The sequence below is a fragment of the Choloepus didactylus genome, chromosome 27 (genome assembly GCF_015220235.1).
Source record: "Choloepus didactylus isolate mChoDid1 chromosome 27, mChoDid1.pri, whole genome shotgun sequence".
In the NCBI taxonomy this organism is placed as follows: Eukaryota; Metazoa; Chordata; class Mammalia; order Pilosa; family Megalonychidae; genus Choloepus; species Choloepus didactylus.
In genome coordinates, this window is record NC_051333.1 from 1,883,054 (window position 1) to 1,950,049 (window position 66,996).

At 41.8% G+C, this 66,996-nt stretch overlaps 1 protein-coding gene across 8 annotated transcripts; it reads right to left on the reverse strand.

The window, feature by feature from the left end:
* Positions 1-17,920: 17,920 nt before the first annotated feature.
* LOC119520942 (zinc finger protein 470) lies at positions 17,921-58,394 on the reverse strand. 8 transcript variants are annotated; one of them, XM_037818820.1, is made up of 8 exons: positions 58,125-58,394; positions 57,599-57,690; positions 51,538-51,664; positions 51,196-51,291; positions 44,479-44,639; positions 43,737-43,851; positions 43,321-43,410; positions 38,214-40,020 (listed from the first exon to the last, which is right to left on the reverse strand). In XM_037818820.1, exons 1-8 carry the CDS (start codon positions 58,330-58,332, stop codon positions 38,312-38,314), a joined length of 2,598 nt encoding a protein of 865 aa, XP_037674748.1. In that variant the 5' UTR covers positions 58,333-58,394; the 3' UTR covers positions 38,214-38,311. The 8 variants fall into 8 exon arrangements, 7 of the variants coding, with proteins under 7 accessions (XP_037674750.1, XP_037674748.1, XP_037674749.1 ...); XM_037818825.1 differs by lacking the exon at positions 38,214-40,020 and adding an exon at positions 42,037-43,096; XM_037818821.1 differs by lacking the exon at positions 43,321-43,410.
* Positions 58,395-66,996: the final 8,602 nt, after the last annotated feature.

Here is a 66,996-nt window from a genome sequence, read left to right on the forward strand (position 1 = left end):
AAGGCTGTATCACATCTCCTGCAAACTTCATCAATGGACTGCACTGAGGAAATGGTCCTGGGCAACTTTCTTGAACCTGTTGTCATGCTTACTTGTAGAAAATTTGGAAAACCTACGGAGGTGCAAATGACCATAAAAACAAAACATAGTACCCTTATCGTGAGTTTCCTATGTAGCAGCCCCTGTTCTTGGTGTTTAGTGATTTGCGAGCTCACTTAGTGCTCACAACCAGGTGCCAGTGAGTGCAAAACGGGAGAGAGCTGTGGGCACACAAGGGCCAAGTGGTGGAGCCACGGACGGAAACTGGCAGCCTGGCCCGGGTCCTTAACACTGGTTGATGAGCTTTTGGATGACTGTGAGTGGCCACAAAATACAAACAGCAGTTAGCTGCAGGTGGTGAGATGATTGACTTTTTTTTTTTTTTTTAAATTCAGTTTTATTGAGATATATTCACATATCATACAATCATCCATGGTGTACAATCAATTGTTCACAGTACCATCATATAGTTGTGCATTCATCACCCCAATCTATTTTTTTTCTTTCTTTTTCTTTTTTTTATGTAATTTTATTGAAATACATTCACACACCATACAGTCATCCAAAGTGTACAGCTGTTCACAGTTTCATCATATAGTTGAGCATTCAACACCACAGAGATGACTGACTTTTAAAATTACATATTTTTAATTTTGAGGTAAATGTGGATTCATATGCAGTTGCAAGAAATAATCCAGAGAGGTCTGTGTGCTCTTTATGCGGTTTCTCCCAGTGGTAACCTCTTACAGGACTGGAGTACAGAATCACAAGGAGGGTATTGACATTGATACAGTCAAGATACGGGATGTTCCCATTTGAAGTTTCTGAAAGTGAAAAATTATGATGAACAAAATTGAAAAGGCTTTAACAGGTTGTGGAAAACTCACAAATCCAAAAGGCCGCGTGTTTTAGTTTCCTAGCTGCTAAAACAGATGCCATACAATGGGTTGGCCTAAGGAACGGGAATTGACTGGCTCATGGTTTTGAGGTGAGAAGTCCGACACCGAGGCATCAGCAAGGCGATGCTTTCTCTCTGGAGATGGTGGCGTTCCGAGGCTGGCTGCAGATCCTTGGTCCTGGCTTTTCTGTCACATGGTGGTGTCTTCTCTTTTCTCTTCTGGGTTCCACTGACTTCCAGTTTGTTGCTTTTTTTGCCCTTCCCGTGACTTCTTCTCTCTGTGTCCAATGTCCTTTGCTTTTAAGGACTCCAGTCATGTTGGACTAAGGCCCAGCCTCCTTCAGTTTGGCACCTTAACTAATAACATCTTCAGAGATCCTACTTACAAATGGGTTCACGCCCCCAGGACCAGGGGTTGGGACCTGAACATGCCTTTTGTGGGGGACATGATTTTATCCCCCAAAAGAAGATAATGTTTTTACTTAATAAAAACTGGAGAAACTCATTAGAACAAGAAAATGTGTTAAGAAACTTGATTTATAAGTAGATAGATAAGAAGGGTTCTAGGGTTCTAGGTTAATAATAACCAAATGTAAGTAAAGGAAACGTGGCATGCAATTTTTTTTTGAACTATCAAATTAGCAAAGACTGATGAAGCCAACATTATCAAGCATTGTTGAGGACATGAAATTTGTGCAGCTCTTTGGAAAATGTGTAGCATAGGTTTGGTGGGACTTCAGAGCCTCTTTGTCTCCCCCAGTTAAGCACTGGATTTAATAGTGGCATTAAGGTGTGTTCAACTGCAAGTAAAACCTGACTTGGAGTGGCTTAACCAAGAAGGGGTGTTTTTCCCACATACCAAGATGGTTGGAGAGAGGTGGCTGCTGGCTTTGATTCAAGGCATCATCAGTGACAAATGTCAGTGTGATTGTGACTCCTGCTTCTTGCCTCATGGCCACAAGATAGCTGCTGCAGCTCCAGGCATAATAACAGTGAGCCTTTGACCTTCCAAACTTTATGTGGAGAAAATGGGTTGGGAACCATCATTGAGTTCACCCCTGTACAACGTTTTCCACAAGCCCTTTAGGAAAGATAAAAGTTGATTTTGCTGGGAGTTGGAGAAATAAAATCCTCTCCCCATTTAAAAATTGGGAGTTTCGGCAGTCTCATGTTCATTTATTTATTTGGCAGATATCCACTGAGCCTCTACTATGTTCTAGGACCTGTTCTAGGCACAGGGGGATATAGCAGAAATGAGACAGATGAGAAACCCCATCAGGTAGGTCATAGCCTAGCTGAGGAGACAGATAATGAAAAACAAAAAACCCAACCTATAAACAAAGAAATGCATAATTTCACGTAGTGGTAAGGGCCAGGTCAGGGAGGGCCAACGTTAGACAGGATGGTCAGGAAAGGCCCCCGGGGCCCCCGTAATGAGGAGTCCACATGTGGCCCTTTGCAGAATATTCTAAGTAAAGGAGGTGGAAAGGCGCAGAGGCAAGAAAGAGGCTAGCATGTTCATGGAATCCTAGTGGCCAGTAAGGTTGGGATATAGTGAGCAAGAGGAAGAGAGGCTGGAGAGGTCAGCAGATGCAACATGGCCAAACAGGTCCCACAAGGAGACTGAATTATGTAAAGAGTGTGATCAGGAGTCTGGCGGGCCAGCGCTGGGGAAGATTCCACGGAGCAGTGAAAATGTCCTAGATCATGGCCATTCTGTCATTTATTCACTCAAATCCATGTTTCAGTTACCATTGTTTTATTTGAATCAAGCATATGGAGCTTACTGAATTTCAGGAGCAGACAGTCACTGGGTAATTCCATCCTGTGTCTTAGTGGGGACATGTAGGGTTATCAGGAGCCGAGTACGTGGGGAGTCAGGAGGAATCCATGGCCTGGCTGAGACCTGAAGGATGAGGGGTCAGCACTTAGATGAGGGTGTGTGTGTCGGGGCAGGAATGGGCTGAACCAAGCAGCAGGAATCCAGAGAGAAGGGAGACTTCAAGGGTCTGAAGGAACCTCGGCATGGCGGGAGTTCCGAGAGCAGTGTGGCAGCGTAGAAGGGGACGGAGACCAGATCAGTCAGTTTCATAAGCCTCTTCAAGGTGGGTGTTGATTTTAGTCTGAAAACGGTGAAGAGCTGGTAAAGGTCTGGGATGTGTTTTAGAACTTAAAATAAATTGCTGCTTTTCTTACAACTTAAGTAATGCATGATATGTCATGAAATATGATTGCAAAAGGCCAAGAAGAATATGAAAGTGTACTCCCTATCAAAACTGGGAAGGGTCTGAGATTTTATCCTACTTGCAAGCTATCAAGGTAGCCTGCGCAGTCCTGTGGGTGCTGGCAGAAACACAAGTCCTCTGGGTCAGAGACAACGGACTTCATTACTCACGGCACAGCAAGCGGCACGAGTTTTATGTTTGTGTTGGTTGCCTTCCTGCCCCCTCCAGGTTCCACAGGGGAGACAGAGAGACCCAGATGGACGCTGTTCACTCAGTGGATCTGTGCAAGAGCTGAGGAACTCTGACCTTAGGGAACCTGAATTGAATATACAACAGTTGAACTTGCCTGAGCTTTGCTCTGTAGGAAAATACTCTTTTTGCCTTCAAAGGCTGCATGCTATACAAACATACTTGAAAAGATAGAACAAAAGGGCAAGATGTGCTGAAACGCAAGAGACCCATGGAAAACTGCCTCCCAACACCTTTATCTTGTTATCAGTGAAATAGAAATTAATACCGCATGGGATACCTCGAAACCCATCATCCAGAATGGCTGAAGTGAAGAAGACAGACAACACAAAGTGTTGGTAAGGATATGGCGCAATCAGAACTCTGATTCACTTTCCCAGCCACCCCAGTCCTTGCTTAATGAGCCCAGGTTCAAACTGGCCATAGTGGCAAGATGGAGGCTATAAAGAGGCTGAACAACGTGGACTTCACAAAGGTGTGTGTGCTGGTTTGAATGTATTGTGTCCCCCAAATGCCATTATCTTTGTGGTCTTGTGTGGGGCAGACCCTTGGGTGCTGGTTGGATTTGCTTGGAGTGTGCCCCACCCAGCTGTCGGTGATAATTTTGATGAGATGTTCCCATGGAGGCTTGGACCCACCCATTCGGGGTGGGCCTTGATCAGTGGAGCTATATAAATGAGCTGACTCAAAGAGGAAAGAGAGTGCAGCTGTGAGTAATGTTTTGAAGAGGAGCAAGCTTGCTAGAGAGGAATGTCCTGGGAGAAAGCCGTTTTGAGGCCGGAGCTTTGGAGCAGACGCCAGCTGCCTTCCTAGCTAACAGAGGTTTTCCGGACACCACTGGCCGTCCTCCGGTGAAGGTACCTGATTGCTGAGGTGTTACCTTGGATGCTTTGTGGCCTTAAGACTGTAACTGTGTAGTGAAATAAACCCCCGTTTTATAAAAGCCTGTCCATCTCTGGTGTTTTGCATTCTGCAGCATTAGCAAACTAGGACAGTGCGTATAGCAAGCAACCTGCCAATGGCAGAGGCTCATGCTTACCCCCAGTGCAGCACCATACCCCAGAGAGAACAGCCAGTGGCAGGTCAGTCACACTGGGTCCCTTTCAGAAGGCAGCAGTGTGTCCTGTCTGTAAGAGTGACATTTTTGGATATGGATTCATCTTCAAACTTACATGTAATGCTTCTGCTAAAGCCACCATCTGTGGGCTTCTGGAATGTATTATCTCCCACTATTGTATTCTACACAACATTGCTTCTGATCCGTGAATTCATGTCACATCAAAATTGGGATAATGGATTCACAGCCATCAAATTCATGGGCTTTTTCAAAGACCCGATCACCCAGAAGCAGCATTAGAATAGTGGAATGGCTTTCTGATCACCTGATCACTCAGCTAAGTAAGACAACAGTTAAGAAATAATATTCTGAAAAGTCTGGGGTTCAGTTTTATAGGATGCTATAGAAGATTTAAATCAGTAACCAAAATATCCTGGTAATTCTCCCAGATCCAGAATATAAGAGGTATGAGTGGAAATTACTCTGTTCACCATTATGCTTAAAAACCCGCTCAGAGAATGTTTGCTTCCACCAGGAGAAACACTGAATTGGAAGGCAGGACAGCCACCTGCCCATCTAGATGTCCTCATGAGACTGAAACATGAGGTAGGGAAGGCTGGAGAGAGACTGGTCTCTGTGACCAAGCAGGAATTGAGATAGTGCTACATGATGGAGGTGGGGGTGGGGGGTGGGTACTCTATATGGAACCCTCATGTTTCTCCAGGGGACTTATTCCAGTACTTCCAAGTCAAAATATAAATGCTAATAGAAAACTTCAGCAACCTATTAGAGTGCATGACTGAAGACGTAACCCTTTAGAAATGCAGGTTTGAGTCATGCCACCTGGTGAAAATCCCACTCTAGCTGAGGTGCTGAGGAAAGACAAAGGGAACGTGGAATAACCAGTGAAAGAAAGAAGTTAAAATTACTTTGGTCTCAACGAGTCAGAAATGAGAAGTATGCCATTGTCCACATTTTCTTTCTTGATTCTTTATAGATATATTTGAATATACCATCTAATTTTTCCCTCCCATCTCCTTTCCTCTTATTATTTTATATAGAATTTCTGTTGCTATGAAATATACAAATTAGTCTTTAGAGTACAGCTATTCAGGTGAGATTGTAACTGAAAGAGAAAAGCAATTATGATTGCAAGTAAAAATGCAACTAATGTTGCATGTTATATTCTACCCTCTCTCTTCTCCTGTCCCTCATCAGCCCACCAGATGCAGAGAATCCAGTGGAAGCTTCTGCGGCCCTAAAGGAAGGCAGAGCCATGGACAGGGCCTCAGCCCCTGCATGACTGACCAGAGCAGAACCAAACACATCTGTCAGCCCACGGTAAGCCACTGGGATTTGGGGGTTGATTGTGATAGGAGTTAGGTTCCCCTAATACACTCACTCTCTGTGGGCTTCCGTATCTTCATCAGGGTAGAAAGGTGACTAGAAAATCATGAAAGTACACCTGTGTGTCTGAAGTTCTGGGCACAGGTACCGTCCTGACCCCATCTTCAGACTTTCTGTGGGGCTTTCACTCTCTGCTCCTCCTCTGTTTTCCCTCCTGAAAGACGCATGATAAAAACGCCCTGGGCCCTGGGCCGCAGGCTGAGTGTCTGTCTCCCACAGGTCCCTGGCTCAGCGTTCAGTACTGAAGCGGGAGGTGCTGGAATCGATGGTGGTGCAGGAGGGTCTGCGGGACCTGGGACTGACAAACATTCCCAATTCCCACAAGCAGGGGATGAGAATTCCAGTTACCTCACATCCTCACCAACACTTGGTAAGATCAGTCTTGTACATTTTAGCCATTCCAACAGGTTTGCAGTATCTCGTGATTTCAGTTTCCATTGACTAATAGTTTAATATCTTTTCATATGCTTATTTTCCATTTGTACATCTTCTTCAGTGAAGTGTCGGCTCAAATATTTTGCCTAGTTTTAAATTGGGTTGTTTGTTTCCTCATTGTTGAGTCTGAGCATTCTTTACACATTCTGGAAGAAGTCCTTTATCAGATATATGCTTTGCAAATATTTTCTCCCTGTCTGTGGTTTGTGTATTCATTCTCTTAAGAATCATTTGAAAAACAGGTTTTTAATTTCACTGAAGTCCAATTTATTAATTTGGTCTTTTATGGATTATGCTTTTGTTCTTAGTTTCAGTTTGCTAAAATTGCCAAAATGCAAGGTACCAGAAGTGGACTGGGTTTTAACAATGGGGATTCATTAGCTTACAATTTTACAGTTCTAAGGCTGTGAAAATGTCCAAATTAAGGCATCAAGAGGCAGATACCATCGCTGAAGAAAGGCTGCCGGCATCCGGGCTTCCTCTGTCAGATAGCAAGGCACATCTGCTGTCTGCTGCCCTTCTCTCCCGGGTCTCACTGCTTTCAGCTCCTGGTGACAGTGGCCTCCTCTCTGAGCTTCTGTGGATATTCTCTTAGCATCTCCAGAGCTTTTCTCTCTCTAAGCTCTCTCAGCTTTTTCTGTCCTTTATCCTCTCATAAAGGACTCCAGTAAAGGAATAAGACCCACCTTAAATTGGGTGGGTCACATTTCAACTGAAACAACCTAATCAAAGGTCCCACCCACAGTAGGTCTGCACCCACAGGGATGGACTGAAAGAACATGGCCTTTGCTGGAGTACATAGCAGCTTCCAACCAGCACAGTGCTATACCTATAGAAATATCTGACTAACTCAAGGGCACACAGATTTCCCCATATATATATATATATATATATATATACAAATTTTATAGTTTTACATTTAGGTCTGTGTTCCATTTTGAGTTCATTTTTTATGGGGCTATGGATCCAAGTTCAGTTTTTTGTTTTTTGTTTTGTATTTGAATAGTCAATTATACTAATACCATTTATTGACAAGATTATCCTTTCTCTACTTCAGTATCTTTGCATTGTTGTAAAAAAATCAGTTTATGGGACTTGCCCTTATGAAGCTCATGACCACAAAGGAGAGTCTAAAGTTGTATGTAATGGTGCCTAAGAGTCTCCCCGAGTACCTCTTTGTTGCTCAGATGTGGCCCTCTCTCTCTCTAACTGAGCCATCTCGACAGGTGAACTTGCTGCCCTCCCCCCTACGTGGGACCCGACTCCCAGGGGTGTAAATCTCCCTGGCAATGCAGAGTATGACTCCTGGGGATGAATGTGGACCCGGCATCGTGGGACTGAGAGTATCTTCTTGACCAAAAGGGGGATGCAAAATGAGACGAAATAGTTTCAGTGGCTGAGAGATTCCAAATGGAGTCGAGAGGTCACTCTGGTGGACATTCTTATGCACTATATAGATAACACCTCTTAGGCTTTGATGTATTGGAATAGCTAGAAGTAAATACCTGAAACTACCAAACTCCAACCCAGCAGTCTGGACTCCTGAAGACAATTATATAATAATGTAGATTACAAGGGGTGACAGTGTGATTGTGAAGACCTTGTGGATCACACCCCCTTTATCTAGTGTATGGATGAGTGGAGGAATGGGGATAAAAACTAAAGGACAAATGGGGTGGGATGGGGGGATGATTTGGGTGTTCTTTTTTCACTTTTATTCTTGTTCTGGTTCTTTCTGATGTAAGGCAAATGTTCAGAGATAGATTGTGGTGATGAACGCATAACTATGTTATCATACTGTGGACAGTGGATTGTATATCATGGATGATTGTATGGTGTGTGAATGTATTTCAATAAAACTGAATTTAATAAAAAAAAATCAGTTTATGTGGGTTTACTTATGGACTCTATTCTTTTACATTGATCTATTTGTCTGCCGTTATTATACCAGGCTGATGGATTACTGTACCTTTTTAATGATTCTTGAAATCAGGTAGTGACAGTTCTCCAACTTTGTTCTTGTTATTCAAAGTTGTTCTATTTTTGCTCTTGAGCATTTCCATATGAATTTTAGAATCATCTTTTCAATTTATACCAAAAAAAGAAAGAAGCCTGCTGGAATTTTTATTGCCATTGCATTGAATCTTGTAGTACTCTTCTATTGCTGCTTTAAAATTACCACACACTTAGCAGCTTAAAACAACACAAGTGTACTGTCTTACAGTTCCCACGGGTAGAGTAGGGGTTAACTCAGGGCCCTCTGCTCAGGGTCTCCCCATGATGAAATCAGAGCCATCTGCAGTCACGATCTCATCGGAGGCTTGGGTCTTCTTTGAAGCCTGCTGGGTTTTGGCAGAATTCAGTTCCTTGTAGTTGTAGGACTAGTGTCCCTACTTTCTTGGTGGCTGTCACCTGGGGGATGTTCTCAGCCCGTTGAGGCCCCTGCTGTTTCCTGCCACGTGCCCCTCTTTACAAAATGGCAGTTTGCTCCTTCAAGGCCAAAAGGAGAGCACCCCTCTGACACTCTGAATCTCTTTCTTTAAAAAGGGTCCTGTACCTTTTAAGGGTTCACCTGATTAGTTCAGGCACACACTTGATAATCTCCCTTTTGACTAACACAAAGTCAACTGATTAGGGACTGTGCTGGTTTGCAACTGTTATGTACTCCAGAAAATGCCACATTCTTTTAATCCATTCTTGTGGGTGCAGACCTATTATGGGTGGGACCTTTTGATGAGGTTGTTTCCATGGAGATGTGACCCACCCAGTTCAAGGTGGGTCTTTATCTGAAGGAAAGGGAGGAGAAGGGAAAGGAAGGAAAGGGAAGGAAGGAAAGGGGAGGGAAAGAGAGGGGGGGCAGAGGGTGTGTGTGTATTTAGACAGAAAACACCCTAGGAGAAGCAAGAAGGACCCACAGAAACTGAGAGAGCCATTTTGAAACCAGGACCCAGGAGAGAAGGACCAGCAGATGTCACCATGTGCCTTTCCCATGTGACAGAGGAACCCCAGATACAGAGCCTTTCAGCACAGGTGTCTTCCTCTTGATGCCTTCATTTGGACATTTTCATGGCCTTAGAACTGTAAATTTTAACTAATAAATCCCCTTTGAAAAAGCCAACCCATTTCTCGTATATTGCATTCTGGCAGCTTTAGCAAACCAAAACAGGGAACTGAATTACATATGCAAAATTCCTTCTGCCATAAAATTTAGCATAGTCACAAGAGTGATATCATAGTTACCATCCCATTCACAATCAAGAAGAGGGGATTACAGGGAGTGTACAACAGGGAGCGGAATATTGGGGCCATCTTAGGATTCTGACAACCACAAATCTATAGATCACTGTAGGGAGAATTGATGTTGTTAATAGTGTTGTCTTCCAGCCTGTAAACTAGGTGTATCTCTCCATTTATTTAGGTCTTCTTTAACTTTCCTCAGCAATATTTTGTAGCTTTCAAGGTACTAGAAACAACCCAACTGTCCATAAATTAGCAAATGGATAAAAAAAAATTGTGCTATGTCTGTACAATAGACTAGAATTCAGCAATTAAAAGGAATGAACTATTGATACTTGCAACAATATGGATGAATCTAAAAATAATTATGCTAAGTGGAAGCCCCCTGCTTCCATGTATTGAAGCATACATACTGTATGCTTCCATTTATATAAAACTCTAGCAAATGTAAACTAATATATTGGGACAGAAAGCAGATCAGTGGTTGCTGGGGAGGTGGAAAATGAAGAAAGGTATGAGAGGGGGACTGTAAAGGGGCAGATGGTTATGTTCATTATCTTGATTGTGATGATTTTACAGGTATATAAATGTCAAAAGTTACTGAATTGTACATTTAAATATATGCAGTTTATTATATGTAAATTATATCTCAATAAAGTTGTTAAAGATACACAAAGTTCTGCCCACTGGAAGGCTTCAATATAACTCTTGAAGGCCCTCCTGAATGCAACTCTAAAGTCTCGTTAACCCACTTCCAGGTGGTGTCAGTATATCAAGCAAGTACACTCTAAATCAAGATGGAGTGTATTTTCTATCTTTAGGTCAACTGATCATAGGATATTCCCCATGAAACTAAAGGTGTGAATTGAGGTTGCGCTATGGCATGAATTTAAAAAATGGGTATGTTAGCAACCTGTTTGTGAAAATTACTTGTAAGCTGGTTCCCTCCTTACCACTTGTGCCCACTGAAGGTGTGCCTGTCTCGACTGCAGGCTCACATGCCGCCCCATGGTCGGGCATTCAGTCTCCAGCACGGTCTACTATCACACTACCATCAATGTGACTGCCCTAGCAGGCCTGTGGCTCCAAAAAACCTTCCAGTAAATTATGAACAACTCAATTAAATCTTCAAGACATAAGGACCAACTGGCAAAGTTGCTTGTTTTACATTTTGAAACAGCTTGAGAGCTTCCCTTGACCTGGACTACACTCAAATTGGAAGCTTTTCAGATTATGTAATCAAAATTCATTTCCACAAAATGTCCCTAGGTATTTCTTCCTCTAAACTAATAAACTAACTCCTGCAATTTCTCCTAAAATATAGTTATTCTCTGCCCTATTTTGATTTTGCATTTCATTTTCTAGACATTGTTGAAGTTAGTCTGTGAACAGAAAATCACGTGAGCAGCAATGGAGTAGGGTGTAAAATAAACTGTTAGCTTTCTCTTTAGGGGAGGCATGTGTACTTAAGGCAACAGATGTAATGGGTGGTATTTCACAGAGATTTGGAGGTTCAGGCTATTCTAGCCCTTCGAATCCTCTGAAATATCCCCCTTCCAATAGTTAGAACCCCGTTTTTTTTTTCTTATTCAATTTTGTTACATAACACATATCCCATTTTGCCCGACAATCCCTGAATGCCTGTTGCCCAGAGGTTCTGTTAAGTTAGGTACCCCTTTCACTTTAAAAAATGTCCCTATTTGGACAATAAAATACATGGTCACTCTAGACTAAAGAGTGAAATTTAATCAGGATCCTACCTCAGCAAGCCATATGAGCTGTCTCTGGTTTTCAGCAATCTTAACCCTGTAACTTCAAACAGCAAAACATCTTTTATTAATATCATACAAAGTCCCTTAGTTGAATTTTTTTTTTTTTTTTTTGCCTTGAGACTAGATGTTCAGGAGCTCAGCTTTAAATTATCCAAAACAGTTAAGATATCAGCACTTTATATATTCTTTGGCTTTAGCATTCCTCATCGCCTTTAAATTGCCATTATCCAGGACCTTAGATCTCTATCCATTCTAGGTGACTACAGCTAAGAATTCAGGTGGGGTTTTGCCCTCTGCACACCATGAGTTGCCACTCTCCTAAGCTAGCAAATAAACATGAATCTTAACTGCTGTTTGTCCCATTCTATCCAATAACCAATCCTTCACAGCTCACATTTTTCAAAGGCTCTGTTGCTTAGTACCCAATCTTTATATAAAATTTTGTACTGGTTGAGTTTCTTTGATTGAAAGCAACTGACCAATATAGGCCAAAACTTAAGTACTGGAAGAACAATGGGTAGTTTGAAGAATTAAAACCTCAGAAAGCACAACAATCAAGATGGCTCCAAAGACCACAACCACAAGAGCAAGTGCATCATCGTCTCAGGAAGCTGCAACTGGATGACACAGATCCAAGTGCATTTCAGACTCCAGAAAGAATGTGACTGGCAGGTCCATCAGAAGCATCTAGTAGGGATTGGCCAGTTACCCAAAGGAAAAGAAAAGAATAACCGAAAGGAGGCAGGGGAAGCTAGACAGAGTAAAGGAGATGCCCAGAGTAATAAAATTTTAGGTTTTATTTCTCATATTACAATTACGAGTTTATACTACAGTACAGGTCTGCAATTTTTTTCATTTAGTATAGTACAACTATCTTTCTATAGATAAGACACATATTAATACATATTTTAACAGCTGCATAGAATTCTATTGAATAACTATACCTTAATTAATTTACCCATTTCCCGACTGGATGGGTTATTTCTAATAATTTACTATTGAAAAAACATTTTGCCATATTACATTTATCTACCTTTGCACACTTTGGTTTCTGTTTCAGTTTGCTAAAGCTGCTAGAATGTAATATACCAGAAATGGACTGGCTTTTAACGATGGGGAATTATTATGTTACAAGTTACAATTCTAAGGCCATGAAAATGTCCAAATTAAGGCATCAACAAGAGGATACCTTTTCTGAAGAAAGGCTGCTGGCATCTGGGGTTCCTCTGTCAGACAGCAAGGCACATGGCCGGCATCCGCTGGTCCTTTGCTCCCAGGTTTCATTGAGTTCAACTTCTCATTCCAGTGACTTTCTCTCTGAGCATCTGCAGGTTCTCTCTTACCACCACTGGGGCATTTCTCTCTCTCCTCGATCTCTCTCTCTCAGTTTTTCTGCCTTTTATCCTTTCATAAAGGGCTCCAGTAAAGGATTAAGACCCACTTTGAGTTGGGTAGGTAATATCTCAATTGAAACAACCTAACCAAAAAGTCCCACCCACAACAGATCTGCACCCACAGGAATGGATTAAAAAGAACTTGGCCTTCTCTGGGGTACAGAACAGTTCAAAACTACCAGTTTCTGAGGACTACTGATTCAATGGGTGTTCCAGTTTGCAAAATCTGCCAGGATGCAATATACCAGAAATGGATTGGCTTTTATAAAGGGGATTTATTAGGTTACAAATTTACAGTTCTAAGGCCATAAAAGTGTCCAAACTAAGGCATCAACAAGAGGATACCTTCACTGAAGAAAGGCTGATGGTGTCCGGAACACTTCTATCAGCTGGTAAGGCACGTGGCTGGCATCTGCTGGTCCTTTGCTCCCAGGTTACTTTGCTTTCAGCTTCTGATTCCAGTGGCTTTCTCTTTAAGCATCTGTGGGTTCTCAATTAGCGTCTCCAGGCAAACTCCGGGCTTCATCTCTTAGCTTAGCATCTCCAAACACGTTTCTGTCTGCATCTCCAAGCTTTTGGGACTGTGTAAGCTCTGAGCTCTCTTTCTCCCTGAGCTCTCTTAAGGACTCCAGTAAACTAATTAAGACCCTGGAATGGGCGGGGTCTCATCTCCATGGAAATAATCTAATCAAAAGGTCCCACCCACAACAGGTCTGCCCCCAAACAGAGTGGATTAAAAGAACATAGTCTTTTATGAGATACATAACAGAAGGCATGTTGTTTCTATATGCAAAATACATTAATTCCATCACAATATCACAAAAACAAATCATTTCAGAAACAACAGATAAGTACAAAGTCTTATCAAGATCAGTTATAAGCGTGGTTTGTTCTAGGCAAAATTCCCTTCCGGTTGTGGACCTGTGAAACTTAGAACAAGTAATCTGCTTCCAATATACAAAGGAGGAACAGTCTGAGGATAAACATTCCATAGCCATATGAAGAAACTGAAAGGGAGCTATGGGTCACAGGACCCAAATAGTTCCTAAAACCTGCAAGGCAAACTCCATTAGATTTCGAAGTCTGAGAGTCATCTACAGAAAGATGTTTTATCCTCGGGGATTGAGAGAGTAGGAGCCCCATCCTTTCCAAGGGCTTGCGCAGCAGCCCTGTTCTCTTCAAACAATGGGGTGAGTGCTCCAACATATTCAAGTGTTGGGGACAAAATCCTTTTTTGGCCCCACCCTCCTCAAGCACCAGGATGGCACCTGGACTCTCTGCTGTCTCCAGGACACAGAATCTCCCCTCTCCAAACAGTGGGGTGGTGGCAGGCTCTCCCCAATCCCCAGGGAATGTCCTCACCCTCTCTAGAGCCTGGGACAGCAACACTCTTTCTGACCAATGGAGCAGCCAAGCTCCCCTCAATTCCCCAGGCATCTGAGAGCCTTTAAGTAGCAGCACTCTAAAACTCTGGGGCAAACTCACCCTCTCCACGGGCATGGGTGGGTCTGCTCTCCCAGCCCAAGGTTTCTTGACTCCAAACCTCAGCTTCCATGGTTCTGCCTTTGAAGTAATTTTTCCTTCATTCTGTTCCTTTAAGTCCAGACTGGCAGTGGTTCTGTTTATATAGATCTCACACACAAAAAAAATCTGTTGGCTTAGCATGCAGCATACAGGGGTCAAAACCTTCAGACAGTAGGACTTTCCACATATCCTTTCTGGAGAACTCCATCTCCAATCCTGGCTTGTATTCAAATGGCTGATTGGTTCCATATTTGGTTAACTCTTCATGTGGGGCAGTATCATCTGCGGTCTCACTTTCTGGAAGCCCAGAATTTTCCAGACCATCAATTCATGGTTTCTTTGTACCCAAGAGTTCAGTTCTCAGATTATGTCTTTCCTCACACATTCTACTATAAGCCGCAAAGAGAAGCCAGGCCACACTTCCCACATTTAATTTGGAAAACTCTTCAGCTAAATATCCCAGCTCATTGTTTTCATATTCTGCCTTCCATCCTACACTAGGACTCAATTTTGCCAAATCCCCACCACTTTAAAACAAGGATCACCTTTCTTCCAGTTTGCAACAACACATTCATTATTTCTGTCTAAGTCCTCACTGGAAGTATCTTTAGAGTCCATATTTCTACCAATAGCCTCTTCAAAGCAATCTAGGCCTTTTCTATTAAGCTCCTCACAGTTCTTCCAGAATATTCTCCTTATCCATTTAAAAAGCCACTGCAACACATTTGGTATTTGCAAACTCAGCAGCATCCTACTTGTCTGGTACCAGAATCTGGTCCAGTTTCCTAAGGCTGCTGGAATGCATTATACCAGAAATGGACTGACTTTTATAAAGGGGATTTTTTAGGTTACAGATTTACAGTTCTAAGACCAAAAAAAATGTCCCAACTGAGGCATCAACAAGAGGATACCTTCACTGAAGGAAGGCCAATAGCATCCAGAACACCTCTGTCAACTGGGAAGGCATGTGGTTGGCATCTGCTGGTCCTTTGCTCCTGGGTTGCGTTGCCTTCAGCTTCTGATTCCAGTGGCTTTCTCTTTAACTGTCTGTGGGTTCTCACTTAGCTTCTCAAGAGCAAACTCTGAATTCATCTTTTAGCTTAGCATCTCCAAACATCTTTCTGTCTGCATCTCCAAGCGTCTGAGTCTGTGTCAGCTCTGAGAGCGCTCTCTCTCCCTGAGCTCCCTTAAGGACTCCAGTAAACTAATTAAGAATGGTTGGGGTGACGTCTCCATGGAAGTAATCTAATCAAAAGGCCCCATCCACAACAGGTCTGCTCCCACAAGAGTGGACTAGTCTTTTATGGGGTACATAACAGATTCAAAACAGCACAGTGGGTATATACATACAGCAATTTATATAACATAATTGTCTTGTTTTCCACACACTCAACAATACTAGATGATTATGTCTTTTATGTTTTAAGGCAATCTTTTAGGGAAAAAAGTAGACATATCAGCACCTTAATTTGCATTTCCTTGATTGCTAATGATATTGAGTAATTTTCATATCTTCATTAGCTATTTTTATTTCATTTTCGGTGAACTGGCTGTTAAGCCTTTTCCATTTTTCTAATGATTTACAGATGTTACTATTACTGATGTGTATTAGTACTCTGATTTTCAGGAATTATGATCTCTTGTTATATTTGTTGCAAATATTTTCTTTCAGTTTCTCAATTATCTTATTAACTTTGATTATGGTATTTCCCACCAGATAAGTTTTATATAGCCTAATGTCAGCTACTAGATTATGTGTAATGCTTAAGGTCTGCCTCAAACCAAGGTAATATAAATATTATTTTAAATTTTTCTTATACTTTATATTTACATTTAGATCTTTAATATTCTAGGACTTCATTAATGTACAAGGTATTGAGCTATGTTTTTCCAGAGAGCTAAGTGCCCCCAAACTGTCTGATCAATCCAACCTTTCACAATTGTAATGAAAAACCCTTTTAGCATAGATAAGGGGAGTCCAAAAGCTCCACATGCTCTGGATAAGACTGCCCATCCCCTCACCTCTATGCCTCCATCAGCGGAAGTCAAGAGGGAGCCCCCAAAGCTCTATTTTCTAGAAGTCATGTAACAGTACCCCTCACAGAGCCCTTTATACTGCCACAGACAGCAGTCAAGAGGGAGCCCAAGAGCTCTGGATGTTCCAGGTAAGAGTACCCCACCATGGTAACTGCTAAAAGGCATGAGAGTTCTTTTGAGGGAAATGAAAATGTTCTAAAATTGGTTATGGTGATGGCTGCACAACTCTGTGAATATATAAAAAATCACTGAATTGTACACTTTAAATGGTGAATTGTATGGTGTGTGAATTATATCTCAATAAAACTGTTAAAGAAAAAACAACCTCCTCCACTAGCCTCCAAATCACTGTTTTTAAGTGTGAACAGAAGTCTCGTGATCCTTGGTAAACCATCAACTCGCTTCCCGCAGCGTTCAGAGCCGAAGAACTGTCTGCCCCGGAACTGTGGCGACTGTCGTCACTACATCCTCTGACCTGACAGTCTCCTCTCGCTCCTCCCCCAGCCCCTGCCTGCCTCTAACACTAATGCAGACAACACTTACCACTTATCCTGTAGGATGGATTCCAGTTTTTTGTCTTTCTTTCCCCACTAGATCTGAGGACAAATACTTTTGTCTGTTTTGTACACTGTGTATCCCCAGCACCTAAAACAGCTCTTGGTGCATTTGTAAACATTCCATTAATATTAACTGAATGAATAAGTACTACATTCCATGCTATAATCACAATTCTGTAACTGAATGTCAGAATCAACTTGTCAACATAAAAGTATACTGGGATTTTTACTGAAGTATCAGTGAATTTATAGATTTAACTTGGTGAGAAATTATATATTTACCACACTGAGAGTTTCCATACACAGACTTACCTAGCCGTCCATTTATTCTTTTCTGTAATGCCTTTAAAATAAGCTTAATAAAAGTTTAACATTTGCATTCATAAGCTTACATATATATTTCTGTTTTGGTATCAGAATCATGTTAGTTTCGTTAAACAAGATGGGAAGGTTTACTGTATTTTTCTAGGCTCTATAACAATTCAAATACCACAGGAATTGTCTGTGGTGCTTTTTCTGAAGGTGAAAATGTTCAACCACTTTTATAGCTTATTATATGACCATTAATCGATTCAAGTTTTCTGGCTTGTTAATTTTATTTATGTATTTTTAAAATCCTGTGCCCGGGCTAGTCCTACATTCTCCCAAATGCTTTGTCCTAATTGGCCTGTTCTCACTGCTCAGTGTCAGCTGAGGGAAGTGTTCCTCATCAACAGTGTTACATGTTCTTGTCTTCATACAGAGGGAATGAAAAGCCACCATTATTACCTTCAACTCTCAGTGTGTTTCTCTTCCCTACTCACTGGGAGAGGAAATAGTCCTTTGTTTGCTCTAAAGTCTGCAGGTTTCTTAGTCTTAACATACTGGTTCATTTTACTTGAAGCTGAATCTCACTGTTCATAAGGAAGCCTTTTCTTCCCCTTTATTTTAATGACCAGCATGTATTTAGCACTAATTAGATGCCAAGGGTTGTACTAAACCCTCAAAATGGCTTATCTAACATATTCTTCAAGATAAGGGTTTAAATGGGAAAGTAATAAATATATATATATATATATATATATATATATATTTAAAGATTAAGCTGCCTACAGTGCTAAAAATGCTCTTGAGAGTAGCAAGAGAAAAAATGATTGTGAAATTGCAGAAATCCGAATGACGATGGGATAAGTATTGGAAAAAAGTGGATAGATTCCAGAGGTATTTCGGAGATGAATCTATAGGACTTGGTGGGGGAGTGAAGATGAGGGAATAATAAAGGATGATTCTCCAATATGAATTCGCTGATGATGAGCAAGATGTACACTTTGCCTGAAGGCTTTTCCACATACTTTACATTCATAGGGCCTTTCGCCTGTATGGATTCTCTTATGTTGAGTAAGATGGGGAATCTGGCTGAAGGCTTTGCTACATTCTTTACATTCATAAGGTTTCTCTCCTGTATGAATTCTCTGATGTAGAGTAAGGGATTTACGATGGCTAAAAGCTTTCCCACAAACATTACATTTATAAGGTTTCTCGCCAGTATGACATCTTTGATGACAAATAAGGGATGACCTCTCTCTGAATGCTTTCCCACATTCAAGACATTCATATGGTCTTTTGCCAGTGTGCATTCTCTGATGCTGAAGAAAATAGGAGCCATCGCTAAAGGCCTTTCCACACTCAATACATTCATAAGGCTTCTCACCAGTATGAACTCTCTGGTGTAGAACAAGGTGTGCAATCTGACTGAAGGCCTTACCACATTCCTTACATACATAAGGTTTCTCTCCAGTGTGTATTTTCTGATGTTGTGCAAGATGTGCATTCTGGCTGAAAGTTTTTCTGCATTCCTTACACTCATAAGGTTTCTCTCCAGTATGAATTCTCAGATGATGAGCAAGGTGTGTGCTTTGCCGGAAAGCTTTCCCACATTCCTTACATTCATAGGGTTTCTCTCCAGTATGAACTCTTTGATGTAGAGTAAGTGATCCACGATGGCTAAAGGCTTTCTCACAAATATTACATTTGTAAGGTTTTTCTCCTGTATGAATTCTCTGATGTACAGTCAGGGAAGAGCCATGGCTAAAGGCCTTCCCACACATACTACATTTGTAAGGTCTCTCTCCTGTATGAATTCTCTTATGCTGAATAAGTCCTATGTGATCAGTGAAAGCCTTCCCACAGTCAATACAGTCAAAGGGTTTCTCTCCAGTATGGTAGTATCGCCGATGACGTATAAGAGAAGCATTCTGCCTGAAAGCTTTCCCACAGTCGATGCATTCATAGGGTCTTTTCCCAGTATGAATTCTTCGATGATGGGCTAGGGACGAACAATCACTAAAAGCCCTCCCACACTCAACACATTCATAAGGTTTTTCTCCAGTATGAACTCTCTGATGCTGAGCAAGGTGTGCAAGCTGGCTGAAGGCTTTATTACACTGCTTACATTGATAAGGTTTTTCTCCAGTATGAACTCTCTGATGTTGAATAAGATGAGCATTCTGGCTGAAGGCTTTCCCACATTCAGTGCATTCAAAGGGTTTTTCTCCTGTGTGTATTCTCTGATGTTGAGCTAGATGAGCACTCTGGCTAAAGGCTTTCCCACACTCAACACATTCATAGGGCTTCTCCCCAGTATGAATTCTCTGATGAAGAGTAAGGGTTGAGATTTTGCTGAAAGTTTTCTCACAGTCATTACATTTCAAAAGTTTATTTTCTCCATGGACTTCCTTTTGTTTTTTTATAACTGAATGTTTTTGTAAGATTTTATCTGTGTCAAAGTTATGTATTCTCTCTTCCACGGGAACAAGCTGTTTTATATAAGATAATGTATTCAGATGAAAAATTGTCCCAGATTCGTTACAGTGATCTCTTTTCTCAATAAGGGCATCTATATGAGAGATTGTCTCTTGCCTAAAATGTGTCTTCTGACTTACCAGCTCCCTCTCAAATAGGTCTTCATATCTCCAGTTTTCTTCTAAGGGGGGACATTCAAGGCCAAAGCTTGTAAGTCTTTCCACTAGCAATGCTTGGGTAAATTTTTCCTCGAAAATGTCCTGCTTTGGTGGTAATTCTTTGGTCATCCACAGATACTCCAAGTCTGAAAGATATTAAGAAAGCAAATCTCTCCTTTATGAAATGCTAGAAGAATGGAAACGTCCAAAATGGAACCATGTGACTTAAACAACTATTGAAGTACATGTTTTTGAATGCTTTTAGAAAAGGTTAGGCAATGCCAACATCCTCACATTCCTGGAAAATCCCTCCTTGGCAAGGGTATATTACTTCAATGTGACCTTTTATTTAATATTTTGCATGAACATTTATAATTGAGATTGCTCTGAAGATTCCTTTTTTGGTGCTATATTGGTAGCTTTGGTATAAAAAGTTACGCTGTCTTCGTAAACAAAAAAATATTTAAACTCTCCTTTTTTTCTGCTCTGGAATATTGTAAGTAGCACTGATGCTATTTTTCTTTAAAAATTTAATAGAATTGATTTGTGAAACTATTTGGGGCTGTTGCTTCTTTCATTGGGGAAGGCACTTCTTAGACATCTTTCTATATTTCATCTATGATAACTGGTACATTGAATTTTCTTTCCTCTGGTGTCAGTTTTGGCAATTTAAACTTTCCAGGGACTCTTGCTTTTTTAATTTATATATTTTTTATTAACTTCCATATCTTATAAGAAACATTAACTTGTAATTTTCAAAGAAGTAAATACAAATATATAAAACTAATGGAAGAACTCATAAAAGTAAAGCAAATACAAAGGAATAATAGATCTTATTCAAAACAGCAACAATACAAAAACAAATAAACATAGCAAGAAATGTGTGGGGTTCAGCTGAAGAAAACTACAAATCTCAATTGAAGGATATGAAAAAAGAATAGAGAAAAAATACCCTGTTTTTGAAGACAAGAGTTCAACATTGTAAAGATAGTAACATTAACCCTAAATCAATTTACAAATGTTATGCAATCTCAAATAAAAACAGAGGAATACTATTCACTGTTCACAATAGAAAAGCTTTTTGTGGACCTTAAAGAAATAGCCAGAAACATTCTGAAAAATAGAGAAGGGGGTAGACCTACAAGATATTAAGACATACTATACAGAAGTAATAATTAAAATAATGAAGTTTAAGCACAGCAAGAGACACACAGATCAATGGAAGACGATAATGTTCACAAATTGGCCTAAGAATTCACAGAAATTTAGCATACGGAAAAGGAGGTATTTAAAATCTGTGTGGACTGCATTGGAAAGGGGCCCTCCCAAACACCATTGATGGAGTGTAAATAGCAAAGAGGCAATGGGAGTAGTAACATTGAACATGGGTTTAAATCCTGGCTCTGCCACTTCCTAACTGTGTAACCTTAGTCAAATTACCTAACTTCCATTTGTTTCTGTTTTCTCGTCCTTAAAATGGAGCTAATAATATTACCTTTCTCTTCATGTTGTTGCAAAGGTTAAAGGAAAAATACTTACAGAGCACTTTGCAGTACCTGGCACAAAGTCAAGACCCATTAAACGTTAGCTATTGTTATTTTTTATTACAACCTCAGGCAATTTTCCAGTATATAAAAATATTACAAATGCACATAACCTACAACATAGCCATTTCACATCTAAGGATTTAACCTAGAGTTTTATTCCCACTTGCCTAAAAGGACTTCTGTAAAAGGTTTCTCAGTGAAGTATTGATTACAATAAGAAAAGATTGAAAAGAACATAAATGTTCAACAACAGAAGTCTGGTTAAACAAATTATGTTATCATCATACAGAGGAATACTATTCACTGTTCAAAAATAAACGTAGCTTTAGCATTCCTAAAAATAAAGAAGGGAGAGGGGAGAATCTAAGTTTTAATGTAAGCGAAAAAGCAATGAAAAGATCTCCAACTATAATTTTTAAATTAAAAAGGTAAGAATATAGTGTGTTATATACTGTCATATACATATATATGTGTGTGTGTATATATGTGTATGCATATATATACACACACACATATAAGGAATATTTCCTCATATTTGTGTATTTATATGGAATGTCTCTGGAAGAATAAATAGAAAGACAAGTGTTGCCTCTAGGGAAGGAAAATAGGAAGATAGGAGACATTCTCAATTTTTAATATAAATCAATTCATACCTTTAAAATCTTGTACCATGTGCATGTATAACCTATTCTAAACAAAAATTAAACAATACTTAACAAATAAACAACAACAAAAAAACCCTTCAAAGAACTGGAATGAGTCTTCTGGGAAAAGCTGAAGGGTTGGGATACTGGTGCCCCCTTGTTCTTGCAGAGGCCCCCGAGGCCTGGGGGTGGACTTCCTGCCTGCTTCCTCTAAAGCACAGTCAGCCAGGTCGCATGACACAGCTGTGCCAGTTTGAAACTGTCTGGATCCCAGAAGAGCCATGATCTTTTAATCCAATCGTGTTGGGTGGGACTTTTTGATTAAGTTGTTTCCATGGAGATGTGACCTACCCAACTGTGGGTGAGATCATTTGATTAGATTATTTCCATGGAGGTGTGGACCCCACTCATTCAGGATGGGTCTTGATTAGTTTACTGGAGCCCTTTTAAGAGCTCATGGAGAGAAGGACTGAGAGAGACATTTTGGAGAGAAGTTAATATATGTAATCCAGAGTTGCCCCCAGGAGAAGCTAAGAGCCCACACAGACCCAGATGCTTGGAGATGCAGGCAGAAGGATATTTGGAGATGCTAAGCTAAGAGATGAAGCCCAGAGTATGCCCCAGAGAAGCTGAGAGGACTCCCAGATGCTTAGAGAGAAACACCCCAGGAGAACCAAGCAGAGAGCTGAAAGAAGCAAGAGTCAGAAGCCCAGAGACATTTTGGAGAAAGCCATTTTGAAATGCAACCCAGCAGCAAAGGACCAGTAGACGCCAGCCACGTGCCTTCCCAGCTGACAGGTGTTCTGGATGCCATCGGCCTTCCTTCAGTGAAGGTATCCTCTTGTTGATGCCTTAGTTTGGAAACATTTGTGCCCTCAGAACTATAAATTTGTAACCAAATAAATCCCGTTTATAAAAGCCAATCCATTTCTGGTATTTTGCATAATGGCAGCTTTAGCAAACCGGAACAGATGCCAAGCAAAGAAACTCATGGAAAAACATCTTTAGCCCTGGCATTCTGAGATCAAGGCACAAAGTCCTGCTGCACACTGCCCATTTCCACTTGGCAGTCACTGAGACCAAATCTAATATATCTCAATCCAAACATGGCTTCTTGCCCACGGTATTCTTCCTTTTTGACTTCACTGTTTCTCTTAGGGACTCCAGTCACTATCCCAATTAGATTTAAAATTACCACTCAAATCATATTTCTTCTGCCTCTCAACTCCTTCTTTAAAGTTCTCTAAATAGAAGTTTCTACTTTAACTAAATTACTTATAGACATTCCTCATGACCCCTAAGGAAGATAAACTCCTTGACAGCTTACATACATTTATTAACCTCTCTAAGTAGTGCTGGAAGTGCCTAGCAAGGCAGAGAGTCAAAAAATGCTTATTAAAGGAATTACTGAATATGTCCATTTATCAATTATGGAGTGAAAGTCAACTGATTAAAAAGTACATCAGGGTGCAGGATCTCTATTTTCTGTAGCTCACTAGATAATCTAACTTGTATGATCAGTTTGTTCGAACACCATAGGTGCAGGGAGCAGTGAATGGGATGTGGGATTTGGTGAGTTTGTACAGGCTGGGGTGAAATCCCAACACATCCCAGAGTGATAAGGTCAGAGAGTATTAAGTGTATTTGTGGGCCCCCAGAGGAGATGGGGAGAAATGCAGAAGTGTTGTACTTCCCCTCCTGGGCTATTGCTGATTTACAGCCCTCGATCTCGGGGCCTTCCCCTGTGAGGCTAGTCGCTGCAAGGGAGAGGCTAAGCCCACTTATAATTGTGCCTAGGAGTCCCCTGCCGATAGCCTCTTTGTTGCTCAGATGTGGCCCCCTATCTCATTAAGCCCACTAGGCAAGTGAACACACTACCTCTCCATTACATGGGATGTGACTCCCAAGGGTGTGAATCTCCCTGGCAATGCAGGAAATGACTCCTGGAGATGAGCCTGGACCCAGCACTGTTGGATTGAGAGGATCTTCTTGACCAAAAGGGGGAAGAGAGATGAAGAAAAGTAGGGTTCCAGTGGCTGAGAGATTTCAAACGGAGTCGAGAGGTCACTCTGGAGGGTATTCTTATGTGCTATACAGATATCACCTTTTAGTCTTTAGTGTGTTGGAATGGCTAGAGGGAAATACCTGAAGCTGTCAAACTGCAACCCAGTGACCTTGATTATTGAAGATGATTGTATAACTATGTAGACTGCATAGCGTGACTGTGTGACTGTGAAAACCTTGTGGCTCGCACTCCCTTTATCCAGTATATGGACAGATGAGTGAAAAAATGGGGACAAAAATTAGATGAAGAATAGGGTGGGATGAAGAAGATGGAAAGATTTAGGTGTTCTTTTTTGCTTTTATTTTTATTTTGGAGTAAGGAAAAGTTTCAAAAATTGATTCTGGTGATGAAAGCAAAAGTGCATGATGGTACTGTGAATAACTGATGGTACACTGTGGATGACTGTAGGGTGTGTGAATATATCTCAAACTGTATTTTTAAAAAAAGTAAACGAACAATGGGGTGAGGAGGGGAATGGGATGTTTTGGATATTCTTTTTTATTTTAATTTTCATTTTATTTTTTGTAGTAATGGAAACGTTCAAAGTTTATGGTGATGAAAGCACAACTATATGACGATACTGTGAACTGACTGTACACTTTGAATGACTGTATGCTATGTGATTATATCTCAATAAAATTGCATTAAAAAAATGTACATCAGTGTCAAGAAATGATTTCTTAATAGAATCTGAATGGCGAGTCAGAATTGTAAAGAAGTAGAGAAGCTGAAAGAAATGAAATCCAGAGAACAGGAAACTGAGTTATTCTTAGAGAGAAGGAAGCAAAATGTGAGAAGAAATACAGAGAGGGTGCTATTTGGGAAAGCCTGTGGTTGAGAAGCCTCGTTCTTCTCCCCAGGCCCTACGGTCTTTGAGAGATGTTTTCCAACAAATACTGGAGAGAAAAAACGCCTTGAAAATAGCTTCACCATCTCTAGTTATCCTATACTCACCTGGGCACAGGCCTCTTGTAATCTCTCTTTTCACCATCCAGGGCTCTTTCCCTTGCTCCAATAAGGAGATCACATCTGGTTTAGAAATGCAAAGACCTATACATAAGAAAAAATGTGAAAATTGGCCATGCCGTGGGTATTACAAAATTATGAGCCAGCCCCCATGGTCTTGACAGAAGAGAGATATTACAAGAAAATGTGGATAAGGGGATGAAGGACTTCTGAGTTAGGGGGAGGTGGAAGGAAAAAGGACTTCTGAGTTAGGGGGAGGTGGAAGGAAAAAGGACTTCTGAGTTAGAGGGAGGTGGAAGGAAAAAGACCCCCTTACCCAGTGAGACCAGGCTCCTGTAGTTCTCCAGCATCACCTGCCTGTATAAACTCCTCTGAGCAATGTTCAGCCATTCCCACTCATCTTGGGAGAAATCTATGGCCACATCCATGAAAGTCACTAAACCCTGAAATGATACAAATATGATTTTGCTCAATCAGTATTCATGACCTCACGTTGGTCTAGGGAAGAGAGTCATGCTGTTCACATTTTGGGATAAAAACATCCTTCATAAGGAATTTCAGTGGGAGTCTATAAATGATTCAGGTCAGATAATTATTAAACAACTTTTCTGTCCAGTTATATTGTACATTTTAGGAAAAAGAAAATAAAAAGATGAAAGATACTCCCTGCTCTTGGGACATTTACAATTTTATGGAACATTTACATTGTCTATGTTAGCAGCTGGATCACTTCCCTACATGGGGAAATTAAAGAACTCCGGAACTGCAAGGGAAAGTTTCAAGGAAGGATGCTAACCTGAAGAATATGATTTCAATCTCCACAATAATTTCTAAGAAATCTTAGTGTTCTTGAGATATTAACAGCCTAAAAAATGAAAAACGAATGCACACATACGCAAAAAAACAATACTTTTTTTCCTTTTGAAATAAAGAGATATTTGTATTAGGCATTGTTCTAGTTTGCTAATGCTGCCGAATGCAAAACACCAGAGATGGATTGGCTTTTATAAAAAGCGGGTTTATTTGGCTACACAGTTACAGTCTTAAGGCCATAAAGTGTCCAAGGTAATACATCAGTAATCAGGTACCTTCACTGGAGGATGGCCAATGGCATCCGGAAAACCTCTGTTAGCTGGGAAGGCATGTGGCTGGCGTCTGCTCCAAAGTTCTGGTTTCAAAATGGCTTTCTCCCAGGAAAGCTCTCTAGCAAGCTTGCTCCTCTTCAAAACTTCACTCACAGCTGTACTCAGTTCCTTTTCTTTGAGTCAGCTCATTTATATGGCTCCACTGATCAAGGCCCACCCTGAATGGGTGGGGCCACACCTCCATGGGAATATCCCATCAGTTATCATCTACAGTTGGGTGGGGCGCATCTCCATGCAAACAACCTAATCCAAACATTCCAACTTAATCCCCACTATTATGTCTGCCCCACAAGATTGCATCAAAGAATATGGCTTTTTCTGGGGGACATAATACATTCAAACCGGCACAGGCATGAAGAACACATTTGAAAATTTGGTTTCTGACAATCTGCTGAGAAGCATCAGAGAGATATCTGATGTGAGCACATGTCAAGCAAGCTGTGCTTTATGACGTGGACTACATCTCCTAACCAACCATCAAAATGCCAATCACCCACTCCAAGATGGCTGGCAGATTTTAGGTTTCTTATTTTGAGATTTCACTTATATCGATATCTGAGTAAAAGAGTTTAAAATGAATATCAGTCTTGAATGAAACCAGAATAAATGTAAGACTACTCCAAAGAATTTAGACTCTGGCAGTGAGCAGCTGGGTAATCTTGGCCAACTTAATTAACTCCTGTCCCTCAGTTACTTCATCTGAAAAATGGAAATATTTTTAATACATACTTCATGAATTAAATGAAGTAAAAGGCATAAAATGCCTGAGGCATATGGTAATTGCTCAAGAATTGTTAGATATGATAATGATGAAGAAAGAGGGATGTGGAAGGGGATAAGGAGGAGGTAGAGAACAGGTGAAATATTTGGTTTAATAATTCAACAAAAGTTTTATATTTTATTTGAGCTAATTGTAGTACACTATGATAGTTAAGAACATAAGATTCTGAAGCCAGACTACATACATTTAAATCCAGTTCTGTTCAATAAGTCTAAACAATTAGTTCTGTCTGCAACCATTAAAGATATTTTAAAGAACTCAAGAGGAGAACAGCCTATTATATTTACATTTATATTTATGATTTCTGTTGTTCTTCCTTCATTCCTAATGTTCCAAGTCGCCTTCTGGTACAATTTCTATCTGAAGAACTTTCATCAGCAATTCTTTTAGAGCAGGTCTGCTGGCAATGAACTCTCTTAAGTTTTCCTTCATAAGAGAAAACTTTATTTTACCTTCATTCCTGAAAGATATTTTCACCAGACATAGCCCATCCAGTAAGTTTATTTTGATTATTATATATTCATTTCTTGTTTACATTTTCTATTTGTTTGCTGAGACTTTCTATCTTTCCAGTTGTTTCAAGAATGTTCACCCTTATTTGTTGAAGCATATTTATGATAGCTGCTTTAAAGTCTTTGTCAGATAATTTCAACATCTGTTGTCATTTCAATGCTAGTATTTGTTGATTGTCTTTTCCCATGTTATTTGAGATTTACATGTTTTTTCATAAACTGAGTAATCTTGGATCATATCCTGGACATTCTGAATATGAGACTTTATGTCTTGTTTAAATTCTATGAAGAATGTTGATATTTTGCCCAAACCCCAAGTTTTAAACCGCCTTCTGTGGGTTGTAGCTTCAAAGTCAATTCCATTTTCAAAGCCTGTGTGGCAGTATCTGCCTCTGTTCCACTTGTGCACCACCCAGTGGCCAGCCTGGGATCTGGACAATGATCTATCCCTTGGTTCAGTTTTCAGACTATGTTATACTCTTCAGGGTCAGATACATGCATGAGCAGCTTGGAATTAGCCCAGGAGTTCATAAACAACTTTATGGGGCTTTCTAAAGCTTATTCCTCTCCACAATCTCCCCACTACTTTCCAGTTCCTGGAGCTCCCCTTTCTGGTACTCCAGCCAGATAGCTGGGGCCTTATTTATCCCATTCTGCTGCGCACTTCCTATGACTGCACCCACCTCTGGGGAAAGGTAGGGGAAAGACAGGAACAGGAAAAAAGAAACAGGAGTTTACACCACCCTCGTGGAACCCAGCATCTCTGATCAAAGAGAAAACTTCTCCTCTCTCAGAGTTTTAGTTTTCTACAGACCCCAATGGCTGCTGTCAGGGCATGAGAATAAGAGAAAATTTAAAACAAAGGTATTTTTCTCACTGTCTCTGAGCTTTAGGATATCCCTTTCCCACTCCTTGAGCCAGAACTAAAAGGCTTTTCCTAGAGCTCTTTCTGTCTACATCAATGCCCATTTCCAGATTGGGGACTTGCTGAATCCATGCCAGGAGGTTATTAGAGGGGAAAAAATGTAAATGCACCACAGGTTTGGTAGTACTTCACATTCTGGGCTTCTTTCCCAAATTACCTGCTATGATTGACTTTTCAGAGTCTTAAAATAGCTGCTCCGTATATCCTGTCCTAGCTTTTTGGCAGCCTTCAGTGGGAAAGACAGGGTGGAGTGTGCTTAGTCCATCTTAGCCAGCACCAGGACCCTCCCAAATCCAGCATAAGGTAACTGTCATTTTAAAATCATTTCACTGAAAATAAAAAGTCTCAGTGCTTCTTGTAAATGATATATATTATAGTTCTTCAACTTTATAGCTTTGAAGACATTTAATTTGTAAAGACAAACGTTTTCCAAATGTCTTGCTCAAAGAGAAAAAACTAATGTGTGTAATCCTGTTAAATTCAGAATCTGAAAGTGAAAGAGTCATCATATAATGTAAAAAACTTTATGTTTGTGGGGAAGAAAAAGAGACTTGCTTTTCAAGTCCCATGCTAAAGATATTAGTACTATGCCCATTTGATGAGCAATATAGGAGCTTCAATAACAGTTTTGCAGATTGAATTGAGAATCTTACTGCTAATATCCAAGATCTCATTTGTTGAATGAAAATTCCGATGGGTATTCATTTTACCTAGATGAATCAACTCAAGTTGCTGGGTTGCCTATCTGTCTTTGGTATATGCAACAGAAGTTTTTAAAATGCCTGCACCTTTGAAAACTCTGCTTGGCTCTAAATAATCAATTATTCTGAAACCCAAATATTTTAATCCATCTATTTAAAACTGCATTCAAAGAAAAGAGTTCTCTATGACCAAGCTTCTTCCACTCACAAAGATAACAGCTTTATCTATAGGAAGCCACCCCATAATAGCTTCTCAGCTTCATTGTGAAATATTGGTCTATACTGAAGAAAGTTAATGATTATATCCTGATTATGTATATGTTTGTATATGTAGAAGGCAGAAATGGAGTCCATAATTTCAATTTTTAAATGACTCCTGGCTGATGAGACCTGCAGAAATTTCAAATATTTTTTTACAAAATGAATGACGAAGAAGATGAATGACCATCTTCTGAGTAATTACGTCAATCTTAGTAATTGTTACTAAGATTAAAATTTTGGGACTTCTCCATAGAAGAAAACAGATTTTGGGTATTTTCCTACATATACATACCTTTTCTCTCTTTTTAAGTAACAAATAAACATCCTCTTCTCCACCTCTGCAAATTCATGCTCCATAGAGATCCATCCTTAGCAGTTTAGAGTATATATTAGTTTTCTATTCATGAGTAACAAATTATCACAAACTTGGTGGCTTAAAACAACATACATTTATTATCTCACAGGTTCCATAACTCAGTAGTCCAGGCACAGCTTAGCTAGATCCTCTGCTCAGTTCTCAAAAAGCTGTAATCAAGGTTTCAGCCTCACAGTATCATCTGAGGCTCAGAGTTCTTTTCAAAGTGCAGTCAGTTTGTTAGCAGGATTCAGTTCCTTGTGGCGGGAGGCCTGAGGCCCTCAGCTCTTAGTGCCACCTCTCTCCATAAAGCAGTTCACAACACGGCTGTGTGCTTCTTCCTCAAGGCCAGCAGGAGGATCTTTAAAGGGATCACCTTATTAGGTCAGACCCACCCAGGATAATCTCTCTTATGAATAACTCTAAATCAATTGACTGGTAGGCTAATCATGGGAGTAATTGCTCATCATATTCACAGGTCTCATCCACACTAAACAGGAGGGGATTATAAAGGATATGGATCACTGAGGGTCATTTTAGAATTCTGCCTACCACAAAATGAATACTTTTAAGAATTTTCCTTATACATATACAAACATATCTGTATACACATAATCAGTAACTTTCTTCAATGTATATACATTAAACTAATAATAATAATACCTTATATAGTTAACTATTACATAGTGCTATGTGTCAGGCACTGTTCTAAATAAACACTTTAACTCACGAATACTCACAACAGTTCTATCAATTAGGTGTTGTTATTGTCCCCATTTTACAGATGAGGAAATTGAAATTAATAACTGAACTTAAAGTGATATACCTAGTATACAGTGGAGCTAAAACTTGTACCCAGGGAATAGGAAGTCTGGTTCCAGAGTCCATTTACTAACCTTTATGACATACTTGGCACCCTTAAAATATTTTCCTCTGACAAATGACAATAATGCTTTTGTTTAAAATGTTTAAATGCTTGAATGAAAAAGCTCCATTAATTTGGTATGTTTTGTGGCCTTATATCTGATAAGGTGTTTTGTTTTAACATAATTTGTTCTTTGTGTCTTTGATACAAAAGTAATTTAATTATTCCAAGTTATTTTTTTTGCTTAGTTTTCTAAGTTTATGAATAAAATTTGAAAATTAAAACTAGTTTAATAATTTAATTAGAACATGAATTATAGCTCTTAAGCTTCTATAATTGGGCCACAAAAATATTGAAATTAAAAATGTTCTGAAGTAGAGTAAGTTTGAGAAACTCTAATCTCTAAGGAATGAAAACCTTCTAGGAATTTTTTCAAAGAAAATAATCAGAGACAATAGCAAAAATTCAGGTACAAGGATCATCTTTGCAACACTCTATATTAAATAGCAAAACACTGGCAACAATCTACCTATAGAACACTAAGAGGTTGATTAAATAGTTCATGGTCCTTCACCCTAGAAAGCTAGACAGCTAACAAAAAGGATGTAGAAATTCCCTGACATTTTAAGATGCTCATAGCTCCAGAGTCAAGTGGGGAAGGAAAACCTTCCCATGCTCTGGCCAGAATGCCACCTGCCCCACCTGTGTCTGCACAATTCCTCCTCTTCCTTCATACTTCCTCTGTGAAGTCTTCCCAACTCTTCCTCTCCCAAGCTTAGCAAGGAGAGGAGGAGCTAAAATAAGGTAGGCTTTCTATTACAAGACTGTGTGCTCTGCCACAGACCTTCACCAATCTAGAGGATGGAGCACAATTTCTAAGTCATCCCAGAGCACTATCCAGGCTAGTAAAGGCCTGGCCCCACTATTCCACAGGTATTCTCCTCTCTGTCTACAGCCCTTATCATGCTGTATAAATGTCTGCTGCCTTTTCTTTTTTCCAACAGATCGTGAGCTCCCAAGAGTTGAGATTGAGAATTAGGGACCAGGCACATAATGAGTCACAAATTCCCCCCAAGGACTGTATTTCTGCTCTGTCAGATGCCTGTGAAAACACTGAGCACAATGGGGCTCAGACTTTATCAATTCTTGAATGACGAATAAATGCTGAGAAGGAAGAAGCAGCTCATAGGGGCACTGGGCTCTCTGAGTCTATCCCTGTGGCCAAATCACTCTTCAGATTGGGAGGAAATAGGAACGAGGCCTCAGGGTGGAACTCTCAAGCAGACAATCTTCATAAGGAAACATTACCAAATCCTGAAAAGAAATACTCACCTGAGACATGGCTTCAAAAAGTTCAATTCCTGTTACCTCCACTTCTTCCTGGCTCCTCATTTGGAGAAGGGCTTTGCCCTCAGACGGCGGAGCTGGGGGAAGAGAAAGAAACTGAATACTTCAATAACTACAGCGCAGAAACCCTCTCTTCCCTTTATCTCCCTCTGTTCTGTCTCACATTCTTTGTCCCCCACAGCCCAGAGCAGCTGCTGGGGATTTATAGTTTACAGCTGAGGCTTCCCCTCTGCTCTAGGTTTTCTGCATAAGCACCTCTCTCTCTCTCAAAACCACCCACTCATTAATAGAGATGTACTAGGGTAGTATATATATTAATACTCTCATTAATCTCCACAATCCTCAATGAAAACAGTACAGTGTCACCATTTAACACATGAAAGCTGGGAGAAGCCAAGTCTTTTGCACAAGTCACACAGCTTTTAAATAACAGAGCCCAGTCTTTAACCTAGATCTGCCCAAGTTATTTGCTCAAGAGGCCATGGCTTAAATAGAAAATATACCCCTGTGAAGAGTCTACGGGACAACACCCATGGAGAAAGCCATCTTCCAGAAAGACATCAGTTTTGTTACAATCAAGTGGCCATGTGGTTCACAGATAACTGGACACAAAAAGTTGTGTCTGCTTAATGTGTACACATAGGGTTTCCTTATGGGGAAAATTTTTGGAATGAGATAGTGGTGATGGCTGAACAACTCTGTGAATGTACTAAATGTCACAGAACGATACACATTAAAACAGTTAAGATGGTAAATGTTACCTTTACTTTACCACAACCACCACCACCTCAAAAAAGAAGCGCTAACTGATGCTAAGGTAGAGATTTGTGACAAACTGCTCATTATCTGCAAAATATTCATTCTCCCCTTCTTTCTCAAAAAAAAAAAAAAAAAGTCACAAGACCTAGGTTCTCATTTTGCGTCATGACAAATTACAGTCCTGGAAAAGTCCCCTGACTGCCCTGAACCAAAGTTTCTTCAATCAGAGAAAAGAGGATAAAAGCACCTGACCGAAAATACTGTACTGTATTCAGGGGTCACCTGAATTCTCTTCTTCTGGCTTCTTTCCTCTGAACTCCACTGCCCACTCAAAGTAGTAATACAGTGATGAAAATAAGAATGAACACTTACTGAGCACTTAGTATATGGCAAGGACTATACCAAGTACTTTACATGGCTGAGCGTGTTTATTCCTTATAAAACAGTCCTATGAATTACATAATATTATCTCCATTTTAAGTAAGGAAACTGAGAGTCAGAGAGTTGAAAAACAAAACAAAACCAAAAACACACACAAAAAATAAAAAAACTGGAGGTTTTGGGATCTGAACGCTTTAAGTTATTTAACCCCCCTGGAAGTCAGCTTCCTCAAATGTCAAAAGGGGTTAGGAATTCCTACTTCAGGGGGCTGAGGGGATTACAGGAAGGCTGGTACAGGGGACAGACGGGCCTCTGGAGTCAGCCTGCCCTGGATCTGGCTCTTCACTTACTAGCTTCAGTGTCAAAAAGGAGATACTAGTTTCTACTTCAGAATGTTGTAAGTTTGGTGTTAACACCCCAAAAGATCTGAGAACTGCGCCTGGCACATGGTGACCACTCACAAGTATTAACTCCTATGACATGCAGCAAAATGCGCCAAGGACAACATGGCTATGAGCAGTGCGTCTTTCCCCTCTCCCTCTTCACTCACACCCTCAGAGAGGAAGTGGGATATTGTTTCCATTGACTAGGAAGTGACAAAGGCTGGAATCCCTCAGCATTTATGGACAGAGCCGTAAATCTCACCTTCCTCCCAAATTCCAGGCCACAGTGACATATGGGAAAGGCTCTGACAGGTTATAAAACAAAACAAAACAAAACACTAACTGAGCTAAATGCTGAGACTCCCTGCAGAGCAGCAGGTAAAGGGGTCATTCTTTCACCCAGAGGCACCTGGTGGGGACGGTTCTCTCTTCTGGGTCCTGGGGGAGAACCACAAAGACCTAGAGGCAGCGGCTGGATGGCTGGGTGGCCCTGGGCAGGTCAAGGTCTCTCCCTGCTCAGCTCCACCCTCTGGGCCCCGCGTTTGGACTCCTGGTCTGTTAGCCTCGGAGGCCGGCGGCACCCTGCTCCGGCACCTGGGGCCCCCGCCACTTTTCCCTGTTAGGCCGTCCGCAAGTCCCCCGTCCCCCTCACCTCTGCACTCAGGCCCCACGGGCTCCGCTCCGCACTGTCCCGCTCCAGGCAGGGCAGGAAGAAATGCTGGGGCGCAGCGACCCCGCCGGGCGCCCTCCCGGGACCTGGCCCCCGCCGGGCTCTCGGTGGGTGGGGGCGGCGCGGGGCTCTCCTCCGGGAGTCTCCAGCTTCTCGGCCACTTACGACCCGCCGCTCGTTCCAGCAGACACCGCCTCCCACACGCCGCCGGGCGCAGAGAGCCGCGCCACAGCCACCCACATCCCTGCCCACCCACATCACACGGGCACCCTCGCCTCACCCACAGTCACGCATTCACACCGCCATCGCACCGGGACTGTTAGCCAGCCAGCCATCGAGTCTCAGTTCATGCTCGCCCCCCACCCGCGGGCCGACCCGAGCGCCGACCCGGGACCAGGAGCAGCTCCAGCCGCTAAGCCGCCGGGACTTTCTCCTCAGAACCTGACCGGAACTACACAAGCCCGGGCTGCAAGTTCCTGCCGGAAGAGGCGTGTCCTCCCGCCGCAAGGCTTCCTGGGAGACGTAGTCCTGGGCTGCGAGGCTTCCAGGGGCGGTTCCTGCCTTCTCACTCGTATCGGTGCCTCCTTAACTCCCTGGTTCGGAACCGAGCTGTCTGGAAGCCTTTTAGCACCGAGTCCGCGTCCCAGAAGTACAGGGCACGCCAATGAGGCGAGCCACACCGCGGAGACCTCTGGGAGCCCTCGCCGGACTCCGAGTGCGCAGGCGCAGCTGTCAGCCCAGAATGCTGAGACCTGGGTCCTAACCCTCGGTGGGACGCAAAGGCTGGGCGGGGGGTCGTAGGAGGCGTGGACTGCGCAGGCGCACTGGGCACGCCTTTAAATGCAGCGCGAGGCGTGGTCGCTGGCGCGCGGGTGAGGCCCGTGAGAGACGCGCGGACCCGCGGAGCCTTAGAGATAGGCGGCGCGGGGGACGGGGTTTGGATTTTGCCTTGTTGCCAGCCTGTTACCGCTCTTTGTGGGTTGTAACTTTCTGAGTTTGTGTGCGTGTGTAACCCTGCTGGGCCCACTCGTGTGTCTGGTTACGTTTTGCCGAGAGCCTTGCGGGGAGCGGCCAAGGGTGACCGGGGAGACCTTCACAGGTTTCCACCCACGCTGCTCGCCTTGCTCGCTGCTTGGGCTGCCGTCCTCGTTCATGGCTTGGTGCATTCCTTTTACCCTCCTCCTGGAGAGCCCTTCCTCGGTCAGGAAGGGGAGGCTGACTTTTCCCTACACCCCCATCTAAACCCTCTTCCCACAGTGCCTTCCGGTTTTATTTCACGCCCACCGTTTCTGAGATAATTTACATACCGCTCCCCCACTTTGTCTCTTCCTGCTGGAATGAGAGTTCGCGAAGGCAAACACCTTTTCAGCCCCATTCAGGGCTGTATTCCCAGTGTTTAAAACAGTGTTTGCACACAGTAGGTGCTGAGAAACATCACAGTCCACACGAGCGGTGCCGTCCCTCACTAGACACCATCACAGCTACTGATTAACACGCCTCGTGCAGGTCACTGTCCAGTCCCCCCCCCCCCGGCTTCCCGAGATCCCGGGTATGGACACCGGCTGAGAGAAAACAGTCAGTACAGCCGTAAAGGTTCATAAAGCTGAGTGCCGGCCCTGCTCTTGTCCCTGTGTCTCCAATCAAAACATAAAGAAATGCGACTGACCTAACTCAGGTAAGCCTGGCAGCTCACCAGAACAATGTGGAATGAATGGGAAGTGCCCAAAAAGAGCTAGAAACGTACGTGTGCTTAAGACAAAAAACACTTTCAACATATACATTCAGTCTTAATTTTGACTCTAGAACTACAAGATGACTTTACACATAAAGTTCTACGAATCCCTTATTTGGTTTAATTTATTGTAGACAGTTTTCCATGGAAATATACATAGAGTAAAACCTCTTTCTACTAACTGCACAACATAGTATCAAATAGCCACAATTTGTTTACTCAATCTGCTCGACAGGACACTAAAATCCTATTTATCACTTAAAAGCATTCTGCAATAAATATTATTTACATCTGTATCAATGGAATAAACATATACCTAGAGTTAATATTTCAAAAGGAATGCACATTTATAATGGCATGCCATAATGCCCTCCAAAAAGGTAGGAGAAAAATTTATACTCTTAATGATGAACAATTACCTTTTTCCTGTGGAGATCTCAGTACTGGATATTATCCACATTTTTTTACCTTAATCAATCTGAGAGCCAAAAATATGTTTTAACTTGCATTTTCCTGGTTAGTGACCTTAAGAACATCACAAATTTTCTTTATTCATTTGAATTCAACTGTGAAATAACTATTTGTATGCACTGCCAATTTCTTCCTACTGCTTTGCATGTCAAATAGTACTTAGTTCATGACGTATTCCTTATTTATATATGTTGCATACATTTTATGTCCCTTGTGTTTAAACTTTTTGTTCTCTTTCTCTTACACATTAATTTTAAATCTTTACATAGACCAACTTACTCTCTTCTTTTATGGCTTCTAGGATGCCATGTCCTAGAATTGTATATTTCTGTATAAGGTGTAAAGTGTGCATGATGCCTTTTTTCAGGGAGGAGGGAAGTGGATAACCAACTGCCGATACATCATTTCCTCAGCATTAAAGTATCAGTTTTAGTATATATCAAAATCTAATGAAAAGAAACCTATTTAAAATTTCCTTGCTATCCTTGTTTAATTAACCTTCCTCATGTTCTTTCAAATAAAGCTGTCGTGGTAAACATATCCTACTGGGATTCTGTTTGGAATTACAATTTTCAAACATTTAAACAATATTAACTTTCATCTAGAAGATGTCATATTTCTTTTATTCAGATATTTTCTATTTTAGAATGTAGTTTAATAATGTCCTTTGCATCCACAGTCACAAATAAATTGCTTTATAGTTTCTTTTCTTTTTGATGTCAGAGTTGTCTTAACATACATAAAAAAATTAGAACATTTGTATATTTTTCTCTGCTCTAGAACAGGGATTGTAAACCTTTTCTATAAAAGGACAGACAGTAAATATTTGAGGCTTTTTGGGCCATGAGTTCTGCTGCAACTACTCAACTCTGCCACTGTAGTGTGAAAACAGCCATAGGCCATACATAAACACGAGTGTGGCTGTGGTCCAATAAAACTTTATTTACACAAACAGGCAGCAGAATGGATTTGGCTCGTAAGTTCTAGTTTGCTAACTTCTGTTCTACAGCGAGAACAGCAAACATTTTTCATAAAGGGTCAGCCAGCAAATATTTTGGGCTTTGTAGGCATGTGGTCTCTGTAACAACTACTCAACTGTGATGTTACAAATATGCAAATGAGTGAGTGGGACTACATTCCAAAAAAATTTCTTTTATGGAAACTAAAATTTGACTTTCATTAATTTTTGCATTGATAAAATATTACTCTTTTCACTTTTTTCAAACATTTAAAAATGTAAAAAAATGCTGACCTCATGGGCCATACAAAAACAGCCAGAAGGACTTAAGCCACAAACCTTAGTTTGCTGACCCCTACTCTAGATCAGTTTACCCCAGGGTTAACGAATCCTTGAAAATTTAGAAGAATTCATTCACAAACCTAGGTGATATTAAATAGATTGTACCTCACCAAGTTTGCTAGTTCTTGAGTTAACATGTCGGTAGTTTTAACTTTATGCATATAAATCTTGCATTTTCTGAGTTCTTTTGTTCCAAGTGGCCTACTATCCCATCCAACAGACTTTCTAAGACTGTTCTCAGAAGTACAGTAAGGTGGAACTTTCTCATGAACAAGGCCACACTACCTTACATTCATGAAGATGGAAAGTCACAACACTAACTCAACATCAGGTCATCAAGTTTTAAACCCACATTGGCCAAACCTCATCACATACCTCGAGAACACCTATTTCTGTTCTAAAATCTGGGTCCTACTCCTGCTCTACTTATCATTTTATTCAGAGCTTATTATAATAACTCTTGAATGTCCAAATATAATGTTTTTAAAACAGCTACCATTATTGTATATTTAGTATGGCCCAGGTACTGTACTAGACACACCTCACGCATTAACCAATTTAAATGTCCTCAACACAAAATGAGGAAGGAAAGAATTATGTTTACACTTTAAAAAAATCACTCTGGCTTCAATGTGAAGAATAAACCTGTAAGGAACAAAACAAATCAAAAGGGCAGGGACATGGTGTCTACACTGTTGGAACAGCCTAGGTGCCATGATGAGGTCTGCAGACTATGGTGATGGGAGTGAGGATGGATTCCAGAGAAATTTGGGGAACAGATCCACAGGACTGGATGAGGAAGGTAAAGAGGGGTGTATTGGTGACTCCCTAGTATGAACTCTCTGATGATGAGCAAAGTGTGCATTCTGCCTGAAAACCTTTTTGCTTTTCTTATAGTTATAGGATCTCTCTCCAGTATGAACTCTTTTATGTTGATTAAGGTGTCCAATTTGGATGAAGGTTTTTCTACATTCCTTACATTCATATGGTTTCTTTCCAGAATGAATTCTCTGATGTACACTAAGAGACTGACGATGGCTAAAGGCTTTCCTACATACACTACATTCATAAGGTTTCTCTCCAGTATGACTTCTGCGATGACAAATAAGGGAAGATTTTGTCTTGAATGCCTTCCCACATTCAATACATTCGTAAGGTCTCTGGCCAGTGTGAAGTCTCTGATGCTGAGTACAGGATGAGTTATCACCAAAAGCCTTCCCACATTCGATACATTTATAGGGTTTCTCTCCAGTATGAACTCTCTGGTGTTGAATAAGGTGTGTGGTTTGGCTGAAGGCTTTACCACATTCTTTACACTCATACGGTCTCTCCCCTGTGTGAGTTTTCTGATGCTGTGCGAGATGAGCCTTCTGGGTGAATGCTTTACTACAAAGCTTACATTCATAGGGCTTCTCTCCTGTATGAATTCTCTGATGAGTGGCAAGCTGTGAACTGATGCTGAAGGATTTTCCACATTCTCCACATTCAAAGGGTTTCTCTCCTGTATGAATCCTCAAATGACTAGCCAGGTGTATATTCTGCCTAAAAGCTTTACCACATTCTTTACATTTAAAAGGCTTTTCTCCAGAATGTACTCTTTGATGTTGAGTGAGTGATGCATGATGACTGAAGGCTTTTCTACACACATCACATTCATATGGTTTTTCTCCCGTATGAATTCTTTGATGTACAGTGAGGGATGAGCCATACCTAAAGGATTTGTGACACACATCACATTTGTAAGGTTTCTCTCCAGTATGAATTCTCCTATGTTGACTAAGTCCTATGTGATCACTGAAGGCTTTTCCACAGTCAATGCAATCAAAAGGTTTCTCCCCAGTATGATAATATCTCCAGTGACGAATAAGAGATGTGTTCTGTATGAAAGCTTTCCCACATTCAATACATTCATAGGGCTTCTTGCCAGTGTGACATCTCTGATGTCGTGCAAAGGATGAACCATCACTGAAGGCCTTTCCACATTCATTGCATTTATAGGGTTTCTCTCCAGTATGAATTCTCTGATGAACAGTAAGGGATGAGCTCTGGGTAAAAGTTTTCTTACATTCATTACATTTGAAAAGTTTTTTTCCTGCATAGATTCTTGTAGGTTTTATTAGCACTGAGTTTTTTGGGAAACTTTTCTTAAGTAAATCACGATTATGAACTTTCTCTTCTGAATTGTCCAAATGAAACCATCTTCCAGGTTTGTTAAATGTACAGTCTCTTTCTTTAGAGAGGATTTTATTATGAGTGATAGTCTCTTGCCTTAATTGTATCCCCTGATCTACCAGCTTCCTTTCAAACAGGCCTTCAGAATCCCAGTTTTCTTTGAAAGTGGAACACTCAAGGTTACTATCTGAAATTCTGTCCATTACCACTTCATCATTTATGTCCTGCTTTGGAAATAATTCCTGGGTCTCACGTACAGATTGCTGGCCTGAAAGATCAAGAAAACAAGTATTTCCTTTATAATGTGCTAGGACAAAGGAATCTCCTAAAAGGAAAAGTGGTAAATTAAACTACTAATAACTACTACATAAATTATGCAGTCTCCAATGCATGTAAGATGATCCTGGACTATGTGAATTCATACAAAACCTAAGGAAGATGAGTAGAAAAAAAATTAAATATATGTGGAATCAGTCACATATCAGAAGGGTGAGAAGCTGGAAAAGTGTTTTGCCACCACAATCACCATGTAATAAACGATATAATAATACAGGCAATGACAATCGCTGCCTTTGTCTTTCCCCTCTTACTCCCTGTCCGCTGGCTGGAAGATCAGTCTTCATTAAACGCCATGTCATCACATCACAAAAGTTGTTCAAAATGCATGGCAAAGCACCAAAAAAGACACTGTACTCTATGAAATTCATTATACCAAGTGAAAGAAGTCAGACACAAAAGGCCACATATTGTATGATTGCATTTACGTGACATATCCAGAACCGGCAAATCTATATATAGAGAGAAAGCAGATTAGTGGTTGCCAGGGGCTGGAGCTGGGGGGTGGGAAATGGCGAGTGACTGTTTATTGGCTACAGTTGGCTGAGGAAACGGTGCTGAAACTAGACATAGTGACAGCTGCACAACGCTGTGAATGTTCTTAATGCCACAGGACTGTACATGGTAAAGTGGTTACACAGTAAATTTCATGCTATCTGTGTCTTACCACAGTGAAAGTAAATGAATGACAACCACACAGCAAAGACAGGTGATAACGGAAAATGCAAGAAAGAGAGAGAGGAAGGGAAGGAAGGAAAGGGCCAAAGGAGAGAGAAAGGAAGAATTAAATAACAGAAGGAAGGCCAAACAAATGTGTTATATGGTACAAATGGGAATAATACATCAATCAATAAAATGAAAAAACTAAGAGTGAAACAAATAAAAAACCAACAAAATAAATGCTTCTAAAAATGAAGATACCACCCAAATAAAACTACTGTACAGCAAGAAATACCAAGTACAAACTTATAGGCTACATTAAATTGGGAAAAGTATTTACCACTTTTTTTTTTTTAACTCAGTAACATTTTATTCTAGCATCATTTAACATCAAAGAAGAAAAGCAGTATTTCCAGAAACAGAAAATAAAATAGATTCTTCAAACAAGAAAGGAGTAAATTATATATCAGATTACAAAGAATTGATATCAGTAAATTTAAAAGCAAATGTTAAATTCTTTTTACCACATTTTTTAGAAAGGATTCATGTCCTTACCATATGACAAGAAAAACAACCCAATGGAAATGTGGGCAAAGTGTATAAACATACCAATAACCGAAAATGAACTCCAAATAGACTTGACTGAAATTATTCTCAACATTACAAGTAATTAGGGAAATACAAATTGAACAAAATATTTTTCATGCAATGGCTTGGAATAAATAAAATATATTAAAAATATCCAATTGTTGAGGATGTCTAGAAACACAGGTATTCTCAAATATTGTTCACCAAGGGTCTAGCAAAATATCCATAAAACTGAATATGTGTATATGTGTGTGTGTGTGTACATAACCATGCAAATTTACTTCTAGGAGAACATCTTAAATATTTTTCCATGTAAATGAGGAGATACATATGAGGACATTCACTTTACCACTCTTTAGTATAAGTAAAAACCAGAACAGTCTTAAATGTTCAAATATCAATAGGAAATTAGTTAGGTAAATTTTGGGATATCCATACACTGTGATACTAAACAGCCATTAAAAAAAAATGAGGTGGAATGACATGTATCAAGTTTCTAAGAACACATATAAAAGAAGAAATCATAAAAGAATTAGACTATGTAAAAATTGAAAAATTTTACATATCACAATTTCAAAGGACTAATTAAAACAAAAGTCTGATTAGCACATGTAAAAAATGATTTGAGACAATGTATCAAAGAATTGATATTTTTATATATAAAAATCACTGGGACTATTAAGAAAACATTTAAGACATGAATAGTTAAATAGGTATAAATAAGGGACACCACAAAAAGACTAAGAGAATAATCAAACTTCAGGAAAAATATTCAACCTCACAAGCAACAAAAAAATTGCTATCATTTTAGGGTATAATCTTTCACTAAGTAATAAGCAAAGTTTTCATGAAAACACCCAATACTATGAGAGTGCAAATAAACTCATAATTTAATCAATGCTAGAGTAATCAAAAACAACAAAACTTTTAGGGTCTAACAGATGTTTATATCCAGGAATATGGATATGAATGTATATAAAAATGCTCATTTTCCACTTACATAAAGACACCTATTGTAACTACATTTTTAATAGCAAGAAATGTAAAGTAACCTACCCATAGTATACCTTACTATATATGTATACTATAATGATGTATACCACATGGAATGCATAAGAAAAACATCAGTATGCATGACTGACTATATTCTCTCATTTCTACTATGTGAAAAATATCTATCTTCCTTGACTTGAAAGGGTCTAAAGTTGTCTGTGCTAACATGTAACTATAAGACATGATTTTCTATTCTTTTTCCAAACATGAGGTAACATAATTATATTTTCTATGACTATTATTTTTAAGGAAATTCTTTTTTCCTTCCCTCATGCATCAGAAGAGGAAGACACCGTCCACTTTAGTCTTCTTGCAATATGACTTCTGCCTACCCTGTCCCAAAAGGCAGTGGGAATAACATCTTCATCTCTGTAATGCCCTATTCGAGATTTTGCAAACTCTACTTCATGCAGTTTATCCATAAGCATGTCTTATCCCCTCAATGAGAATAATTCTTTGATTCTTTACATCCACATGCAAATTCCCTCTTCCCCCAGTGGAATGCCAATTCCAAGCTGAGTGGCTCATTCGAAAACATTTCAATTCATGGTTCTTAGAGGAATGGATTCAAAATTACATGAATCACATGTCATATAATCATGGAAGAGTAAATCTTTAGAAGACAGCCCAAAAGTACCTCAGGGTCGGGAAAAGGTCACTTAAGGCACTAAGAGGGTGATACATGTCCGAGTGGCAAAGGAAAGGAGCTGGAAAAAAAATTGGAAGTGCGTTATAATTAGAGAGAAATGGAAAACATGGGGGGAAAAGAATACTTTTGGAAGCTCAAACTAAGAGACTTCGATTTTCTCTCTAGACCTGGGGGACTTGGTAAAAGTTTTCCACTGTACACATTAGTGAGGATTCAGCCTCTTTGAAAAATGCTAAACTCTCACTTCAGTAGCTTTCCCCCACCACATTCTCCTGTACTAACCTGAGAACAGGTCTCTTGTCTGCTCTTTTTTCCAGGGCTCCTTCCCTTGTTCAAAAAAGAACACCAAATGTGGCTTAGAAACACTATGTCCTGCATGTATGAGAAGAGACAGGATTTGGTCATACTCCTGACATTCCAAAATTGAGAACACTTTTCCTTGATTTTTGATAGAAAAGTAATTATTACAGGAAGAGGCAGAAAGAAAGGTGAAAGACACAAAAGATGAAGCTTCAAGCATAATGAAGCTACCAACTTTCAACTCTACAAATGTTAAACTCTTATCTTAAGAATCAGGAGACAAAATTCAGCCCAGCTCTTCAGAAGACCCTCTTCTCCCCTCCACAATTTAAAGCTGAGGTATGGAAAGGAGGGGTCCTTGAAGACAGTGTTAGATATTGCAGAGGGTACATCCTTACCTCCTGACCCCAGATGACTATGGTTCTCCCACATCACATTCTTACAGAAACTCTTCTGAGCTGGGACTAGCTGTTGGGAGAAGTCTACAGCCACATCCCTGACGGTCACCAAGCCCTGAAACGATACAAATACATTCCTGACCAAACCATGCACGTGAGCTCACAGGGCTCTAGGGGGATGCGCTGTGTCCACACCCCATGAAAGAGGCACTCTATATCAAGAATTCTGACTGGTTCCTGAACATGCCAGGTTACATAATAACCGGGCCTAGTTATATCACATGTGTTTTTGGAAAAAAAGATAAAAACAGGTCCAACTGTTTCTGCCTTGGAAAATTTGTAATATTGTAGAGGGGAATGAACTTACACACAATATGAATTTTCTAATGCTGACCAAAGGCTTTCCCACATTCAATATACACTCAGTATGCCCACAGGGTTTTTCTCTAATATGAAATCTTTGAGTAAGAGTAAGGGCTGAGATTCCAAAGTTTTCTCACATGCATTAAATGTCACGTTTCTTACCCACACAGGTTTGCTTGTGATTCATTACAACTGAATTTTTTACACATTTCTTATGTGCAACAAGATTATGTACATTTTCTTCTGAGGGAATAATCTGTTCTATAAACATTGTATTCAAATAGAAACTTCTCCTGTAGTTACTGCAGTCATAATTTCTTTTCTCAGTAAGAATTTCTTTATTAGGATTATCTTTTGCCTATAATTTATCCCGACTTACCGGCTGCCTCTCAAACAGAGCATCACAGTTCCAATTTCCCCCTAATATGGAACACTCCAGGCTACAGTTTCTAAATCTCTCCATCATCACTGCTTGGGATAACTTTTCTTTACAAAAGTCCTTCAGAGGTAACTTCTTGGTCTCCCGAACAGCCTGCAAGTCTGAAAGACATTAAGAAAGCAAATATCTCCTTTGTAATGTATTAGCATAAAGAAAACTTCCAAAGTGTAGCCAGGTCGATTAAAACCTTCAAAACAGCACATCACTTCAAAAGCTTTTTCACATGGTCAGCAATATTCAACCAACCTTACATTCCTAAAACAAACTTAGCATATCAAGCTGCTGAGATTTAGTCTTTTAATCAGATAGATTCGAGGTGACTGGCAAGGCAGTTTTAAGCTTAACTGAAGTCTCAAGTATTACCAAATAAAAAGCCTGTGGATGGATGGCTAAGAATGTTCTCCAACGTTTAGAGAGGGCCAAGGACCTAAATGATTTCAATACACATGAAGCAAACTTTGCTTTAAATTGTAAGAAAATTTGATAGCATGATTATCAAAGGGAGATTTCTGATAGCTTCTTGGCAACAGATTCAACATGAGTATGAAACAGTGATTCTCAATCTTTATTCCACTCCAGCCACATTTGAGGATAGAAAACTGCCATGGCTATCAGTGGTTCTTTATAGCTGAGATTCTTACATGAAATAGGTGGGTGGTGATGTGGAGGACAAATCCCCCTTACAGAGCCTGTCAGCATCCCTGGAGAAGTGGGATAACATGAAAATGTCCTGACGTTACTGTGACGTAACCCTCTAGAGGCTTCTCCTCAGCTGAAAATAAGAGACCCAAATGATATAGTCAATGAGCTTGCATTAGACATGCCTGTACCACCTAATACAATAATCTTTGGTGTAAAACGTCAAGAGATGACGAGGACAGAGTGAGTCTATTCACTAACTCCATGCCTTGAAACCCATAAAAACGATCCAAAGGACCAAACACAGACAGAAACTTCATCTAAAATGAAACAAGGGAATGACGCAATGTCCATATCCAAAACTGTGATAATCAGCTACCTGCTGGTGTGAAATCTGCACCAAGGTTTGTAAAAATACCTACACTATATTCTGAGAACTCAAGAAGGATGCAGTTCCTATTTAGAGTCTTCTAGGTGGGGCAGCCACAGAATTTATCCTTCAAACCAAAATACCCTTTGAGAGTGAGAGGAGGGGCTGCTGATACTCAGGGCAGGCTAACAGCCACGACTCAGGGCCTTCCTGGGCAAACAGGTTTGAACAGTCACCCTAGTGGGGCAGTGGCTTGGATTTCACTCCAAGTGCAACAGCAAGATATGTCCTCAGGAGGGTCTGATCTGATCTGGGTTTTTCGGAGCAAAGTACTGATAACGGACTGAGGGAGAGGAGATGAAAGTAGGAGAAACAGTTAAGAGATGACACTGGCTTGGATAAAGGATGATGGGGTGCTGGAGCTAGATGGAAGTCTGGTGGAATGTAAATTTGTTTTCTGCACAGAACGGACAGATTTTAGTTCTTTGGTCGCTGCAAAGGGGAAGGCTGAAGGGAGAAGATCTGTTTACTAAAATCAGGATTGGGAGGGGAGATTAAAATTTTTGTGTTCAACATGCTAAAACTGAGGTATTCAGAAATTCTGCATGTGTTTATGGCAGCCTCAGTATTTCGGAACAACCCTCCCTCTAAGAACAATGAGAAAAGCTGGGGAGAAGAATTTGTTTGAAGAAATCAAAAAGCAACAAGACGGTGAAACCCTGTGGAGCCAGGATCAAGGAAGAAGAAAACTCAGAGAGGCGAGCCTGACTTCTGGGCTTAGGGGTACCTGCCCAGCTCGAGGACACAGCCGGAGGCACTGCCTGCTGAAACGCTGGGGGGCAGCCTGTGAGGTGGCTCCTGCTGCTCCCCCAGGGGCCGCCTGTGTGTGCAAGAAGCGACACTTCTGACCCAGACAGGCAGTGTCCTGAATAAAGGCTGACGACTGGGTTCACGTCCCACCAGTCATCACTAGAGAGAGAGGACGACAAGGCAAAGGGGTAAAGTGTTACCACAGTGACGCTGGCAGTGTGGACGATTTCTGTACCAGTCCCATCCTTGCAGCTTTCCTGTAAGCGTGAATTTATTTCCAAATACAAAGCTAAAAACAAACAAATCACCACTCAAATTTCGCAGGAGGGCCTTTTCAAGACCTGCCACCTACTCAAATAGCTGCCAAGGGCCCACACAGTCACTCTTGGGTCAAGGCCTTCTGTTGCAACACGGCTTCGGCCGCTGCAGCGTACCAGCATCTTGAGGGAACTTCTGCTTTTCTCTCCAACATGCAGGGCTGCAACCCACTTCCCACTTGGGATCGAGAGCAGAGGGGGAAGCTTAAAAATAACTCCTGGTGTTAACCCAAGAGCGTGTGAACTGCCAGTGGCAACCCTGGCCTGACGAGGGATATCTGATAGGGGCCCACAGCTGTTCAGAGATGTTCCAGATCTGGGGCAAGCACGTCCTATTCCATGGTAAGTAAAAGGTTTTCAAACCTGCTGGTGGACAAGTTCTTGCTTCTGGTTTCACATGTTTGTTCCTAACCAGACAGTACTTTGTCTTGCATCAATACAGACATACTTTTACCCTCATGCATAAGATCTGGCATTGGCTACCTCTGAAGTGGGTGCAGATATGCAAAACTTTTCAGGAAGAACTATTATGCTAGCAATATTGCAAGAAACCAATTTAACTAGTTTTGTTTGTTTGTTTGTTTGTTTTGGTCAGGAAATAAAATCTTACCGAGACTGAGCTTACATGAAGCAAGGCAGCATGCTACTGATGCGAAATGCTCCACTCTTCCACCTGACTCCCGGGTTTGGTCACTGTGTCTCAAGTGGAGGATGAAGAAGAGTCATTATCAAAGAACATTTAAGACCAGCCTCACTGAAAAGAAGGTCCATATCTAGTTGCTGTTCTATACTCTTGGCTATGAGAGTCCGAGAGAACAACACCTCCAGGTTACCTTGGCTGTCACTGCCATATGCAAAAGGCTTAAACGTTTTCTGAGCGTTAAATGAGCTCTCGTACCACATAACATCGAGGAGAAAGCCTTTGGGACCCATGTTCATTTCATCTCATATGAAATGGGACAACTAGACAGCGGAAGGCTATGATTAGGGATGGCCCTGACCTGACCTTAGCTTCACATCAGCAGGGAAACACCAAGGGACACGCCTTGTGTGGTGCAACTGATATTTCTGGGTTCCTGGGCTGTGCCGACAGTGGTATCGCATAGCAGGAACCAGTGTGTGCAACCCTACCCACAGGTGTGCTGAAAATCACCCCCTGCAAAGTACAGAAATGCCTCACAGGGGCGCCCGTGGCTCTGAAACGCTCGCAGGGTACCGTGTAGGAGTGCTGCTGTGGACGGAACCGTGCCCCCATGCCATGTTCGGATCCTAACCCTCGGTCCCATGGATGTGAACTCGTTCATAAACAGCATCTTCCAAGATCAGTGGGGCCTTGATCCAATGACCTGGGTCCTCAGAAGCAGAGGACTTGTGGACGCAGTGGTAGAGAAAACAGAAGCCATGTGACAGGGGCCAAGGCTGAGCTCTGGGCTCCTGGAGAGCTGCCACTAGCACCTCCAGACTTCAGAGATGGCCCGGCCTGGGCTTCCCGGCTGCTGGACTTCCAGCCTCCAAAACCATGGAGCCATAAATTCAGGCTGTTTAAGCCAACCAATCTGTGGTGTCTGTCACAGCAGCCCTGGCAAACTAAGAGTGGTGCCTATGGATGTGGGAGCCTGGGCTGACTCACGGACACCACACAACAGGTCCGGCCCCCCCGGGTCTCCTGGCTCTCCTGAGGGAAGCTTCCCACAAATGCTATTTTATGAAACCACTGGTTTCTAGCCACAGAGCCCCTCTGCCAGGGGCTGCCCGCTCCAGTACGGGGAAGGGAGCGCCCCAGCCTTGGGGCAAGTCAGCAACACACAGCCACCTCCCCACCTTACCTGATCTGCTCAACTACTCTGAAGTGGCCTTTAGGACAGGATCCTCGAGTCCAGTGGCTTGAGATTTCACTGTAGCCAGCAAGTGTGTGCCCTCACTGACAAGGGAAAATCATATTCTCACATCAAAACTTATTTCTGATTTACCAAGCCACTTAGAAAAGAAATTGCCAAGTTTTATCAGACTGAAAGCTAGGATCTATTTACAGGGACCAGTAGCCTTTAAGGAATTTTAGGAATAAGGATTTTACAAGGGATTCTAATAAGAATAATGATTAGCCATCCAAGAATAATGATTAGGTGGCAAACATTTGAAAATTTGTGTAGCTATAGTCTAAAAGGATGTACAACATAAGCTTTTCACCCCTCAATATTGAACAAGCAATGTACATGATGTTCTTAGCAGAAGACTGGAAAAAGAAATTGAACATCAAGAGACAAACGAGCTCTCAAAGATTTAAATCTAAGATAAAACATTGCTAATATAAACAAAGAGGGAGGCTACAGAAGAAAAACTGACTATTTTCTTCTTTATTAGGTAAAATCTCCTTTGACTTTTTGTCCATCTTAGCTAGTAAGAACTTACTCTCTGGTTTGACACACTTGTTTTCTTCGTACAATACTCACTAAAGAAAAGCCCAGCTTCTGGCCTTGAAGTACAAGTCTCTATAACCAAAAAAAAACACATCTCAGAAAGAGATGAAAGCTCTACAGAAGGAGAAAAGAGTTGTCTCACAAAACTAGTTCAAAGAATTTGCATTTTTAGAATCATGCTATTGAAAACTTTCAGAGAAATATCAATTTTGTTTTCCCTTGCAACAGGATAACCCATGTGACATGTGAGTCACTGTAATTAATTATTCATTGTCACAACTTGTCCTGTTTCTGCCAATATAAACTTTCCCTTGGAAACATGATTTGAACTAAGAGGGCTTATAAGATTCCCAATACTTTGGAAATTGTTGCCATTTTCTGGGATAATAATCTCCAAAAGGAAGCTAAAATTCAGATTCTTTGTCTTACTTGATGACTTGTTGCCCTAGGAATAATGTTGGGTTGAAATCTCTGTATTCCCGAATAGTAAAAATATCACAGCAGCATTTGTAAGAATATTCCATCAAATCAGGAAAACACTCACTAGCAGTCTTCCCTTCTGCCACATATCATGGAAAGATTAAAATGATTAAAAATTTGACTCTGTCAGATGTGAGGATCCTGTTTATAAAAATTAACAAGAGAATCATTCTTCAAGCATGCCAGCAATGGGAGAAACCATAGAGAAATGAACCTACTAATTTTATAACACTGGACATTTTTTTTCAACTCTAGAGGGAACAGGTACCATAAAATTAAAAGACAAATGGCAAATTGAGAAAGATGTATTATCATATAAGTCAAAAAAGACATACTCTTTCTTTCTAACATATACTAGTTCTTATCTATCAATAAAAAAGTAAAGGGATACAAATTGTGATTAGCCAATTGAAAAAATTACAAACACCTAATACATCTGTGATGAGATAAAACCTGTCGATGATAATCAAAGGAGGCTATAAGAATCCTTATATAACTTTTCTTTAAGGAAATTTCTTCTCATGTCCCAAGAAAGAGTCCTTCTACTTGCTCTCCATTGCAATGGGACTTCTGTACACGTCACCCCAAACCCTTCCTAGGTGTCACGTCCAAAGGACCATTCTAGTTCCCGCAGCCTCTACCGCCAGCTCTGGCTTCAACAGTGGAGCTCCGGATCTCCGCCTTGCTCCTCTAAGCACACGTCACCGGTAACTCAGCTGTCCCGATGGCTTTGACTACCACTTGTGTGTGTGAGGATGGAACCCGGGTTAATGGCTCCAGCGTCTGATCTGAAAGCCAGTCCAGTAACCCAGCTGCACGCTGACGATCTTCACCAGGAAGCCCAAAGTCCAAATCTCTCACGGCGCAACCCAAGCTCACCTCCTAACCCCTCACTCTCTTTTGTCTTCTAATTTTAACGTTTCCATTAAAGGCTCTAGCCTTGTTCCTCCCTTCCTGACTTGAAACAGGAATGATTTTTATTCTTCCTCCTAACTCCCAACTGACACTTGTCATACTCAGAACAGCAGTGCCTACTTCATTTAAGCCACAGATAGATATGTCTTATCTCCCCGACCAGTCAGTTCTTGAACGGCTTACACTCCTCTCACCAACCAGACCTGGTGGCGTTACTCAAAGGCTGTAACTCAGTTAACATCAGTTGGAGGAATAATCAACATGAAATAGCCATTTCGTGATAGAGAAATAAGCGAGTAAAAGAAGTGTATCAGGATTGGCAAAAAAATTTTTGGAACAACGGAAATCATTACCTAAGTCTGAATGACAAGGGGGAGGAAGAGCTAGGCAAAAGAATGGGATCCAGAGAAGAGGAAATTAGCTATATTTAGAGAAAGGGGAACAAAGTTAGAGAGAAAACATAGAGGAAGACTGAAAATCTGGGGCCTCAATTTTCTCTCCAGGCCTGGAAGGCTATAGAAGAATCCTCGATGCCACTACTTGCCTGGGGTGGCTGAGCTGGGACCTACGGCTGCGGCACCCCACCCGGCTCGCCCTCACACCGCACCCGGCCGCCCTCACACCGCACCCGGCCGCCCTCACACCGCACCCGGCCGCCCTCACACCCCTCCCGGCCGCCCTCACACCCCTCCCGGCCGCCCTCACACACCTGCGCACCGGCCTCTTGTCATCCTTTTCTTCACCATCCAGGGCTCTTCCCCTTGCTCCAACGAGGAAATCATGTCAGGCTTAGAAAGGCAAAGTCCTAAATACATTAAAAGAAACAGGACATGGTCCTCTTATGTTACCAGAATTAAAAAAAATAAAATAAAAAAGAAAGAAAAGAAAAAGAAATAGGACACTGGGACACTTATCATGCTTTGGGTCTGTCCAGACCTGAGAGGCAGCCCCTGGCCTGACGGAAGCGGCAGAGCGCAGGCCTGACGGGCTTCTGAGCTGGGGAACCATGGAGGGGCGGGGGAGGCGGAAGGAGGGACGACGAGCCCCTTACCCAGCGAGACCAGGGTCCTGTAGTTCTCCAGCATCACGTTTCGGTACAGATGCCTCTGAGCAGGGCTCAGCCACTCCCACTCCTCCTGGGAGAAATCCATGGCCACGTCCCTGAATGTCACCAAGCCCTGAAATGACATGAACACATTCTCGATCAATCGGTGCTCCTGTCCCCACATGACTCAAGGTCTAAAGGTTACCCTGTCTTCATTCCGGGTAAGAGACCACACAGCAAAGGAATAACTTGTGTGATGCAGAGACCCAGTTCCTTATTGGATATCTGGTCTTGTTATATTGTAAACTCCAGAGAAAGGAGAAAATTACGGTGACAGCCCCTGCCCCTGGAGAACTTGCATTTTTGTTAAGGTGAAAGGAGGTACACACAAGAAAAAAATTTGACATAATCAACTCATTATAAGAAAAAAATGTGACATCAATTCAACTCAATAAATAATAAATGCTAAATTATTTTGTGCACAATAGGTACTAGAACATTTTTCAACATGGGGAAATTTGAGTAGCTTGAAGCATCAAGGAAAAAAATGTGAAGACAAACCTCAAAAGATAAACATGACTTAATCCCCAAACTGTGTTTTATGGATTTCTATTTTTAGTTTTCAATAGATGTTGACAGTGCTCAAAACAACAACCAAAAAACCCCAAAATGTAACTATTTTTTTTCTAAAATAAAAATGAGATTGTAATAAGAATGAAAAACATTATTTTTTTTTTAATTAATAAAATGCCTTTAAGAGCCAAGGTGCCATCTCCCAGATGCTGGGAAGGATCTGGAGACCTCCCGGCACCTCCGTGACGAGCCAGCTGTGGCCCCTGCACGGTATAGTCACGGCCGTACTTACTGACCGACAAGCAGGGTGATGCTGCTCACTCACTGCAGATTTCACGCAGCTTATTTTATGATTCCAGCACCACTCCAATACAGTCAATGTATTTTATTCAATTCAAGCTGTGACCCCAGAAATCTGTAACTAGCAGCCTTGGGATTTTCAATGTATATATTCAAATCAACAAGCAAAAAAGTCAGACTACTCCACAGACTGCTGATATCAGGCTCCGGCACTCCCCAGCTCTGAAACCTGCCAGTTCCTTAACCACTCTGTGTCTCAGTTTTGTTAAAATGGAAAAATCAACAACACCAACCTCACAGATTAGGATGTGGATTAAATGGGATAATACAGACCCAACACTTAGAATATGCAAGGCACAATTAAGGGCTAGATAAATAGTCAACAGCTGAACCTTTAAAGGTTCACAGAATTCTACTAGAAACAAAGTCCTTCTGAGGTCTGGTGTCTGCGGAACGCAGGGATGCTCAGGTGTTCTTTAACCCACTTCTGAACTTAGAAGACATTAAGACAAACTGTGTAAAGTCAATTGTACCCTGACAAGTGATACCTGCATTTGTGTGAATGCAGTCAACTCTTGATGTACAAATCTGCTAATGCAATGTAAAACACCTAATATTTGCAGGAAAGAGCCAAGAACTGCTTATCAAACCCAGAGCAAAAGATGTACCCATCACTGTTCAGCTCTCAAGATTAATTTTAGGAGTTTGCCACAAAATCAGAGGAGTTGATTGCTGGCTGAAATTCGATAGGGGAGTTCATCTCACCTAGAAGAAACAACTCTTAATTCCCAGGTTGTTCGTGTTTATCTGTGACTGGTCTGTATTTTGAACCAACAGTTTGTTAAATGCCTTCAATTCTGAAAACTGTACAAGACTCAGTGGTGGAAATCTTTAAGTACACTGAAACTCAATACAAACTATTTTAAACTGTGTCCAAAGATCCAGGAGCTCACACAGAATGCTGCCTCCACGCACGGAGGAATTCTCTAGGCTTCCATTTGAAGCATGGAAGTTTCTGACCCAGTTACAAAAGACCGGTTTCCACAGATTCCAGTTCTACAATTCTAACTGCAAGTCCCTTGGCTAAGTCTTGTGCATATCTTTTATATATTTTCTACTAAATGAAACAAGTTACCTTTACAAAATATTTACAATATTTTTACAGCATCTTTATAATATCTTTACAAGTCTATTGATGCAACAGAAAACGAAGGTCATTTCTCTAGCATCAGTTATTACTTTAAGAAACTAGAATTTGAGTGCTCCTAGAGAATAAAAGCTCAAACATTTTCTTATACTTCACAACTACATTTTTGGGTTTGATTTTTTTCTTAAGAAATGTTCCTTCTCCTCCTCTCTAATCCCATGTTCCAGAGGGAGCCAGCACTAATGCTCTGATGTGTGTCCTCCCAAGTCAGTTTCTACATTTACACAGACAGCCCTTCATGTACAGAATCAATGATTTTTGTTTGCAAATGTCTTTTACTGTAAATGACAATAATGACAATAGCTCACAGCATTTACAATATTCCAGACACAATTCTATATACGTATAAGTCAGCTTATTTAATCCTCACAAACACCCTAATAGGCAGTCCTGTGACTATTTCCAATGCAGAGAGAATAGTCAAAACAGAGAGCTGCACCCGCCAGCCCACCATGTCAGCTGCAGAGCCTGGGTGAGCCCAGCAGTCTGACTCCACAGCCCATGTCTTGACCTTTACCTTGGGGATCAGAAAACTTCTTCTGTAAAGGGCTATTTAGCAAATATTTGTGGGCTATATAGCCTCCGTCCCAACTGCTCACCTCGGCCACTGTAGTGTGAAAGCAGTCATAGGCAATATGTAAGGAAACAGGTATGTGTGTTCCAAAACTTTATTTATGAACACTGAAATTTGAATTTTATATCATTTTCGCGTCATGGAATATTGTTCTCCTTTATTCTTTTCAGTGACTGAAAAATGTAAAAACCATTCTTTGCTCATGGGGCATATAAAAAGAGGTGGCAGGTGGGATCTGGCCATGGACTGTAGTGTGCTAACCCCTACCCGACAGCACACACCGCATGGCTAACATATGGCACTTACGGGGCTTGCCTGTCAGTTCCTACGACAATCATCTTGACGACGCGAGATGACAACAGCTAACACTTACTGAGTCCTTACTATGTGCCAGGCACTGTTGTTCCAGGCACTTTACATGAATTAATTTAATTAATCCACACTAGAACCGTATGTGTCAGGTGCTATTACTGTCCCCATTTTCCAGATGAAGAAAATATAGTTATTTAAGTTGCCTGAGGTCACATGCTGTGAGCATTTCACCACGCTGCCTCATTAAAATGTTGCACTCTGACCACAGCAATCATGCTTGACACTTACCCTGACAACGAAACAAGATCCACCAGACAACAAAGTAGCTTTCAGATATAACAAAGCAAACTTTCTCTAATTGATGTCTGGATCAACTTACTTAACTCAGGAATACACAAAGACACTTTGCAATGTGTAGCTCTATTCTTATTCCTGTAGCAACTACATACATGTAGATTTCCAAACAGGTTTCACATTTTCATGTTATACCAGAAAAGGCATTACACAGGTCCAAAATCTGTGCTTTTCCTCATGTAAGAATTTGATTCAGAGCAAGTTTTAATCCTAATATAGATATGAGATAGAGACATTAAAAACAAAACAAAACTCTACCCTTAAAGAAAAAGTGCTGCTTTGTGTTAACATTTTATGGGACAGAAATGAACAAAAAGTATTTCATAGGGAAAAAAACGCATTAAAAATATAGTGTGTTTTGGTTCAATTCGATGTGGCTAACTTTTAAAGCATATGAGTGAAAAACTGGTAATAATATTTTAGTAAAATTAGCTCTTCAGTTTACTTTTTTTCAAAGCATGAACTCTAACTTTTAGCCCCTATTACTATTCCATCCAACTACAATTTAAAAAGTATTCTGATTTTGTGTAAATTTGGGAAACCTTAATCCATACGGAAAGAAAAACTTCTGGGAATGTATTCAGATGAAATAATCAAGGATGAAAGCAAATTTTTAGGTATAAAAATGATTACTGTAATAATATTAAATAGCAAAATGATGGCCATAAGTGAACTTTAAGACTAAACTCAAAAACATTCATTCCACAAATAAGTGTTTTATCAGAAACTGGAGCAAAAGTGTCCAAAATCCCTGCCTGTGTGAATGAGACAAGAAAAAACAAGATAAATTAAGTGAAATATATAGCCTTGAAAAATGCCAAGTAATTCAGTTAAGCAGAGAAGAGTGATAAGAAGAATCTGGGTGCGGGACTTTGAAATGATAGGATGGTCAGGGAATCTGAGAAGGCAGCTCCCCGAGAAGGAAAGGTGAGTGACAGCAGAGAACAGTGGTGGATCTCAGAGATGACAGGAGGCCAGAACGCACGGGTCCTTGCAGGCCACATCAAGGGTTCTGGCCTTTCTTGGGGGATGCCTCTGGAGGGTCTGGAGCAGACAGTGGCACGGGATCCCATGTTCTGACAGAGCCCCCAGCTCCTGCAGGGAGAACGGACTGTGCGAGTGTGAGCAGTAGCAGGGGACCATCATGTCTTAGGTCAATAGTAAGACGTGATGAGGACTCGGACCAAGGCTGTGGTAGTGGGGGTGTTAAAAATCATCAGATGGTGGCTACAGTTTGACAACAGATCTGACAGGATCTGTGGGTGGGTCAAATGTGAGATGTCAGGGAAAGGGAAGAGATACGAAGGACACCAAAGTTTTTGGCCTGGTATCAGAGCATGAAGTTACCAGGAACCGAGAAGGAGCCAATGTGGGGGGGTGGGGGGGGTAGGGACTGGTTTACGGAGGAATGTCAGGAATTCATGCCTGGATGGGTAGAGTTTGGCTTAATAACGAAGTTGGGTATACAGACTTGGAGCTAAGAGGAGAGGTTTGGGCTATTTGTGCAAATTTGGAAGAAGTCACAGGTGGCTAGTGTTTACAGATGAGAAACTGGCTAATGTCATTGGGGAAGATGTGCAGATAGAAAAGAAGACCAAAATGGAGCCCCGAGGTGTGCTGACAGCTGGAGGTCAGGGAGATGAGGCAAGTCAGAAGGGAGGAGGAAAACCAAAGAGCGTGGTGTTCTAGAAGCCAAGGGAAAAAGAGGGTTTCTTTGGAGAACGAGGGGTGAGCTATTTCAGCGGTTGGCAGCAGCCTGTTTCTGTAAATAAAGTTTTACTGCGACACAGCCACACCCACACCCAAGCAGATTTTCCCCCACATTGTTTATGGTTGCTTCCCTGCTCCCACAGCAGAGTTCAGCAGCTGATGGTCCGCAAAGTCTAAATCATATTCCTGTCTGACCCTTTACAGAAAAAGCCTGCCTGACCTATTCCAAACGCCAGTGATGATCAAAAAAAGATGAAGACTAAGAATTGAGCACTGCAGCTGATAATGTGGAGATCACTAAGAACCTTCTTAAGAGCAGTTTGGATGAACAACTGGAGACAGGCTAAATACAATGGCTATCGGATATTTATCATACGCAGCTGACAGAAACAAACTAAACTCTACTGACATTTTAAGAAGCAAGCAATCAAGTGGAGAGGAGAAAGCCTTTCCTACGGCATCTCCTCTGCCTGCGGTGATGGCTTTCCCTGTTCTCTTGCTTGAAGACGCGTGAAGCACTCCCGACCCGCCTCCCACAGGTAGCTAGAAGCTAGGGGTTCCCTCTGGCTCACTCTCAGTGCACGTGGTCTAGATCTGGGTCCAAGTTCTTACGACACCCTAGAAACCTCTTTGATTCCTTGCTTTCTGCCAACAGACGGTGAGCTCCTTGAGAGAGGGGAGTCGGACCCAGCCATCTGTTTCTCTAGGGGCAGACAGGAGCCCAGCACCAAACAAACCAGATAGGAGGCAAGAGGACGTCATGTTTCCCCCAAGGGCACACATTTCTGCTCTGACACAGTCCCTCTGAGAAAAATGGCACAGGGAGGGGATGAATCATTTCTTCACTGAATGGGACGCAGAGGAAGCAGGGAGTGAGGCCCTGGGCAGTTAAAGACTAGCCCTGGGGTCCATCACTCAACAGAAAGTGAAAGTCCCAGGCCAGGACTCAAAGCGAAAATTTGCAAAGCAAATAAGCATCCCTAAGTCCTGAAAGGCAACACTGCATTTCCGGAAGAGGAGTGGAAAAGCCAACTCACCTGGCAGGTGGACTGACGTTTAATTCCTGCCCCCGCCACCTCCTGCTTGTGGGTCCTCCCTGGGAGAAGGGCAGTGTCCCTGGAAGGCAGAGCTAGGGAAAGAGAATGAGCAGTTAGGAGCCCAGGCCTGTACCCCACTCCACAAATCCCCAGCCTAGAAACTCTCCCTTCCTGCTGAGTCTCAAACCACAGCCACCGACCAGAACAAGGGCTCGGGCAGGTGGAGAACCAAATGCTCAGGCGTGAGCAGCAAGGGACCGGCAGCTGGGACATGGTCATCCCGTCACCCGGGGGCCACCACGGGGGATTTTCTTTCCTCGGAGACATGGAAATAGGGAGCTGTCTGGTCAGGGGGGCCCTGAGGAAGTCAAGGTCCCTTCCTGCACTTCTGCTTGATGCTCTGGCTCCAGCTGAGCCTCCAGATTTCGGATGCCCCGCTCCACCCGCCTCGGGGACGAGGACACCACTCTCCAGCCCCGAGGCCTCGCCCTCCGCTGCCCCCAGGCCCACGCCCCTGCCCCCTCACCTCTGTCCTCAGGCCCCATGGCCACTGCCCCTCGCTGGCCCGTGGCGGGGAGGCCGTTTCCTGAGCCCGGCCTTCCCTGGGGGGGCCGGGAAAGAGCCGCGGGAGGGCCGGCAGGCGGGCCCCGGCCGGCCCTCGGCTTTGTGCGGTCGGCGCCTCGCCTCGGGAGGGCCTCCCGTCCCCGGGCGCCCGCGTCCCCGCTCCCCGACATGTCACTCGTGTGCGCGCGCACACCCGCCCGCCAACCACCCGGGCCCGCGCCTGCCACGGCCGCCGAGCCCCGCGGGGCTGCAGCCTCGGGCCACCTCCAGACGCGCCCCGGGCAGCGAGCCGCCGCCGGAAGTGGGCGTGTCCACCGCGCGACACACCCCCTGGGAAATGTAGTTCCACGGGGAACAGCGCCGGCGCCTACGCGCCGCAGGCGGAGAGGGGGCCGCCGGAAGTAGGTGTGTCCACCGCCGCCACACCCCCTGGGAAATGTAGTCCTGCGGGGTCGCGCGGGCGCGAAGGAGCTCTCGTGCAGGACGCGGGTGGGCTGCGCTCCGGGCCCGGCGCTCCCTGTCCTTCAGCATCGCGGCGCCCGAGCCGCCCTCGACACCGAGCCGGGCCTGGCCAGAAGCACAGGCCGTCTGCAGACACCGGGCCGCGTCCCAGAGGTTTCCCGGAGCGGGCCGGACTGGGCGCGCAGGCGCAGTGCGGAGCGGGGTGTGCTGGAGTGGTGGGTGGAACGCGGGGGAACGCGAGGGGCGGGCGCCTGGGCGACACTCGGGTCCGGCCGGGGACCGGTGTCTGAGCGCGCGTGACCGCCCGGCGCCTTCACGTGCGCCTGGTTGGAGCACACCTTCCAGCCCGGAGGGTGGCGGGGATGTTTTCCCGGGCCAAGCCCACCTTCTCCCACGCTCCCGGGCGCCGTGGGCTCCCGCGCCCCACTTGTGTCTCCACCCCCAAGACGTCTGTGCTTGCCGGATCCGTTTCTGAACAGACACCCCCCGCCCCCCAAAACTTTCCTCCGGGATAGCCCCTCACAGAGGACTCCCCAGACTCCCAATCAAAAGTACCACCCCTCGTGACCTTTTAAAATCTCCTCCACAGCGAGCAATCGGATATCTGGAGCAACGGGTCAGGATTTGGGATTGGTCGTTTACATACAATCCTTCTGGCCAGAAGGGTCCCTTTATTTCCTTCTTTGTGTTGTCTGTTGTGTAACTGAGAAGAGTTAACACAGGATTATGATCTCTGAATCATATAGCTGCATTTTTACTTTCTAGTATGCTGTAGAATAGGTAAAAGTAAAGTATTGAAACTCACTGAACTGTAACCCAGACACCTTGATCTTTGATAATGATTGTGTAACTATATAATCTTCACCTTGTGATTGTAAAAGACTCATTACAACCTGTGACTAGCCCCACTTGTACCTCTTTATCTTGTTTTTGGGGTCTTGTGATCACTAGACAGCCCCTTAGTTTATTAATGAAGGAACTTGAGTCAGCCCAGAACTAACCCACTCCAATGCCTGAGCTATCTTACTAGACAAAGCTAGATCTAACCAAAATTGGCCTGCCTGACAGCCATAGCAGCTTAAACGTTAACCTGTAAGTGACCTATACCTCATAATACCAAAACTCACACCCATCATCATGTCAAGACCACTGTTTTCTTACATACATTCTGTGACTAGGCATGTAATCAAGCTGCGCACGCTCAATAATTAGACATCTCTAATTTTGTCATCTCAAGCCATTATACACATTATCCCAAACTTGCCTATCTTTTAATACTATAAAACTCTCAGTTATTGCAGTTTGGGGAGACAGATTTTAGGCCCGCAAGCCATCTGTTCTTCTTGCTTCACACTTGCCAATAAACTCTTTCTCCCTTTGAAACCCCAGTGTCTCAGGAATTGGTAATTTGTGCATGTCAGGCAGGGAACATCCATGTTTGATTGGTAACAATTGTTCCCAGTAATAAAGAAGGTATTTGGTCCTTCATAGCTCTTTTAATTATTGAATATAACTTTTCTGGTACAGTGATCTATGTGCTCTTGCTCCTGATTTGCACTCTTGACATATTTTTGGTTCAGACTGCTAACTGGAAAGTCAAATTTTAACAATTTAAGTACTTAGAAGATGTAGTGCTATTTTAAATCCAGATTAGAAAGTCACTCAATTTTAATACCAACTCTAGAATTTGAAAAATTAAAAAAAAAAAATCTCTTGCAGTCCTCAGCTGGACCCAGCTTAGAATCTGCCATGCCAGCCTTTAGGACGTGGGCCTGTGGGAGATACAGCACACTCTGCAGGCTCGTGCTCGGCCACCAGCCTCTTCCTGCAAAATCTCGGTGGGTCACTTGGGCTCTTTGGAGCAGCCCCAAGGCCCCACAGGTGCTGGTGGTGGCAGCCATCTTCTTCTCCTCCCACTAAATCTATTTTAAAAGATAATTTTTTCTTATCCAAATCTTTGTAACTGCTTAAGTGGCTTCCTTTCTTATGATCAATTTGTAACTTGACAACTGACATTAGTGGCTTTGGCAGTTAAATAATTGGGAAACCCCAGCATGCACACTGCAGCTACATTTCTGTGAGTAAAAAACAAATACGTGCTCTGTGAAAAGCCTTGTTAGGAGGTTGAAAAGTCAAACTATAGTGGGAGCAAATTTTTGCAAGCCACTTACCCAACAAAGGACTGATACCTAGGATATATAAAGAATTTTCGAAACTCAACAGTGAAAAGCCAAACAATCTAATTTGAATGAGGAAAAAATATATAAAGACACATTTCATTGTAGAGGATGCATGGATGGTAAGTAAGCATGTAAAAATATGTTCAACATCATTAGTAGTTTAAAGAATGCTAGCTTAGACCATGGTGAGCTATTATTACATGTTACGTACATATCTGAACAGCCAAGAAAAAAAGTAGTGACAATACCGAACGCTGGTGTGAGTGTGGAGAAACTGGAACTCATAAACATTGCTGGTGGGAGAGTAAAATGATTCAGTCACTCTGGAAAATGGTTTCTCAGTGTATTAAAAACTAAACATACACTTAAATATGATAAATATAATAAATTGTAGCTCCTAGGTTTGTAAATGATTATCTCCATTGCTTGTTTCCTTGGGTCCGAACTATATATTTATTGTTCACATTCTGACCATATACTATTTTGAAAAAAAGGCATCCTAGCTAAAAACTGGCATCTTTCTGTCTTCACACTGTTTCTAAGATGATGGAGCATGTAAAATCAGTGACTCTCAGAGATAGCAGCTCATTGCCTTATTTTATTCTCTATGAAATGAGCTATTTGGTTTTGGAAACAATACTGATAGTGATGGTATAGAAAGCATTCTTCAGTCCTTGAATGGAAAGGAAGAGGCACAAGGAGTAATAAAAAGAAATAATCCAGAATAAGTGGGTCATGTCACACAGGTACCATCTACTTAATCCTTTCCATGTCCTTTAAAATGGAAGAGATCCTATAGAATCCACCGCCTTAAAATATGATACACTTTGCAGAAAAAATTAGAAGGGATGTAGCCAGGTCAGCCTTGGTGGGTACTCCCCATTGTTCAGTCCAAGTGCTGCCTCCATTCTCAACATCTCAGCTTCTTTTCTTCATGAATCCTTTAAACAAGAATTGGAGTAATCAAGGAAGGAGTGTAACTGATACCCACAAAGCAGGTCATTCCGTCTACCTGATTATCAACAGGCTCTCTTCTGCAGTGGAGGCCATCTGGTGGCATCCATAGGGGATATAAATAACTTCAGGCCCTAGACCCATTGTAAGAGTTTCCTTCACGTGTCTTTCCAACAAACCTCCCTGAAAACAATCCTTGAATTTTTCTCCTTTCAGATTCTTGGCCATCCACATAGGCCATTAACCACCACCACAGAACTAGTATAAATCTTGACTTAGGCTGTTTCTGTTTCTAGAAAAACAAAATATTGATTGCTTGACATTCTGCCCACAGAAAGGCTTTTCCTTCCTCACTACCCTTCAGAAACACCTGAAGGGAAGCGGTGACTCCCAGGGGTCCTATCCTGGCTGGTGCTATGCAGAGTCTTATATATTATTCAGTCATATATACTGTACAGAGTCACCTGTAAAATTGAGTTTTTTTCCTCTCAGATAAATTTTTAGGCTTGAGTAGGTTACAAAGGAAGAGAAAACCTTTCAGGTGATCTGGGCGGTAGTACAAAGGGCTTACTATTCAGTCCTCTTGACCCCAAAGATCCAGTTTAGTTTCAAGTACCTATGGCAGATTGGGACGTTTCATGGAATCTCTGGAAAGCCCAATAGAGAGATCTCATTAGAGGTCCATGTTTCTCCCTTTGAGAGGCAGCTCTTTCTTTTGCTACTAGGCTATACCTGAGATTCAGTGCCAGTCCACAGAAGCTGAGCTAGGTAATGGATAGCTAGAAAGTAATATGGACCCAGCAATCATCTATCATTAGGTGGAAGAAATACACATTGGGCCAGGCAACTACAAGCTATAAAGGTACAAATTAACTTTAATGAGCAAATGCTGAGAATTCAATTTGAGAGCATAGGTTATCAGGGGACAGAACAAGGGCAGATATTGGGCAATCGATGATGCAGGAGTACAGAATGTTCAATAAGGCTTATAGTAAAGGTTCCTAGATTGTAAGCTCTTACAGCAGTCACATCTATTCCTGAGTTTTAACCATTATTTAAGAGATGCTTACTTGGTAGAAAATTTATATTCTCTGTAGCACACCATCTAATTTAACCTGTACAGTCAGTTTATGTAAACAACATAATTACATGGAACTTAGAAAAGGGAAAGAGATCTTGTTATTCTGTAAAGGTTAATGTAAAACCCTGATACATCCTGGAGTATTTGGGACAGAAAATAAAAAAGTATTTGCAAAGTCTCCTTGAGGGATTGTGGGGAAATGTGGATCTATTAAACTTCCCCACCTGGAGAATTCCTGATATTCCTGCAAGCATTAGGGACTCCCAATTTAATAAGTCAAGCCCTTGATCTTGGGGCTTGCCCTTAAGAAACTTATTCCTGCAAAGGAGAAAGCCTTCTTCTAATTATGCTGCTTACAGTTATGCCTGAGTCAGCCCCAGAGAACCTCTTTCGTTGCTCAGATGTGGCCTTTCTCTCACTAAGCCCAATTCTGCAAATAAATTCACTGCCCTCCCCCCTACATGGGACATGACTCCCAGGGGTGTGAGTCTCCATGGCAATGTTAAATATGACTCCCTGGGATGAGCCTGATCCTGGCATCATGGAATTGAGAATGCCTTCTTGACCAAAAGGGAGAACAGAAATGAAACAACGTAAAGTTTCGGGAGCTAAGAGATTTCAAATAGAGTTGAGAGGTCATTCAGGAGGTTATTCTCATGCATTATAATGATAGTCCTTTTTTGGTTTCTAGTGTATTAGAATAGCTAGAAGGAAATACCTGAATCGAACTGTAATCCAGTAGACCTGATTCTTGATGATGTTTGTGTAACTATATAGCTTGTGAAAATCTTGTGACTGACACGCCCTTTATCCAGTGTATGGCAGATGAGTAATAAAATAAAGACAAAAATATATATAAATAATGAGGATAAGGGGGATGGGATGTTTTGGGTGTTCTTTATTTTTCTTAATTTTGGAGTAAGGAAAATGTTCAAAAATTGATTGTGGCAATGATTGCACAACTATATGTTGATACTGTGAGCCATTGTATACTCTGGATGATTATATGGTGTGTGAATATATCTCAGTAAAATTGCATTTAAAAATAATTTGAAGTGTGTATCCACGTCTTAGTGTTAGGGAACACAAAAAGTAGCAAGTTATTCTTCTCTGTGGAGTGATTATACCACTATGTCCCATCACTCTAGGCACACAGGGACTTTTGAGGTGGCTGTACCCAGTGTTTGTTTTTTTTTTGTTTCTTTTTGGTGGGGGGAGATATGATTAAGACTAACATGAATATGTGTTCGAAGGCAGGTAGGAATAACTAGTTTGGGTTATTGGTCTGCCAGGCCTCATTCAGGAAAAACCCACGCCATGTGGTTCAGTCGAGGGAATTTAACACAGAGAACTATTTAAGGTGTTGAGAGAGGGAGAAGACAACAGTGGGGTAACTCCGATTAGTAACGTGGGAGAGCAAGTCCACCCTTAGCGCTGGAGGACCAGAGGGAGGTGATGTTATCAGATCAGATAACCCAGAGCAGAGCCGCCTGATGGAGCCAGTCTGATCGGTAGGGACTTGCCTGGGAGGAGCTGGGACCCCAGGAAGAGGGGTCTGGAGGGAGGTGGAATAGAGGAGGCATAGCCATTAACAGTCACCACCCAAAGCAGAGAAAGGACAGGAAATATCTGAACTTTCCTCTTCCTCTTCACCTTCCAATCTTTTGCTAGCGCCCCCCAATGAGTGAACCTTACAGAGAAAGTGGGCAGAGGAGTCTGGGAAACGTAATTTGCAGAGGTCAAACACCTGCAATATAATGTAGAGCAGGGGAAAGGCAGCGAATGGATCTGAAAGCAAACACACAAATAACAGGCACATGATCCTGCAGGGCCTACTATGAGCTGAACTTGAACAAGGATTGCCCCATAATCCTCTAGCTTGACTGCAAAAGAAGTCTGTGTTCCCTGGAATTCCTCCGAAAGTAATTGGTTATTCCCCTTTTCTCAGTATGCACCTACTTTGGAAAACTGCAGTTGTTTTCGGAATTCTAGGAGGAAAGGTTACGGTGGTGTTTGGGGGAGGTTATTCCTCAAGGGTGCCCAGCCTCCTGTCCATCCACCCAGGTCTGGGAAAAGGGTGAAAGGCAGCCACGAGCATGGATGATCACTGGACCCTCTGATAACTGGAGGTCTCTGTGACAAGACCTTAAGTGTTTTTAGAGAAACAACAAAAAAGTAAAATCTTAGTGGATTGACTATTGACTCCATTCCTAGAGACCTGCAAGTACTCACAGTCAGTTATCTCCGTCAGGCTATCAATGGCATGCTGGTAAAGGTATACCAACCAGCTCTCCAAGGGAAAAGTGGGCACACACCATACACGATATATTTATTGAAAATTTTAGTGATAGGATATGTAGCACAAAATTTACCAATAATAAATTACAGTGCCCTTGATTATAAATTCCATATAGTCAACTGATTGTTTTTTTTTTTATTTTTGCCAAACTCTTGTACTTAGTAAACCTGTGTTGAGATTGTTATATGTATGTGTGTGTGTGTGTGTGTGTGTGTACTGTTTTAATGACCAGCTCACAAAATTTCTGAAAATATAACAGTTAGCTCTTTCAAGCAGATATGAGCCAACTACAGCACATCACTGAATTGACTACTTGGCTTCTGGGGAATTGCTGCTACCTGAAGCTCAGGTTCCCTGGGTTCCTTCACTTGCAAAAGGGATCAGAAATGCCTTTCCTAAAGCAGTCCCTCTCCCCAGGATGCCCAGCATCCTAAAGATGACAAGTCGACTACTTTCTAAAAATAATGCTTCCTCCACAGCATGGGTTCAAGGACAGGATTTTTGATCCTGTCTTGGGGAACCTAATGACAGCCAAAGGAGAAACTCAGACATGAGAAAGTAAACGCAAAATCCCAGTTTTTTCAAGTCCTTTCAGTGTATCACACAAGATAAATTTGGGACTTTCAATGTCATTCAATACAGGTCAGAACTTAATACATTTGCATTAATCTATGCAGAAAACTATGAGAAAAGCAATAAGCTGTACTACCTAGTATATCAAATACCCAATTCCTGATGTGCATGCCATTTAATAAATTCAGCCCAATTTAAAACTTTGTTCCAAATTCTGAGGTCATGCACTAGTAAAACCCATTCCTCCAGCCATTTTCTAGATTCTGATATAAAACACATGTTGATACTTTGGGGAGTCTTTCATCCTTCCTTACTCTTATTTCAACCTCTGGACCACTTTAAATTCAGATTATTTTGTACCAGTTAGGCAATAATTTTGGTGGGCTAAAAGGAAAATTTGTTAACCTTCATCCACAGGTACCTCAGTCAAAGAATTAGTTGGTATGATTTCTTAATAGTCTAGAAACTTCAAGTATTAAAATTCCCAGAGTTTTCCAAATCCTCATTCCAACAGCCAGTGTACTGACCTTTCCTAATCAATGCCAAACATTTTATATAAAAAAAATACTGTCAAAGTTGTGAATTCAACTGGCACAGTAGCTCAGCAACCCAAAGGCTCGTTGTTATTTAGCAATCACAGACATGTACCTCCAAGGAAGAAGAGATTCTTTCAACTATGTCACAAAAAGTGCCTTGCCCTCCAGGCCACACCTTAAAGCAAAAGTTTTAAGATATAAGCTGTTCTTACTCATGCTTCAAACTACTCCACTATGAACAGGCATCACACATGCCCCTTGTGCTAGCATTTCTCATATCCTTTCACTTGGTCTAAGGCAAAAACTATCTAGGCCAGTGAGCTGTTTTCCCATTACTATCAATGCACGCTACTTTCATGGTACAAACTATGAGTAGGATCCTTACAATCTTTGGCTCCATCTCACCTAATAATAAACTTTAATAACTCATTTCCTGAAGATCTCTTGCCTGAAACCCAGGATGCCACCAATATGGGTTCTTTAGTTGAGAGCAAAAGAACCTAATCTAGTTCTTAAATAAAAGCAAAATACTGGTGGAATACTAGGAAACTCAACTTGACAAAAACAGGAATTAGGTCAGCTCTAGGGGGCAGAGCATCAGGAACTTGTGCACCATCTTTAACCTGTGGTCAAAGAATGACATATTCAACTGCTACCTGTGCCCCAAGGAGAATATCTGATTGGATTAAATTGAACTATAGACAACCAACAGGCAGCACAAGCAGAATGTCCTGGAATGACCTAAAAGC

What these genes read in the sequence shown, in the direction of transcription:
- LOC119520942 (XM_037818820.1), bottom strand. Translation starts at nt 58,332, where the DNA reads ATGTCGGGGAGCGGGGACGCGGGCGCCCGGGGACGGGAGGCCCTCCCG. An exon ending in AACGTCAGTCCACCTGCCAG is followed by an intron (nt 51,665 to 57,598) that starts GTGAGTTGGCTT and finishes ATGTCATTTCAG; the next exon opens with GGCTTGGTGACATTCAGGGA. An exon ending in TAGTCATCTGGGGTCAGGAG is followed by an intron (nt 43,411 to 43,736) that starts GTAAGGATGTAC and finishes TCATACATGCAG; the next exon opens with GACATAGTGTTTCTAAGCCA.